Below are 51,909 nucleotides of genomic sequence, written 5' to 3' on the forward strand. Positions count from 1 at the left end.
TTACACCTAGGCCTTCAGTGGCGTCCTACATGAATTAATCCATCTCTTCATACCATCATAATGATGCCACGGCTATATAAACCATAAATATGACACAGCAATGCAGTATAACAGGGTACTACATAACAGACAGGTATCTTATGTAGTGAGAATGAATGCCATTACTAAAGAAAGAAACCCAATTAACAATTGCGCAACACATCATCTGTAGCTGAAGCATTAACCTAACAAAATGACACAAATACAGTCCATCCAATGTTCTTACAGACATTTATTCACCCAAACGCATGTATACCTTACAGATAGCATTGGTATAAAACAAATAAGGTGATTACATGTGTTTTAAAGTTGATCTAACAATTGAATGTTCTCTTACTGCTTTATTTCGTCTTCACAAGTATCCCCGCCGGTCTGCCAGAGCGCTGCGGGAGGAAAATACTGCTTAGCACAGCTTTACTAGGAAAGTGAGCAAGTAACATTTAAATAATTCATACAAGACGATGAAGAAAAGTGTATAGATGTGTTTTAAGGTACCTCTGTGACCTCACCTCCCCGCTGGTCTGCCTCGGAGGAAAAGACCGGTTAATACAGCTCCATTCGGGAAACTCAGATATTCTTACAGAAACTTAAACCTGGCTTTATATCGCGCAAATAACATCAGCATACAACGCATCAAGCGATAAAAGAGTCAAAAATGAAAATTAAGCTACCATACTCTAGTGGTTTTTCATCTTCAGGAGGCTTTCACAGAGCCGCTGCCGAGGAGGTGCGTGTTTGTTTTCCGCATTCATTAGGACTACTGTTTTTAGATTTACTAAATATAGTAGGCAAATATTTTTTCAAAATGCACTGAAAATCTAAACCTGGGAAACAGAAATAAAAGTTTTACTAAGTTTTAATAAAATGATTTACAGTGATGCTGTTTGCTAGCTAGTATGCTGACCATCCAATCAAAGGAGGAGAAAATGCTGACGTTATCGTTAGCCAGCTCGATAGCCCTGGTGCTGCCAACTCGAAATCTGATTGGTTAAAGCAACGGTTTCATTGCCATTGATTTAAGCTAACAGACGCCTGCACTGTGGATTCTGAAGGCCTTAAGGCAGATTTATTTGACCCTGGCAACACGATTGCTGAAATATGATTGGATAAAAGCTCTAATATAAACATACAGTGCTGGAAGCAGTGCAACCAAGAGAAACACTATGAACTGAAGAGAATAGACTATTGGAAATAATTTAATACACATTCATGGAAAAATATATTAAACTAAATCAGTGATTCTGATAGTGTTTAGGCCAGCAGAGAAGGCTTTGCTGGCCCTGACGGCCCACCACTGACGGATAGTATTGCACACTGCCAACTAAACAACTGAATGAGCCTAAGCAACGCGGATAGCCTTAGCAACACGCATGTTGCCAATAACTGAGATGTTCGAGATAACTTAGCTTGTGAAGATGTTCGAGGGAGTGAAACATAGCAGCTGTGACGAGGATCTCTTGATATCCTTCTTGAGGATAAAGTTCCCCTCTGGACTTGTTCTTGAGTCGGTCACATAACTCGTGGAGTCCATGTCAATAATGTAGCGAAGCGAAGTAATGCTAACTCCGTCACTTCCGAATCAGGCAGCTTATGATCAATGTGGTAAATTCACGTGTTTAAGTTAATGACTTGAATGAAACAGAGGTCCATTGGAGAAACCAACTAAATTCCCAATTCCTAGTGATGATGGTGTTTTGCCTGCTGAATTCGCCATTTAATTAGCTATTGAGCAACGTGAAGCTGGTGATAATACTGAAGGACCTTAAATATGAGTGCTGTGATAGGTGTTGCATCCCTATAGGTAGACGTGGATCATCTGAGAGTCAGCTGATGCGAGCTTGACTAACGTGACCTGCCAGAACTGACGCTGATGCTAGATTTATTTACTATAAAATCATGACATACAGTAGACACAGTTCAATAGGTAGCATTTACACTTCTGTTTATTTATATGCTCATTCTCATTAAATCTTGGTTTCCAATCTTTAAAACTTGAACATTTTAAAAGGTTTCCATCAACAAATTGCTTTTTTAAGCACCAGTAGCAAGGTCTGAGGTGTCTGTGAACATCTACAAACAGTTTGACTTCTTTTTTATTTATAATTTCCAAAACAGGGCTTAAAATTTAATTACCACAACAGCCTGAAAAAATACCATTATGAAAGCTAATACATTTTCACATTTTTAAAAGTTGAGTATTAACAGTCATGTACAATTACTTGAAATTATGAAATAATACATATTTAAAAATTAACATTTTTATTTGATTTGGACTTTTTTCTGTCATTACCACAATGGCAATTGTAATTTATCTAATCATTTTTATATTTTATATTTTTTATATTTTATGGAAATCTGACATACAGTATTTTCAAAATGATGTGGTTAAACCCGAAAGAACATAATATATATTTTTCACATGCATTTAAAATCAAAATACAAATTTTTCTATTTATTAAATCAAAATAAAATGAATACCTGGTGCGGTAATGATACCTAAGTTGCGGAAATGAGAATTTCAGCAGAAAATGCAATAAACTACAAAAATAATTCATTAATATGTTAAAATTGCTATTTGAGCATATTTGTTTATATTAGTAAATTACATGTTTTATATTTAAAATCTATTTTATGCATAAAAAAACTATTGCACATTGCATATTTAGATATTTGGATTTAGGGATGAATTGTAACCTGTAATCCTAATAACAATTATTTTTATATAAAAAAATAAAAAAGATTTAAAATCACAAAACTCCAATTTAGATTTTGTGTAGTGTAAACATTATCGTAAACTGTGTCCATTCTGCTCTGGAACAGTAATGTTGTCTGCCATAAACATCCCCTAATTATTGCAGTTAAGAGACTGTAAGTGCAGGTCTAGAAAGGAAAGGAAAAGAAAAGAAAAGAAAAGAAAAGAAAAGAAAAGAAAAGCTGAGGTGACGCATTGCGTCATGGGGATGATGTCATCGTTTTCTCTTTTTTTTGTGCTTTGCTCTTTTAGATGTGACCTTCTTGCCTACTCCAGCTCTGACCTACCGCACCGTCGGAGGCATTCTGGACTTCTACATGGTGATGGGACCCACTCCAGAAGCTGTGGTTCAGCAGTACACTGAGGTGACCATTAGATTTGAAGCCTTTTCAATATTTGTTTTAAAATGCATTTGCATGAAATGTTAAATAATTTTCTCTTGGTTTGTGCATTTTGTTTGACAGATGATCGGCCGCCCGGTTCTTCCAGCCTATTGGTCGCTTGGATTCCAGCTTTGTCGTTACGGCTACTCCAACGATGCAGAGATCGCAGATCTTTACAGAGACATGAAAGCTGCTAAAATTCCTTATGTAAGAAATCTCATTATTTAGTGTGTGCATGTGTGTTTTTCAGTCTCAACATTTTTTATATTTTTTTGACAGGCACACCATCAAATAGTAAAAAAATATCCCTTTTTTTTTTGGCCCTGTTAATAACCGCCTAGCGACTGCATAGCAACCACTCACAAGATCCTACATCATGCTCCCAGCATCTGCAGAATTAAATGTTTCAAACCAAAGCATTGCTAAGTTTTCACTAAATTACTCAATCACCTTGGAACTTCACATTTAGGTTCAATGATCATAATATTTGGCCTTTGATCCCTCAAAGGATGTTCAATATGCAGACATTGACTATATGGAGAGGCAGATGGACTTTACGCTGGACAAAGTGAACTTCAAGGGACTGCCTGCTCTGGTGGACAACATGAGGGCTGAGGGGATGCGCTTCATCTTCATCTTGGTGCGAACAGTTCTCTATTACTTTGAAAAACTAAGTTGTTTCTATAAAATGGTAAAAGATGTTGTAATGTAAACAGAGCTTATACATATAGATCGATGTACAGTATGCTGTTCTTGTTCTGTCTAAGAACATGCAGTGAAATGTATTCTGTACCAAAACTACATGCTTTATTTGTTTGTGCGCTTCAGGACCCGGCTATAGCAGCCAATGAGACAAAAGGCTCCTACCCTGCATTTGATACTGGGGTTGAAAAAGACATTTTCATCAAATGGCCTCCCGAGCTCAGCAATGACATTGTGTGGGGAAAGGTATGACAAACACAAGAAGAACATACGGTTGCAAGAAAAAGTAAGTGAATCAGTTACATTTTCTGGTTTTCTGCATAAATTGGTCATGGAATTTGATTTGATTTTCACCAAAGTCACAAAAATGGATTATCCAAAAGTTGATAAAACACTAACAGTCATCATCTTTCATGTCTTTATTGAACATACCCATTAAACATACAAAGTGATGGTGGAAAAAGTAAGTGTAACACTAGGCCTCTGCTAAATTGACTTATATTAATACCCAAACAGTGTCAGTGTGTATTCACAAGCAGCATTAGCTGATGTGAGCCATGCCTCGCAAAAAGAGATCTCAAAAGACCTACGGTCAAGAGTTGTTGATATGCATGTAGCTGGAAAGTGTTACAGAGTAATCTCAAAGACTTTAGATATTCATCAGTCCACAGTTAGACAAATTGTCTATAAATGGAGACGATATTGTGCTGTGGATATACCCAGCCAAGGCTCAATGCAGAATGCTCAATGAGGTGGAAAAAAACCCTAGAGTAACAGGGATTTGGGGCTACATTGCTTGCTCTGGACCTGGACCGCTTGCCATTGTGGAGGGGACAATTAATTCCCAAATTTATCAGGATATCGTACAGGATAATCTCAATGTGGCTGTGAAGCTCAGAAGAAGCTTGGTCCAAAATGACTCCTGGACGTTGTGCAGGGCTAATTCACAGCTACAGGAAGCGCTTGCTTGAGGTTATTGCTGCCAAAGGTGGTTCAACCATGGGTGTGTTCAATAAAGACATGAAAGATCATGACTGTTTGTGTTTTATCAGCTTAGAAATATTTTTTTGTTGATATTTGTGACTTTGGTGAAGATCAGATCACATTTCATGACCAATTTAGGCAGAAAGGAAACAAAAAAAAATGGTTCACTTACTTTTTTTTTGTAACTGTATATTGATTCTGAGTTTTTTGACAGTATATTTTTCTCTGCTCTGCAGCACTTCATGTTCTGCTGTACCTCAAACTCTGTAGCTTTTACAACATTGGTTTGCTTATGTTGTGATTTAAGTATAATATGATTATCAACAGTACACAACAGGAAATGCCTGATAGAATGATAATAAAGAAAGTTTGTGTAACCCCTCTGGTCCTAACCACTCTGATCCAAGCAGGACTCGAACGCAGGTCGCCAGCATGGGTGGCAGGCATGCTAACAAAGACACTAAAGACCACAGAGTCTAGCGTGCCTCTTGAGATCAAGGGAGTGAGGTTTACCTACACAGCTCACACTGGCTGGCCTCCGTTACACTCACCCTGCTCCAAGCAGGATTCTAAACGCGGTCTTTGGAGTCCTTGTTAGCGTGCCCACCTTTCCTGCTGGTTACCAGGGTTTGAGTCCTGCTCAGAGCAGGGTGGTTCAGACCGGAGGGGTTGCATTTGCTATTACTTTTACATAAAGCATACAGCGGCCAAAAGTACATAATCGATCATAACTCCCAAACCGTTAGGCACAGTGCCTCGTTGGAATCCTTTGCCCAAGATGGACAAAATGCATGCCTCGAATTCGCTTGTCGACCTGGTGAAATTTTGGGGTATTTTAGATTTTTTGAAAATTCTTCTTTTGCGAACTAGTCCTTTTTTGTCTGGTTTTGGCCTGATCGCATCCAAACCAGTTCAGTAAGATTCTCTGGAGTCTCTAAGGGGCACTAAACCGTTCATAGTGCGTGGAGCTAGTTTTACTATAATGCCTATAGCTCAACAATGGAATAATATATTCACCAAACTTGGCACACATGAGTAAGAGCTCATTCTGTGGTTGCATGAAAAATGCGTCAACTGTCCACTTGGTGGTGCTATAAAATGGAGAGAAAAAAAAATGGCTTTAACTCGCGCAATTTATTACACACGCCCACAACGTTCATATCGCATGGTAGAACTCCTCATTCTGAGCAACTTGTCAATTGAACCTTCATCAAACATTGGAGATTATTTCAAAATCCAAGTTTAGCGAACTAGTCCTAGGCTTTTGGCTCAACCTCGATAACTGTTAAAAAACATTAAAACAAATATATTTCCTTTGTACATTATTGGTTGTCTTTTCCCTCTATGACATACGTGTTTACATGGTTACTAAAGAGAGCACATTACTTTTTTCACATTGCTTTAAAAGCCTTAAAGTGCTTTAACCCCGATAATTGCTATTTGCAGCTATATTTATTATTTTTATTTTAATATCATGATACCAATTTCCATAATTCTCTCAAACAGGATAGATGTTTTACAGTGAAACAAACCAAATGATACCACAAAACAGCACATCATTTATCAGATCCATTGCTAATACTTTGTTCTGCTCTTTGTGCTGTTGTTTTCCCCCCAAAATTGATGTTACTTCTTAGAAGATGATGTCATTATGTTTTTGTATGCTGCATTCCGCAAGTCCTAAACTGGAATAACCACGAGAAGACAAATAAGTCAACCCATATTTCAGTGAGAAGTTTAATTTGACGTCATCTGTAGGGTGGTGATGAATGAAACAGAGTTCTATTGACTGAATTGTATTCGGAATTCAGAGTTCCGAGTTAAATGAGGTTAAAGTGGGAAACTCCATCCGGAATACAACATTAGTTGAAGAGATTTGGTGATTTGTTTGGAGCATTTTGATGAGAGAACCTGATGTTTTAAGACCTATACGGTATGATGAGGACATGTACTGAAAGCAGGAATGATCCTTTAATTTTAGACGAAAGCACTGATTTTAGCGGTTGTTTCTGTGTGTTGTAGGTGTGGCCTGATTATCCCAATATTACTGTGGACAATTCTTTGGACTGGGATACTCAAGTAGAGGTATCTGCTTCTCTCTTTTGTTCCGTTTCATTGTCTTTCTCTATATGTCGCTTTCTTTCTCTTTCTGTCTCTTTAATCAGAGAACTGGCCATCTTTTCTCTTGTTCTCCTATATATCATCAGTACAGTGGGCTATAATTGCAAAAGCAGTCAAGAGAGATGATCGTCGATACTATCAACCAATTAGCATGCAAAACACACACCGTCAGCCAATGAGCACATACTAGTACTATATCACCCACTGCATGTAGTAAACAAACAGAACACATAAGAAGAGAATCAGCACATTACTATTTAAACGGATAATAAACGAGTAATATCCAATATTCACCTTGTCTAATCTAACATTTCTTTCGTTTAAACTTTCAGCTATTCAGAGCTTTTGTGGCGTTCCCTGATTTCTTCAAGAGCAGTACAGCAGAATGGTGGGCACAGCAGATTAAAGACTTTTACAACAACGTCATGAAGTTTGACGGACTTTGGATCGTGAGTGCTTTGTTTTTGTCATTTTTCATGTTGGAATGAAAGTAAAGCAATTTCCTGAGCTAGATAAAAAAGTTAGTCAAGACAGACTTTGAAGTTGGCTTGAGAAAGCCAGACCAGAAAGTTTGAAACAATTTTGAAGATTGAAGATTGAAGTTTTAAGTAGTTTAAAATTGTAATGTTAGTTTTAAAGTTTTATTAAAAAAAAAAAACATTCAGATGGAGTTTTAAGAATCTTGACTCATTTGAACATTCCATGAATGTAAGTATTTTTGTGATTGTAATCTTCATTTTATGTTGGATCAGTCTGAAAAGACATACCAACAAACTTCAGAACAGTCTGAAGGTCTGACCTGAGTTTAGTGACTCTAGCTTTAAAGCTCTAGGAGAAGTTAGTGTTGAGAATTTTAGTCTCAGAAGAAGTAGTTTAAATAGCATTACAGTAAGTTGGCTTTCTCAAGTGTCTCGTGTTCTTTGAGGACATCTGTGCCATTACACGCCATTGTTGCTTCTAAAACAACACATTTAATTATAACCATTACAATTAAATACCTCTGAAATTGAGAAAAATTACAGATTTATAAGAATGTTGTTGAAATCCCAACAAGGACATTGATTCAGGAATACATCTTACTTGACAAAGTCATGGTGAGCTGTCCAAGAACAAGTGAAGACTTAAAGGGTCATCGAATGCGAAATGCACTTTTACATTTTGTTTGAACATAACTGTGTGTTGGCGGTGTGTGTACACAACCACCCTATAATGTAAAAAATCCACCCAGTTTAATTTTTTTTATGTACTAAAATCTTTACCCCTTTCTCAAATCAAGCCGTTTTTAGCTTCTTGTCTGTGTGATTTCACACAGACCCAGGCCCTCCCACGATAGTTTGATTGACAGTAGCGTTTCAGCACAGACTGGACTGGTGTCTTACCTTAGCTCCGCCCTGAGTGAGCTGTCATCAGTCCGCCACTGTTTCACCGCCGGAGCAGATGTAGACAAGAATAACTCCTAAGAGATTGAGGTGTTCTGTTGTTGGATGTAATAATGAACATAGCAGTCATCGTTTACTCCCGACATCTGAGCCGCTGAAGACGCAGTGGATTACGTTTGTTTTTAAAGGGAATGCACCACCGATCTGCCTAAATGTGTTTGTTCACGCTAATCATTCATGATCCAGCTTCACCTCCAGAAGAATTGAGTATATGTTTTTTTTAATGAATCTTTGCAAATCATCTTTCCTAATAACGTGCAAGTTAGCAAGTTTCATGATAAATGCAGCTAAAGTTTACCGTCTCTCAAAGAGCGGCTCGGAAGGGAGGGGCGGGGTCAGCAGAGCTCATTAACATTTAAAGCGGCATGCAAGAAAACAGCTTGCTCTTAAAAGAGCTGTTTTTGACAGGGTAAAAAGGTTGTTGTTTTACACTACCATTGAGAAACTTTAACCAAAGTATGTTATAGACTTTTCATTAAGACCCTAAAGAATCATATCAGCTTGTGGAAAATGGCCATCCGATGACCCCTTTAACATAACCCCATTTTTACGCTCATTGGCATATCACCACTGTTTTTTCCTTTGGATTCATTGGATGATAACACTGTCCCTGTGTTTTGCTTTCTGAAGGACATGAATGAGCCGGCCAGTTTCGTGCATGGCACCGTCGGAGAGAAATGCCTAGGGGATCCCGCCTTGGAAAACCCTCCATACATGCCCCGTAAGTTCGTATGAGTGTGTCCTGTAATGTGTACTTGGCAACAGATATTTTACAACACAGTGGTCAGCATTTCCTGGGCTTGCCCCCAACTAAAGATTTGTTTAGTCGACCGGTAGCAGGGTTGCCAGGCTTTCACAACAACACCTACCCAATTGCTACTCAAAACTTGCCCATTCACAATTTGGGGAAGGTCCCCCAGTAAAAGTCACATTCTGGGGGGTAAAATCTGCATTTTTGTTTGTGGGGTTCCACTGGTAAAATGCACATTCCAGGAGCCAAATATCACATTATTGTGGTTTATTCAGCCTGGGGACATGAAAAATAACCCATAGCAACAGTGTTAAAGTAGCTTAATTTGGCAATACTGACTGGTAGTCATTCAGTTAAGCCATTAGTTGACTACTATATACTGGGAGAGGGAACTAAACCATAATAAGCATTTAATATATAGCCTTTTCTACACGCAAGTGCACGCATAAAGCTTGATGCAAAGCACTGGCAAACGTAATGACTATGAATGTATCAGAGAAAATAGCAAGGAGATATTCTAATTATTTCATAATCAGAGTATTTGTTTTAGATTTGAATTGTAGACATTTCAAGGTTTCTGTAGATAAATTTCTCATGTCTGAATTTTGGTTCATTTTTGTGATGTGCTCCAGCTCACAAAGACAGAGACAGCAGAAAGCACATCCTGTTTGTTTACGTTATTTTCTAAAAGCACAAGATTTAGTTGATATTAAGAGTATACACAAATAAAAACACCTAAAAATGTGCCAAATAACACACATTTATCTAGGTTAATGTCAGGGCGAGCGGCCATGTAAAGTTGCTACTACTTAGTAGAATTACTTATAACAGGGGTGCCCAACTTCAGTCCTGGAGGGCCGGTGTCCTGCAGAGTTTAGCTCCAACCCCAATTAAACACACCTGAAACAGCTAACCAAGCTCTTACTAGGCATACTAGAAACTTGAAGGCAGGTGTGTTGAGGCAAGTTGGAGCTAAACTCTGCAGGACACCGGCCCTCCTGGACCGAGTTTGGGCACCCCTGACTTACAGCATCTCTCACTCCCACTTTGCTGCCTGTTTGCTCCTTACTGTTCAATAATAATAAAGGATAAAAAACACCAAAAGTTGCTACTACTTGCATGTTTCAATTTTAAATAATAAGCCATGTTTGAGGTCGATGAATGATAGGCGAGCATTTGGATGATTCTATTCTCATCTAAGCCTCTTCTCGTTGACTATTAAGCAGGCAGCCCTAACATTTGCACCTGTATTTAGCACATTCTGTCCAAAATAAACCTGCCCTACGTATGTGTGTGCCTTTTCCCAGCTCTGGAGTCCATGCACAGAGGCCTGAACCATAAAACTTTATGCATGAACAGCGAGCAGATCCTGGCTGATGGCACACGCGTCAAGCATTATGATGTCCACAACTTATATGGCTGGTCTCACACGAAACCTACTTATGAGTGAGTTTTCTAGTCCTCTATATTCACTTCTATATTTATTTTTCAGTTGTTCTGGAATGAGTTTTAATTGCTGTGTGTGTTTATGTGTGTTTCACAGTGCTTTGCTTAGTGCCACTGAAAAGAGAGGTGTCGTAGTTACCCGTTCAACATATCCGTCTAGTGGTCGCTGGGCAGGACATTGGTTGGGAGACAACTACTCCGCCTGGGACCAGCTTCTCAAGTCCATCATAGGTATGATGGAGCTGATTATTTGGTGGTTTTTGAGAAGATAAGCATTGCTATTGCTCATATTTAGCACTCAATATTGTCAGTATTCACTAAATTCACTAAATCAGCATATTAGAATGATTTCTGAAGGATTATGTGACACTGAAAACTGGAGTAATAATAATAATAATAATGGTTATTATTTTAAATTCACTAAATCAGCATATTAGAATGATTTCTGAAGGATTATGTGACACTGAAAACTGGAGTAATGATGCTGAAATTTCAGCTTTGACCACAGGAATAAATCATTCATCCTCCTTCATTAAATCATGGTGTATTTTGTTGGACAGCTACTGTATCTACTGTACAGTTCAGTGTATAAAGCTGAAAACCAAACTCCCTCTATTTCTTTCTGTCTTTCAGGCATGATGGAGTTCAGCATATTTGGCATCCCTTACGTAAGTGTCTCTCTCGTCCTGCCCCAGCACTTGCTGCTGATTTTTACTTGTGCTTTAGTTCAGTTGGGTGCATCCCAGCTAAGTTTTTGGTTCCCAGAATGTTAGTTTTATGGTTTGTTTTTGGTTAGCCAGGAAAGTTTTCTCCCATAATGTTATTGTAACGTTATCAAAACGTTAGTATAATGTTCTCAGAATATTCGGCTTTTTTTGTTTAACAATGTTAAAATAACACTGTCAGAATGTTAGTTTTTGGTTTCCAGACGGTTATTTTGTTAAGGCTTGTTTTTGGGTAGCCAGGAAATTTTCTTAACGGAAATAGAATGCTAGTTTTTGGTTGGTATAACATTATTCTAACATTATTTTAATGTTCCCCTAACCTCTTTACTCCGATATCATTTACTCAGAACGTTCTTTTCTGGTTGCAACATAATAACCTAATAATAACCATTAGGGAACCATTTTTAGGCTATTAAAAATAACCACTCTGCAACGTTATTTTATAGCTGCAAAAAATAATAGCTAAAAAGAATGTTACTAGAATGTTATTTTTTGGTCCTCAAAAAACGGTAGGGGAACATTATGTGTTTGCTGGGACTACACTAGTATGCAGCCATTACACTGACTCTAGAGTTTATTTATTAAAGATTTGGAGTTGGCTCTTGTGGTCCAGTTTTCACAGAGATCCATAGTTATATTTCTCTCGGTCTTCTTTTTCTCTTCTGACTCTCCCTTTCCGCATGTGTTCCAGACCGGTGCTGATATCTGTGGCTTCTTTAACCCTGCCCAATACGAGATGTGCCTGCGTTGGATGCAGCTTGGAGCTTTCTACCCGTTCTCCAGAAACCACAACACCATAAACATGCCAGTAAGAACACACATGGCACCTTTTTATGGACAGATTTAAGATTTTTGGGCCAGTGTTTAAGGGATAGTTCACCCAAAAATGAAAATGCTGTCATCATTTACTCACCCTCAAGCTGTTCCAAACCTGTATACATTTCTGTGTAAAGGAAGATATTTTTTATATTTTCTTCAGAAGTGCTGAATGATTGTAATCCGATGAGTTTTTTGTGACTTTTCGCAGAGGCAGGATCCCGTGGCCTGGGGACCGGAGTTTGCTGCTATCTCTCGTGATGTGCTGAATATTCGCTACACCCTCCTGCCGTATTTGAACACACTGATGTACGAAGCTCACGCTCACGGAAACACTGTGGTCAGACCTCTGCTTCATGAGTGAGTGTCCTCCAGTACTCATGTTTTGTAGTTTTCATAGCTGTGCGATATGGCTGTATATTAGCACGGCTGTAGGTCGAATGCCATAGGTAATCACAACGTGCTGATATACAGTTACGAGTGTGCTTTTGCATTTATACAACACTTAGACGGCACGAGTGTGTAAGTAAATTCAGTGTCAGTAAATACCCTCGTTTGCGACAGAACTACTTCCTTCTGCCACGGATTTAAATCTCAAGTTGACAGACCCTTTCTCAATACCAAATATGGCATATTAATTATGTAAAACACTATTTATTGAACAGCATTTAAATGAATACAAGAACAATAGAAAATAAACACGAGCAAACAATTCAGTACGACGTACAAAAGCAGGATTTATGTTAAATATAGCCTAAATATAAATGTATTAAAGTTAACATAGCCCCTAATCCAAATCTGTTTGCTCTGGAGCAGGTAATAGATTAATAAGAGCAAAGATTGCCTCTTTCCTACATCCAAAATGAATTATAGCTCACGTTTAGGCTCAGCCTCAGACGTCACACCTACAGACCACTGGCTGAACTCTCTGAGGCATATGGCACACTAAACTGGAAACACTTTAGGAGTCTCGAAGTCGTCATCTGATTGGTTGAATTCTACAGGATTTCCGGGAGACGTGCATGTCTCGATCTTAAATAAATCTGTCGTGGCACCAAATCCCTCGTGAAAGAAGAAAGCCATCGTGTTTAAAAATGTGACAGTGAGCATGTGTCAGGATCAACTAAATGCTGGATTTTCAAAAGTATATTTTCATCCAAAGCTATATATAATATATATATATATATAATTATATAATTTTTATATATGAATGAATGAATGAATGAATGATGCATTTATATAGCGCTTTATTGTGTATTGTTGTACACCCAAAGCACTTTACAATCATGTGGGGGGGTCTCTCCTCAAACACCACCAGTGTGCAGCATTTTATTCATAACATGACATAGTTAAATAACACAAGTGAGCTATTTTACTCAATATTCTCACGACGCAAAAAAACATTCAAAACACCTACAAAGTCTAGTGCGCTCTGCCTGATCACTGCATGATTCAGTCTATTAAAATACATTCAGAATGATCACAAATTCAAGACATGGGGACAGAAAATGTGTATATTTCTACTCAAGTTCACACGGAAGAGTGCCTTTTTTTCTCCAGAAATTACCATATACAAATGTGATATTGATTTTTTACAACAGTTCAATAAACTAGAAGTTTTATTAAGAGACTTACTTTTAGAAGCCATATTGCCTGTTTTTGCACTATTTCGCCAACAAAAATAGTTCCAAACGAAGCCACAGCGCTGTTTTGCGTCTCTGAGCAACATGACAGTGTTTCGTTCCTGAATGAATCAACTGTTAATTTATTACAGCATTGATATTTGGTTTTCTTTTTAATTTATACACATTAAATGCATATATGTATGTAATAAAATGTGTATTTCCATTACAGGTTTAGGTCTTAAATTTCATAAAAGTTGGTATTAAAAAGATCTTAAGTCTTAAATTTAACTTGTTCAAGTCTGTAGAAACCCTGGTGTAAAATATGTGGTGGCAGTCGCTGCAGGTGGAGCGAGACAAACAGTGAAGCAGTTCCAGTGCTGATGCTAGGAGAATATCACATGACTGGAAAAGGCTCTCAGCCAATCATATTTGAGAACCAGAATGATCTGTTATGCAGAAACCATGTTCTTAAAAAGTGTTAAAAGTGCTCATTTAAATATCCTCATGTTTTCATGTTATGCTGTAAACCTCTCTCGCGTCAGGATCTGTGTGTACAGTGTTGATTAGATGTTGTTCTCAGTGCTGTGTTCTGTACTGTAGGTTTGTGACAGATGAAAACACATGGAGCATCGACAGGCAGTTCCTCTGGGGTCCCGCGCTTCTCATCACAGCTGCTTTAGACCCGGTATGCACACAAAAACAGCTCCTCTATGTTCACGCTATGAGCCACAGTGTCCAGTATTAATGTTTAAGTTTTGAGGTGGGTGACCCTGAACTAAGCCACGTGCACAGATGAGTTCAATTATCATATTTATTAATTTTATTAACATTAAAATAAGTAATATCAGTTATATTGTATAATATTATTATATACATAATATACACCGTGTAGCCAATATATACATATTATTTCTAATTTTAATATTAATTATTTTTTTCAGTGAAAAATATGGATGGATTTCAATGAATTTATGTAAATATATAATTGTTTATTAATATATTATATAATTCATTCATTTACATATTACTTATTATTTTAATTCTAAAATGATTGTTTAAAATATGTATTTTAATACTATTATTATTAATATTAAATATTTTATATTAAAATGTTTTGTTTTTTTCAGTAATTTGTATGTCTTTTATTAAGTCACACACTCTCATAGGGCTATATTCAGTCAGTAAGGAGAGGTCGGGTGTTTTTATGACTGTTGTTTATTAATTTGTCATTGATTTTGATTTGTGAAGGGCGTGAGTGTGGTCAGGGGCTACGTGCCAAACGCCCGCTGGTACGACTACCACACGGTAAGCATTTTATCAGCATGCAAGTAAGCATTTCTATAAGCAAGCATTCAAATCTAGCGAGATCTTAGTAGCATGTCAATTGAAGAACCAGTCATAATGCAGCTGACTTCCAAACAAATTCAACCTGCCATACTTTGTCCTCTGTATATTGGGTTGTATGTGATTTATCTCCCAGGGTGAAGTTGTTGGAGTGCGAGGACAGTTCATGAATATGGATACACCGTTATCGAAAATTAACCTGCATGTGAGAGGAGGCCACATCCTGCCCTGGCAGAAACCAGAGAACAACACACACTACAGGTGCATCTTTATAAAGACTTGAGGCTGTTTTTCTACAGTTGCATAGTTTTATTTTTCCACTTTTAAAAGGTTTCTTTCTCCACAAACAGTCAATTTTCTTTTATATGTCCACATTGGGGCTGTCTGACCAATCAGAGCAGAGTTGACCAATCACAACAGACTGAGAATCTGACCAATCAGAGCAGTAGACCAACCACAAGAGACTGAGCATCTGACCAATCAGAGCAGAGTTGACAACCACAAGAGACTGAGCATCTGACCAATCAGAGCAGAGTTGACCAATCACAACAGACTGAGCATCTGACCAATCAGAGCAGAGTTGACAACCACAACAGACTGAGCATCTGACCAATCAGAGCAGAGTAGACCAACCACAAGAGACTGAGCATCTGACCAATCAGAGCAGAGTTGACAACCACAACAGACTGAGCATCTGACCAATCAGAGCAGAGTTGACAACCACAACAGACTGAGCATCTGACCAATCAGAGCAGAGTAGGCTCTCAGAAAGGCGGGCTTTAGATCGAACCGTTTCAGACACTGTGAGAAGTGAGGTTATGTTGCAGTGGATATTATATATTTACATTACATTACATTTATCATTTAGCAGATGCTTTTTTCCAAAGCGACTTACAAATGAGGACAATAGAAGCAATCAAAATCAACAAAAGAGCAAAGATATGCAAGTGCTATAACAAGTCTCACTTAGCTTAATGCAGTACACGTAGCAAGGTTTTTTTATTATATAATAAATAAAAAGAAAACAGAATAGAAAAAGAATAGAGCGAGCTAGTGTTAGATGCCTTTTTTGCTTTTGTTGTATAATAAATAAAAAGAAAAGAAATAGACAGAATACAAAAAGAATAGATACGCTAGTGTTAGTTTTTTTCAAGAAAACAAGCAGTTAGTAAATGAATAGAGTGCATATTATGATAAAATGAAAGTGTTTTTTGACCTTGGACACACGTAAACCTATTGTAGGAAGTTCTAAAACAAAATTAGGAACCTTTAAAATATCATAATACAATCATTTAAATGTAGGTGTTCATGTGACGCCACAACACTAATGTAATGTTCCTTTTTTCCTCGTAGTCGTCTGAATCCTCTGGGTCTTCTTGTTGCTCTTGATGATGGAGGTTCAGCACATGGATCCTTGTTCTGGGATGACGGAGAGGGAATTGGTAAGTTATGGATGTTTGTATCCGTGTGTGTGCAGGAATGGGAATCGCAAGGAATGTAATGGTTTTGATGGAACTTGATGATCATAATTCCACTAGCTGTTTATTTCACCCAAACTCATTGGACAAACGTGCCTCTGGCAGCATTTCAGCAGTGCTTTCGTGAGTGGCGCTAAAGGCACATGCAGTTTTATCCCAAACACATGAATGTGAATCTGGCAATGTTTTATTACGCTGGTTGGTGGTTGTTGTAAAAGGTTAATGCTCGATCGTATCTGAAAATACTGTACCAGCAGCACTAAGCTCCACGCTTAACCTAGTTGATAATGTTAACGTTTTTCACTTTACTATGTGCGCTACTGAACAAGCTTTTTACATCAGAGAAGCTGTATATATGGAGCTGGTCATGTGATGCAGGTGTCAAAATGTATTGGTTTACAATATTACGTTTTTGGATTTTTGCAATAAAAAATGTAGGCATGTCGTTTTTTGTTTTTGTTTTCTTACTTTTTGCATAATTTTATGTAAGGTTTTATCAGCATTGCAAACATTAAAACAGTATTCTGAATATGTATCTATATATTATTTTCTGTATTTTGTAGGTAAATCATTCTAAACTCAAAGTCATTGTATCACATTTTTTTCTCCTGTTCTTCTCTTAATCTTCTATTCTTGTTTCTCCTTACAGATACTGTTCAGAACAAGCGTTTCCTCTTGACGTCTTTCTCTGTGTCTTCGGTACGTTAATATGTTTTGAAGAAAGCTGTGTGTGCAGTTCTTTCAGATTTATTTGGATTGAGGTCATTCAATCCAAGAATGTCCATCTCACTTAAAGCCTCTCTCTGTTTAGAAACATTTCTTCTCTATGTATATACATTTGCATTACTTACTGTCAAGCGTTTTCGTTTGCAATAGGATTTTTGCTCATACTGTAAACATGCATGTGTGTATAGTGTTGTGTAGCAGCTGTCCTGTGTGATTGTATTTGTAGGGTGTTCTTACCAGCGCAGTTCTCACAGATGGTCTGGCCGAGGCCGACAGGTTGACCCTGGGTGTCGTGAAGGTGTGGGGTGTGTCAGCGCCCGTCACTCAAGTTATCATGAAAGTGACTGGAAAGCCCGATGCCAAATTGGAATTCACGTATAACGCTGAGGTGAGATACGTCATGCTAACATGTACTTTAGTTTGATACTGTCATCGAAGCACTTTTATGGGAGCTTGTTTCCACCACTAAATACAAAAAGATAATTGTGACTCTTTTTTTCTCAGAATTGTGAGATATAAACACAATTGCGAGTTATAAAGTCAGAATTCCGTGATATAAAATCGTAATTGTGTATTAGAAAGTTCGACTTTGTAAGACACAATTGTGAATTTATATCTTGCAAATACTGAGAGAGAAAAAACCTATTGCAAGTTTTAAAGTTAGAAATGTGTGATTACGTACAATTGCGAGTTATAAAGTCAGAATTGCAAAATATAAACTCAAAAAAAGTACACATTTATTAGATAGTTATGAATTAGATTAATGTATTTGCCAAATGATTAAGTTATTGATGTTGAGTTTTCATTTTGAAACCTACATTTATAATTGAGTGGATCTCATGAAAATGCCCTTGTCATATTTTAAACCCCAAAACAATACAAGAAATATACAAATATATTTAAAAAAGATAGATTTAATATTTAAAATGTGAAATTTTATATTTTAAGCAATATAAATAAGCCTTTATAAATGATTATTATGTATTTAAATTGAACATGATTTAAGGGAACTATTTAATTCATGCTTGTAATAATTCACCCTGAAATCAATACAAAGAAATATGTTGTTGTATTTTTTATTATTATTCTTTGCCATTTTTAAATGTGATTTTAATATTTTAATTTTTATTATTTTCATGACGCAAAAAAAAAAAGTTGAAAATTGGTTAAATGATTTTGATGAGTTAAAATAATGTAAAAGCAAGTTGTTATAACTTATTGATCATATCAGTTTTGGAAATCATGTAAGTATGTGGTTTATGCTGTCTCTTCTCTTCCTCTCCCTCAGGTTCAGGAGCTGCAGTTTGATGCAACATCACAGTCTCACACCATCGAGAAGCCTTTCACCATCACCTGGAGCTCAGCTTAGACTTGGACAAATCTATGGAGACAGGCTTAAACAGAGTAATTATGTACTGATTATTTATGTTTATTTACCAATGATCAGTCAACTAGTAATTCGTTTAGCTGCAATAAAACTGCAATAAAGTGATTTAAACCCCATTAAGGCTGTGACTGATTGGCTATTTTATGGTCATGTTTGATTTAATCTATGAAGAAATGTTTTGTTTCTTTGCTGCATGCAGTCAGGCGCATTAAACATCATTCTGATTCAAATAAATCAAAAACACACAGAGACTGTTGTCTTGCTATAACCAACCCTGCGTGCTGGAATACATTAGAGAAGACATTATGAAAAACAGAAAACATTGAAATAACAGATGGCACATGCTGATCCAGAACTCGTGCTTCGTTTTCATGCAGGTTCATATTTACAGCTGGGCGGTTGATGAAATAAGGACAAAATTTAAAGTACATCTGGAGTAACGAATAAAAGAATAATGTGTGGTTTTATTATCAATGATCAACTTTCTAATTGTCTTCATTTAACCATGCAAATTTAAGAGAAATATGGAAATGTTTTACAGCTTTTATGAAGCTTTGTTAATAGTTGATACAAATACAATTGTTCATTGAAGGGCTGTGAAATAAATTGTAATAGTTTCAATTTCAGTTTTGGCTTCCAAAGATTATGAAAAGAAGATAATCAAGACAAAATGATTATTGTGCTGCTGCCGCCTTCCATCCAACACAAGTCCCTTTCTTCATCATTATTGTCCTTGGTGTGAACGGGCCTTTAATAAAGTAACAAGCAAATAATTGGTGGTCCAGGGTCAGGAATAAACATCAATCATTTACATAAACAGGTCTAACAAAGCAACAACTACTCACAACAGTAAATAATTAGTGTTTGTTATGTAGCCAATCACAATTCAGTATGTACAGGTGCATCTCAATAAATTAGAATGTCGTGGAAAAGTTCATTTATTTCAGTAATTCAACTCAAATTGTGAAACTCGTGTATTAAATAAATTCAATGCACACAGACTGAAGTAGTTTAAGTCTTTGCTCTGGGTTTTTATTGGTCTAATGAAGTATTCTAATTTATCAAGAATTGGTGTGTTTTAGTGAAATGTGAGCCAAAATCATCCCAATTAAAAGAACCAAAGACTTAAACTACTTCAGTCTGTGTGCATTGAATTTATTTAATACACGAGTTTCACAATTTGAGTTGAATTACTGAAATAAATTAACTTTTCCACGACATTCTAATTAATCGAGATGCACCTGTATATATTCCAATAATGTCATCGCTGTGGTCATTTTCTTAGTGTTTTGGTCTTGTTTTCCTTTACAACCATCTAATCAATTGTTAATCCTCATATGCTCCACGTTTCCTGATTACACTACTGGTATTTGGGGTCAATAATTGATGACGTAATTGTAAAAAATATATACATTTTAATCATACAAATAATATATCAATTTTTCATTTACTTCTCATCTATACATTAATGTTGTGTTTAGGGAGATATTAAGTACTTTTGTACCTATTTACCACAAAAATCCTCAACTATACCAATAGCTTGAATGTGAAATATTACATTTTTATGAAAAAATCACTTAAATGATTATCCAAATTGAATTGAAGTTGTTTCTGGATATTGATCTAGGTCTTAGGTGTAGAGTTCTGCCATCTGTTGGTTAGAGATAAACCTTAAAGTACTACAGTAAGAAAGAAATAGTTTTGACCAGCAGAGGGCCATAGAGAGCCATTCATTTTACTGGATGTGGCCAACTGCTTCTATCACAACTTTTGCGACACATGTTGTGAATTTATGTATATATAAACATTAGAAAACATTACAAATAAATATTCTTTCAAATAGTACTTTTTTTTAGTTTTTGATGCATTTTGAAATGTCTGTGTTTACAAAATGCCACAGAAATTTGATGTGAAAATGCCACATAAGACACACCTAAAGGACAAGACCGAGTCAGATTGTAGTTGCATATTATTGATTTTAATGAACCATGTGTAAAAGATAATTAATTTTAGTAAATAGAAGAAATTAATTAAATCATATGTAAATAAAACCAACAGCAATATGCAGAAATGAACCGGACTGAAGAGTGAATATTGAATGAATAACAATAACATTTCTTACAATCACATTCTGAACACTGAACATAAAATCAATAACAACCAACAAAAAAACATGTAAAACACATGGTAAGACAATAATCAGTCCACGCGCATCCGGCACAAGAACACTGTGTGAGCAGCACAAATGGCTCTTTTGCAGTTTGCGCACTGCTTGTCAGTTTTCGAATCGTTGGCCCATGGACAAACCTGACACCTTTTTTTCTTTGATGGTGGAGGTTCAGTGGAGGGCCCTGGAGCGTCGGAAGAATCTGTTGTCTCTTTAGGATTGATGCAGAGGCTGGTGCATGAGGCAGGTGTTGCCGTCGCTCCATGTGAGGGGACACCAGAGCTTTCCCCAGCTGCTCTAGAAAGAGCCTCCTTTTCATATTCTTCCCTCTCTCCCATGATGGATTGACTTCTCTCCACACCACAAAGGCATTTATGGCCGAAACATCAAGGATTGTAGAGAAGACAAGCATTGGCCGACAATTTGTCTTGTGCTTGCAGCTGTAGGTTGCAACCATCTGCAATATTTCAAACACACACACACAAATTAGTATATCTACTGGCAAAATAAATGCCACTCGCTCTATCATCAACTTTGAAAAATTAGCAAAATAATGCATCAAATCATAAAATTTGTAAATACCTTGTCAAGGTTGTCAACTCTGCCTTTGCAGTGATTGTAGTCCAAGATGACCTCTGGCTTCTTGTCCTCCCTGTCACTGATTTTGGCATCCTTGTGACAGCACATTTTTACCCCTTTTGGGGCAGTATGACACAAGACTGTGTGTCTCAGTGAATGCAAAACGAGAGGAAAACACAGCTCTGTCTCTCGTTGTCAGAAGAGCATGTGGGAGTTCAGGTTTGTTTTTGCGAACTCTGCCAACCATGGTCAACTTCCTTTTCAGGAGCTCCTGGACAAGAGCATAAGAAGTGAAGAAATTATCACACGTGACTGTGTGTCCCTGGAGTCCAGCGGTCAAATCAAGGACCACACGCATGCCCTGATTTCTCTCTGGCTGTCCATCTCGTGGCTTGCCTGTGTAAATTTGCATGTTCCATGCATAGCTCGTCCTGGCATCAAACGCTGCCCAGATTTTTATTCCATATTTCGCCGGCTTACTAGGCATGCACTGCTTGAACAAGCATCGACCTCGAAATGGCACCAGGCACTCATCGACCATTATGTCCAGACCAGAGTTGAACATTAGTGGGAGACGCTCAACCCATAAATTCCACAGATCCCGAATTGGTGCCAGCATGTCACTTTCACGCCGAGAAGGTCTTGTGGCCCTGTCATCGAATTGGATGACTCTTGACAAAATTTGAAATATTCTCAGTGGCATGACAGCATGAAAAATTGCACGCCCAGTTTCAGCCTCCCACAAACTGGACAGGGCCTCATTGTTGGAGCGATAAACTCCCGCAAGAAAGAGCAGACCAATAAATGCATCCATATCTGTCCAATCCACATCCCTCCAGTCAGCACCATATACATGCTTTCCTTCAACATTTATCATCTCCACCAAGATGCTTTGGATGCTTGATGGAAAAAAGAATAAAAAGTTGACTTTATGTCCTCTACACAAGAGCACGCATACCTTGTTGGTCCAGGAGTCAGCTTTGTAACTCATGCAGCTGAAGATCTCCCTGGCCCCTGTGGAGGTGGAGTAGTAGACCAGGTTATTTGCCCATTTTTAGAACTGAAGGTTTGGTCTGCATCTGCCTCCTCACAGTCCTCGTCCGATTCATGGTACTCCTCTTCCAACCCTGTGTTGTCTTCAGGGGGATTGCAGTCCTCTGGCTCAGAGTCTTTCAGGCCTTCTTCATTTTCGCTGGAATCCAGCACATAGTCCAGGGTCTCGAGGAGAGTGTACCTCTTTGCCATACTGCCAGCACAGAATGAACCATGTGCAGGACACCAAAGACGTTCTTTTATATTTTTTATGTGGGAACAATTTCTTTGTTTTCAAAACACAGACACAGCTCTTACATCTCAACAAACTTTCTCAAATTGGAAAAGGTCAGTTGTCTTTCATCTCTGTTTCTTCTCTCTCTTGGTCTCTCTGCATGTGTGTGTGCGCATGTGCATGAATTAGGTCTCACTCACACGTGTTCTGCATGTGTGGCTGATTTCATTGGGCAAATTTGATACAAATGCTCTCTGTAACAATCATACATACAGAGTTCTGGCATGAAACTCTAGATGGCGCAGTCCAATAGATCTAACTCAATCTGACCTAATGACATCATTATCACATGTCACCGCTGACTGGTTCTCTCCTGTATCGGTAGCCAATGAGCTCGCTGCTCAGCATTCAAATATTTGACTCGGGCTTACCGTAGCAGTTGCAGCTTGTTTCAGAAACCCTCCACCTTCCCCAGCTCCACCTGTAGAGATCTGCTTCGAGGTGATTCATGTACACTATGGGGGTTATTTCATGTATGTAATATTTCTTACATGCTCACAGCAGCATGTTGTGGATGTATTGGCAGTAGCAAGTCTCGGTATACTTGCTCTGCAGCAGCAGCAGCAGCGTAGCAGATCTATTCTGCCAAGACCAAATACATTAACATTGTCATGTACAATATCATGCCAATCCCTCAGAGAGTTGTCATGACAGAACTGTGTGTGTGTGTGTGTGTGTGTGTATGTGAGAGAGAGGTTCTACTGAGTGTGTGTGTGTATGAGAGTGAGGTTCTATTGAGTGTGTGTGTGTGTGTATACAGGTATATATGGTTTATGAGGACACAAATGTGTATAATGACATGGGTACTACAACGTAAACATGGTTTATGAGGACACTTCCTGTGTCGGTTTCATAAAACACCAAAACGGTGTTTTATGAAATTCAAAAATTGCCAGCAGTTTCCTGTAAGGGGTAGGTTTAGGGGTAGGGCAACAGAAAATAGTTTGTACAGTATAAAAACCATTACGCCTATGGAGAGTCCTCGTAAACCACAAATACAACTGTGAGCATGTCTTTTCTACATTGCATTTGTGCTCTAGTACCAGACCTTCATTTCTGTATGGAAATGTTCAGATTTATGCCATATTTATTGTTTTATTTTTACAAATGAAAAAAATATATTTATATATATATATTTTTTTGCATTTCCCATTCATTTTCAATTTTGGTCATATTGACCCCAAATACCAGATTAGTAAAAAATAAAAATACATACCTTCAGAACAACCGAATGAAGCCCAATTAATTTTATGTTAATATAGATAGAAAATGTAGAAAAGTCACAAAAATCTTATTTCACTGAGATGAAGGGAACCATTTTTTTTAACTAAGGAAAGCTTGATTGGGGTCATATTGACCCCAAGGAGAGATTGAGGGTTAAATGAAAATATGTTTACGTTCAGTCTTGTTCAGATGGTTTGTCTCTCCAGTAAACGGTCGGTGATTTTCTCTCTGTCGCACTCCTGCAGCCCGCAGAATCCGGTCTGGACTTCAACACCTGCCATCAGGTACAGGCATTTCTACTTAAGTACCTGTATAGTCGGGGTGAGCATGATTTCACCAAGTACAACATGTTCCTCGATCAACATCCTTGTTGATCCTGGAACAAAATTCCAATCAACCAATCAGAATTGAGGGATAACTTTTCAGGAAATGTCTGTTTTAGGCTTACAATCAGGGTTAGGTTCTTCTACACCCTTGTTAATCAGCTATCATTTCACACTGATTTTAGGAATAAATTATGGGTAGGGTTAGGTTTAGGGGTAGGGATTGGGTTTAGTCTATATTTTTGGACAGTAATATTGATCCGTATAGTAAGATAGTTAGTTTTTTTGTCATTTCATTCTCAATTTTCCCTTTAACCCCTTAACTGTCAGTCCCATAAACTCCAAAATGACATTTGCAACTTTATATATCTTAAATACTTGGTCTGTTTTTAAAGGGAAACTTGGCAGATTGTAGAAGAGAAAAAGTTATGAAAGTAAAATAAAAAAAGTTCAGTTTAAATTTGTATGTAAAATGTGTAGGCAAAAAATATATTTTATGTATATATGTATATTTGCAAAAAAAATTTACTGTAAAACTGCAGGAAAATTTTGGGGGGAAAAGTTGTTCCAAATTTTAGGTTGATGTCTCAAATTGAGCATTTAGTCAGATTTTGTTTGGGCGCAGTACCAAACGTTTCCACTAGATGACATCCAGGCTCCAATGGTGAGCACGTAAGGACACTTTTTCATTTCCATACATGGTTTGAGTGACCAGGGCCCGTATTCATAAACATTTTCTCTTACCACTAAGAGTTCTCCTAAATAGCAGTAAAAGTTTATAGCTAAGAGTTTTCTCTTAAAACCTATTCACAAAGCTGCTGAGACAAACTTGTACTAAGGAATAGAGAGAAGTCTTAAGCTAAGAGTAAGAGGGCGGGGTTGACCTTGTTGCTATGGATGATGTCATCAAGCTTATTAACTATGCACACAGTGATTGGCTGATAGTCTCTGTCAGAGATTTATTCATAGAAATATCGTAGAGCACAATATTATGTTGCCATATTCAAATAAAGGTTTAAAAATAAAACTGCTAATTGCCACATTCAAATAGAGATTTTAAAATGCAGGCTACGTGTCACTAATTAAACAAGTATATGTTCATCTTATTGTCAGCCTCTTACATGTGTGCTTCTCATAATTAGTGAATATGCATACAAACAGCCTTTTAATTAACGGAGTAGAATAATCATGGCTGATAAAGACATGCAAACGTAAAAGAAAACCAAACAGGATGCAAGCTGTTAATTCTTGCCCAACTGGGATATAATCAAAGGAATATCTGGAGTTGGGTAACCTCCAAAACCAAAGGTGATACCTTTATAAAAACTCATTATCAGCAAATGTTTCTAAAATGTTTAGGTTCTGAGGCAGATTGCGGACAACAGCTATTTTAGGATAGTTTGTGGCTTGGTCTTAGTGACTTAGGAGTCCTCTTCACTACTCCTAACCTGTCACAGATTTAGGAGCTAGTTTTAGTGATAAAACGCTTTGTGAAACAATCTTAGAGCAAAAATTTAGAAGTCCCAAATGTAGGATTGACACGCCCATTATTTTTAGGATTTTCTCCTAAATCGGCGAGTTATGAGCTACTTTTAGCCTGAAGATGTTTTGTGAATACGGGCCCTGAACCATATATTTCCTTAATTTTTTATACATCTTATGAAGTAGTATGGGCAGTTTAGCAGTATTTGGTTTGAATTAAACCTCTAAAAATCATAAAAAGACATGCATGTCATCAGATGTTTTGTCTTTATATTTAAAACATCTTAAGACCTTTTTTTTTCTCCAAAAATAGAACGGATATTATTGTTTGAACTCTAACATGAAAACAAACTTGGTGTAACGATTCAGTCCACTGAAGGCAAGCGTAGTGAAGAACCCATGTGCAGTTTATTCAAACAAGGTGAAATCCAAAATACAAACATATTCCAAGACTAGAAACACAGACTTGATGAGGCATGAACAGACTAGACTCACCGACAGCGGGTTACAACGGCAACATGATGGCTACTTATAGCAAACAAGAGGGTCACATGACAAGAACAAACCAATGGGAAACAAGACACATGACTAAGACAACCAATCAGAACATGACACAATCAACAGAGGAAACAATAGCATGAAGACAAGAGGGCAAGGGAAGCATGACACTAACAGCATAAAACAATTACAAAATAAGAGACATGAAACATGAACAAGAAACAAAACCCAAACACCAAACCCCACATTACATATCCCCCCCCCATCTAAAGGTGGCTCCAGACACCCAAACAAACACAAACAAAACCCAACAAGTCCAGGAGGGTGGTAGAGTGAAGGCGGAACAGGTGGAGGGATGGAGGGCCAGGCCCATGAAGCGAAACAGGCAGAGTGGGGGGGCCATGGCGGAGCAGGCAGAGCGGGGCGGCCGGGTGGTGATGGCAGAGCAGGAAGCTATGGCGGACAATGGATATTTCCTCCCTGTTGGCCTGGTAAATCAACAGTAGCTCTGTGGCCGATGACATTTCAACCACACCTTCTGCTTTGCTCAGGTTGAAGCCAGCCTCAGCCACGTATATGAAGTTGTGAGATGGTTCACTTGACTCCAATTCCACATTGCATTGCAAGGGAAGATATTTGTTGTGATGGACCGACAGACTGGCACGTCAGCAGGTGTAGACAGACTGCACTGCAGTTCCTCAAACAGTGCTGCATGAGCAAAGTTCTGCCTAAGGGGTGTTTCCTGTATTTGCCTTTCTAATTTTTCTTTATTTTCACCTTTGTGCCCATATTTCTTTTCTATATCACATTGACATTTTTTTTTGTCAGACCACTAGTAAAGTGTTACTGTGAATCCTATCCAGTCTCTTTCTATCAATATCCCACATACAGTAATGTGTAAATTTGTACTTTTGAAATGGATATATGGCATACATACGAAGTGCAGCCTTCTGCATTTCAATACAGTAACTGTCATCCAAACTGTTGCCATAGTTTACTTTAGGTAATACTAACAAAGTGCACTGTTATATTGACAACATGACTAAGCATTTTGACTATCTAGTTTGTGAACAATGACACAAGGCCTTTTCATTCTGATGGCACTGATATATTCATTGACATAAATACTTACTGTTGAGAGATGAACTAAAGATTTTGAGTAAGTTACAGGCTTTTGCAGGTTATCCATGTTGTGGTGCTGTTTGTACGAATTGTTTTGAGAAATGCACATACTGCTTTGCAAATATTAAGGATGACACGAGTAATGCACCAAAGCGACTCAGAAAAACTGTAATATAAACATTCGCATAATTTATAAAAAACTTATAAATAACAAGGTATAATAACTATATCCAAAGCCAAACTAAGATTTCTTATATACAACTGCCGCCCAATCATTTTATTCAATAACTAGACAAAAAGGTTTGTCAAGACAAATTTTCAAGCCAGACCTGAAAGTTTGAAAAGGTTTTAAAAGCTTAATGTTTGAAGGTTTTGAGTTTGAGGTAGTTTGAAATTTAAAGTAGTTTTAAAAATTAGTTGTTTTGAAGGCAATGAAGTCTATCAGAAAAGTAGACGGACGGACGGACAGATAGACAGATAGATAGATAGATAGATAGATAGATAGATAGATAGATAGATAGATAGATAGATAGATAGATAGATAGATAGATAGATGAACGGATGGATGGATGGATGGATGGATGGATGATGGACGGACGGACGGACGGACAGAGGTGGACGGATGGATGGATGCACGGATGGATAATGGACGGATGGATGGATGGAAGATAGATAGATAGATAGATAGATGAACGGATGGATGGATGGATGGATGGATGGATGATGGACGGACGGACGGACGGACAGATAGATAGATAGATGATGGACGGATAGATAGATAGATAGATAGATGACCGGACGGACAGATAGATAGATAGATAGATAGATAGATAGATAGATAGATAGATAGATAGATGATGGACGGATGGACGGACTGATAGATAGATACGTTTGTTGACTTAATACATAACACATAAGACACTCTTTTTCGCCACCTGCTGGCGTATTTATTTAATATGAAGAAATGGTCACTGAACGAATCAGTGAACAAATCATTTTAGTGAACAAACTGAAAATGAACAAATCACTTGAAAGAATTGAAATTTCCACAACTAGTAATGGGGAACGTTTATTGCTCATTTTCTGTATGTTTTAATCCCAAATTAAATAACCATTTTGTTTTTCATAGCTTACTACTAAAATAACCAATGTGAAGAATGTCATGAATATGACGTGTCGTTTCCCCCACACAAAAACGTAATCGACATTAATCGTTATTGTCGCATCAACTTGATAACATTTAAGGACATAAAAAGACTTAAATGCCTTAAACGGTACAAGAAAATACTTTATTATAATTTCAAGAGGGCTTAAAACTTGAGGACAGAAAGGCAAGAATCATATATCTTAATGTGATGGTTAAACTTCATAAGGGTATGATTTCATTGAATAAACAAACAAAACAATGTCAAAATGCGGCGCGGGTGTTTTTTTTAATAGCACAATAAAATCTGATTTAAAGTGAAGAACTCAAGTATGTAAACATGTATTTTACCACAGTTGTAACACAGTGTTGGAAAATCTTGAAAATGCACCCTGAAAGTGCTTGAATTTTACTTTGGAAAAGGTGTAAGTACCCTGGTGTTAGTGGTAAATGCTGAAGCAAACATCACTATTACTATTGCTTAGATAGATAGATAGATGATGGACGGATGGACGGACTGATAGATAGATACGTTTGTTGACTTAATACATAACACATAAGACACTCTTTTTCGCCACCTGCTGGCGTATTTATTTAATATGAAGAAATGGTCACTGAACGAATCAGTGAACAAATCATTTTAGTGAACAAACTGAAAATGAACAAATCACTTGAAAGAATTGAAATTTCCACAACTAGTAATGGGGAACGTTTATTGCTCATTTTCTGTATGTTTTAATCCCAAATTAAATAACCATTTTGTTTTTCATAGCTTACTACTAAAATAACCAATGTGAAGAATGTCATGAATATGACGTGTCGTTTCCCCCACACAAAAACGTAATCGACATTAATCGTTATTGTCGCATCAACTTGATAACATTTAAGGACATAAAAAGACTTAAATGCCTTAAACTGTACAAGAAAAGACTTTTATTATAATTTCAAGAGGTCTAAAACTTGAGGACGAAAAGACAAGAATCATGACATGGCTTAATGTGACAATTAACTTCATAAGGGTATGATTTCATTGAGTAAACAAACAAAAAAAAGTCAAAAACCTGCTGGCAATTTGCTATTGTTGTTCAAAATAAATAAAAGGTGCCTTCAAAAATCCAAACGATTAACAAAGCAAGATGTGTGTGTTTTAAATTAAGATAATTTATAATTTTGACTAATCCCTGTTCTTAAAAATAGTTTAAAGGCTGAAATGTGAGGTTTATTACTCTATAAAATGTTTTGTATTTGTGAAAAACCTGCTTTTGAACTGCAAATTATGTTTTTTACAGTCATTTTATGGTACCAGTCATTAATATGTTACCATCATAGACATTGCCCTACTCTGCTCATAAAGTATTCCTTTTATTTGTGCAGGTCTTAAAAAGCCTTACATTTTATTTTTAAAATCCTGCAGATACCCTGTTAATTCTTTCTTTTTTTAAATTTGTAATTTATATTCTGCATGTTGGCTATTTATATTAGGCAGTGCAATCCAGACAGGTGGTTTTTAATAGCACAATAACATCTGATTTAAAGTGAAGTATGTATGGAAACATGTATTTTACCACAGCTGTAAAGTGTTGGAAAAGCTTGAAAATGCACCTTGAAATTGCTCTTGTGTTTGAACTTGCATAAACTGCTTAGACTAGTCTTAAAAGTTCGTCATCTACAAAATGATGACCAGTCTGGAAGAAATAATTTAAAGTAATTTCCATAAAAAGGTAGATCAGTTTGATTGCATTTGGAAAAGATAAACGGGTTAACTGTAAATTCATCAAACTACTTCTTAAGACACAGTCTTAACATAGTGTATAAGTTGATGCAACTGGCCCCACAAGACCTTTCGTCTGTGTACGAGTGAGGTGCATGCACATTTAGTTCTTGGGAGCTGAATGCATGCATTATGAGGATTTCTCAATTAAAACCTTGTTCACACCATCCCTATATTCTCAAGGGACGTGCATCTGGGTGGAATGCCTTCAACTTTTCAAAGAAGCTAGGTAAGATACAATTTTCAGCTCTCTCTTTAGGAATAGTGCTAGCGTTTGGCTGCTAAGGGAGTTGAAGGCACTCACAGCGATGCATTCATGTCTGTTCTCGGCTCTTTTTCAGATGCAGAACAGTGTGTTGAGACTGCCTTTGAAGTGGAGCATTGCTACACTGTAAAAAGTAATGAGTTGAACTTACTTGGAAAACCTGTGGAAACTGATTGCCTCAAATTTCTCAAGCAAATTAGTTTATCATTTTTGAGTTAATAAAACTTACTGTAACTTTGTATAGGTAACTTGTGTATATGTATAGGTTACTATACATATTGTTGTGCTAACAATCTGTTTTCTGTCTTTGTATTAACAACGACAGAAAACAGATTGTTAGCACAACAATAGGGCATTTATTTGTTACATATACACAAGTTACCTATACAAAGTTACAGTAAGTTTTATTAACTCAAAAATGATAAACTAATTTGCTTGAGAAATTTGAGGCAATCAGTTTCCACAGGTTTTCCAAGTAAGTTCAACTCATTACTTTTTACAGTGTAGCAATGCTCCACTTCAAAGGCAGTCTCAACACACTGTTCTGAACAATTGTACCTTCCAAAATGATTGCAGTAGACATGGTATTAAATGCAGTGAGTTAGGTATGGCTCTAGAGTCCTCAGCTCAGGGATCACGCTCAACAGGCCGACTGACATCTCTTCTTCATCATAGTCCTAGAAACAGGAGCACAATATGACAAAAATAAGTAATTACATTTTAAGAGTACATATTCAGGTTAAACATTTGCAAACAAATTAATATCTGTGCATTATGTTTAGATATAAAGGCCTTTTCAAACTGAGCACAGCAGTGGATCCCAGATAAAAATAAAAAAAAGACATTCAATCTGTTGTACAAAAAGACAAGACAAACTGAACAGTATGCCTCCTTTCACTTTGAGAGTTGTCCTACTGAGGCATTTGCTGCTGGGGAGCAATATCTAGTTGTTAGGATATCCGTAAGCCTCCCTGATAGCCTCGTCATACTGAGATTTCAGCCTTTAGAGCTCGTTTAGGTAGTAGTGCCAGGTGGCTAGGTTCTCTGTGGTCTTCCTGGGGTGCTTCTTCTAGAATAGAAAGTCACTAGGTCTCTTCTCACTAGAGGGTCATCCTTTTGAGATGTTCACTCTGGAGATTTCTGCCTGAATAGCAACTCCAGGTCACTAGCCTTTCTGTGAGCCTCCTTGGAAGATGTCCTGACCACAGAACTTAGGCCTCCTCTGGCTTAAGAGAGTCATCCTGCTGAAGCTTCTGTTCTCAGATCTCCAGTCAGTGACATTATTCCCTTAAAGGTATTCTCAGGAATACCAAGCCATGAGCTCTGCCTATGGTTAAGCCTTTCTGAGAAGGATTAAGCAAGGACTTTCTCTGTTACAGTTTTTAGTGTTGGTGTATACCTTAAGGACAGGGATTTATTTAGAGGAGTTGAATTTAATGTCAGACCAGAGGTCTCCAAACGTAGTCCTGGAGGGCTGCTGTCCTGCAAAGTTTAGCTGCAACCCCAATTAAACTCACCTGAACCAGCTAATCAAGGTCTCACTAGGCATACAAAAAACATTAAAGCAGGTGTGTTGGAGCTGGTTTGAGCTAAACTCTACAGGGCAGTGGTCCTCCAGGACCGAGTTTGGACACCCCTGTGTCAGTCAATAAGACAAATAGCGGAGTGGGTATTTTGTTCCCTATAGCATGCTGTAGGGGATGCAGTGCCAGTTCCTATCTGAAAAGGAACATATCAGGTTATGCTTGTAACCATGATTGCCTAAGAAGTGCAATGAGAAACTACGTCTTCTTGCCATGCTTCGTGTGTTACGAACATCTCCTTCAGAAAAGAAGTGAATGCCGTGTGCCCTTTTTATACTCACAGTTTTATACACACCAGTAGTGACATTATAGGCTGTCGCCGGCAAATGTCATGTTCTTTGTTGTGTTTAGACTTGTGCTTCAGACACTGGTCATGCTGGTGGCATTCCTCCATAGTGTTCTCTAGGGTACGCAGTGTCTTGTTCCCCTTTTCTTACCAAAATAAAATTATTAGATTGTAAGGAATTTTAACTCAGTTGTAAGGGAATTAATTATTAATTCAGGTTTTAGAGGAAGAGGATCTGAAGAGCCTAATTCAACCTGATTCGAACTGATTCTAAATTTGATAGTTCACACTTTAAATCAAGGGTCGTCCAGCGAGCCGGTGATTCTCAGTATATTTTAACAAATTAAATATGTGTTTTCCTGGTCACGGTCAACACACTTATGATAATTTGTTATCTCTTAGAAGGGTAATTATTATGAGTAAGCTACGAGCTAGGCAGCAAGCAAGGATCTTTTGGCAAAGGTTTTAACCTTGAAATTATATGACACCAACATTATTCTTTATAAATGAAACTTTATTGGCTATTCTAGATTACATCAAACTAAGCTAAAACACAAATACACAGTTTCAGAGGAAGAAAATTATGTTAACGGAGTTCTGAGTTTCATAGTTCTACCTCGTTTTCACGAGTGATGTAAATTCAGCTTAAGAATTTACAGAGCAGAGAATTTTGTCTTAAATTTGACTGCTTATCTACAAACCCAATTCCAGAAGAGTTGGGACACTGTACAAATTGTGAATAAAAACAGAATGCAATGCTGTGGAAGTTTCAAATTTCAATATTTTATTCAGAATACAACATAGATGACATATCAAATGTTTAAACTGAGAAAATGTATAATTTTAAGGGAAAAATTTGCATTGGGTTTTTGCTCCGCTACATAAGTCCGTCCCCCGACGCGATCTTCCAATCGACTTCTTGCAAGGCGGAGCGTGCATACATTAACAAGAGGCTTCAATTCATCACATGAGGACACCATCTATAAAAGTTGGTGTTAATACTCCTATAACGTCTCTTAAAAGCAAGTATTGTACATACTATTAAAGTTTACTTCATTTCAACATTCTGCATTTGTCGTTTCCATTCGTTCAAGATTAAACTTCACATATTACACACATTTTAATATCCTTATTTCCTAAAAAGGGTAATAAAACACTGATTAAATTTGCACTGATTACATGAAACACGTCAAGTCAAGTCAAGTGTGCTTTATTGTCAATTCTTCCACATGTACAGCACATACACACAGAGAATTTAAATTGCGTTACTCTCAGACCCTTGGTGCATACAGATAACATAAATACAGATTAAATACAAAATACAAAATATCAAGCATATATATAAGACATACAACATATTATTTGTGAATCTAGTTGCCCTGTTATGCGCATAAATTATTATCTGTTGAAATTGTCTGTTGTAAGTTTTGTGTCCCTTTGCCTGACCGAAAAGAGAGAAAAGGGTGTGTCCTTTTTTTGGAATGAAAAAGGGGGAAAAGGGGAGATGTTCTGAGGTCATCCTCGTGTCAGAGCATGAGAGTCTGTCAAGTTTCTCCTGCTGGACAGGGAGCTATAAAATAGTCTCTTTTGTTGAAGGGATTATCAATTTATGTGTTAAGCGGTCATGAGGTCCGTGTGATTCTGGATACCAGGTTCTTTGTTTCGTGGTCCATTAGATGGTTTATTTATGCTTAAGCCAGTCACGAAACCTACTGACGTTCTGTTGCTTAAATGAATTCAGATGGGGTAGGGTCTTTTCTTATTGTTTCTTGTAAATATAAGCAGAGAGAGACAGGAACTGCTGAGACCCTGAGCTGACCCTGTACGTAGTTTTATGACTGCAGATGGCTGGAGAGAAGAACCTTTAGTTTTCCCGGTGGAATGTATAGATTCAATGTTCGTTTGTGTCCGTTTATAGATTCAAGGGTTTCAATATCTTGAAGGCCGGAATCCTACAAGATTAACTGTCAATAGTCAACCAATTACTCAATTACCAAAATAATGTGACAGCACTAATGTGTTACACTGGCCAGATGAAGGAAAGAGGAGCAGAGGATCTACAGCCTTGTATTTATAATCTTAAAAAGACAAAACAAAAACTATAATCAATGAGCATTGAAGAAAAATAAAGACAACTAAGGACTGCCTGAAAATGAGGGATTCAATACTAAATGGTAAAGAGTAGCTAAACATGGTGTGAGCATAGCTAGTAACAAAAGAAACCAAATCACTGTGGCAATAAATTAGAAACCAGGAAAAAAGGAAAACAGGAAAACAGAAATTGAACTTGAACGCTGCATTACACCGATTCCAGTAGGTACTTCCTGGCACGGTAAACTAAAACTACACAGTAGTGGAGGGAGGGGGATATACTCTGTACAGTGGAGGGAAGAAGGGTGAGACTCTTGGTCATAAAAGTCCATGGAGGAGCCAAAAATCGAGGAGATAACCTTGGAGCAGCTGGTGGAAGAATAGCCCATGACAGAGCTGATGGAGGAAGGAGCCAGAGTGGAGGCTCAACAGTTTATCCAGGTGGAACCAAGGAATCGACTGACCGAAGTGGAGACCCAGGCAGAGCCAAAGGGACAAAGACCCAGAGTGATCAAGGTGGGTTCAAGTCAAGTCAAGTCAAGTCTGCTTTATTGTCAATTCTTCCACATATACAGCACATACACACAGAGAATTGAAATTGTGTTACTCTCAGACTCTTGGTGCATACAGATAACACTAACAGTAGAACATAAATACAGATAGATACAGATTAAATATAAACTACAACTATACAAATATACAAATAAGGTAAAATGTAAAAAAATATATAAAGCAGCACAAGGCACATGGCATATAGAGTGCAAACCAGTGAAGTAAATAACAGTGCAGATATAATGATTTGTAGTGCAAAAGAGCTTATTCAGACTGATTAAATTGACAGTGTGTGTGTGTATTTGGGAGAGGGGAGTGGGAGAGTCTGTCAGAGGGTCAGAGTTAAGTGGTGCGTGGGGCAAAAGAGGGGAGGGGGGGCAAGGTCAGGAGGGAGTTCAGCTTCCTGACAGCCTGATGAATGAAGCTGTCCTTCAGTCTGCTGGTCCTGGCCTGGAGCCTCTGCAGTCTCCTCCCTGATGGCAGCAGACTAAAGAAGCTGTGTGTCGTGTGGCTGGGATCACCTGCAATGCAGAGGGCTTTTCGGGTGAGACGTAGAAGGTGCACATGATGGGGGCCGGGGCTCTGGCTCTTCTTAGTTTGCAGAGGAAGTAGAGATGCTGCTGTGCTTTCTTGGCCAGTGCTGCGGTGTTGTCAGCCCAGGAGAGATCCTCTGTGATGTGCACACCCAGGAACTTGGTGCTGCTCACCCTCTCCACAGTCACACCATTGACAGTCAGAAGAGCATGCTGAGTGCGCACTCTCCTGAAGTCAACAATAATCTCCTTCGTCTTCTCCACCTTCAGAGAGATATTGTTGTCACTGCACCACCCGGCCAGGTGGCTCACCTCGCTCCTGTAGTTTGTCTCATCTCTGTTGCTAATGAGACCCACTACAGTCGTGTCATCCACAAACTTAATAAGGAGGTTGGAGTTGTGTGACGTGTGCAGTCGTGGGTCAGCAGAGTGAAGAGGAGGGGGCTCAGCACACATCCTTGGGGGCCCCCAGTGTTCAGAGGTTGAGAGGGAAGAGGGAGCCCAGTTGTGCATGTAGGATGAAGGACCACAGTGAAGCCGATGGGCCAACAGACTGGGGTGGAGCCAAGGAATCAAAGCACCTAGATCAAGCTGAGGACCAGGGTGCCAAGTGAAGCCAGTGAAAGGGAGGAGCCAACAAGCTGGATGGAAACAGCAAGGATGACGGGGTTTCCTACGGATTATTTCCTATGGTCGGGACACAGGAGGGGGGAGAACGAGTGGGTGGTCCATTCTAGGGTGTGTAGGTCCTTGATTGCTAGCTCTGTAACCACCAGATTTGGGAACTCAGCGACCAGAGGACTGAGCCCAAAGGATTTTGGAAGTTCGGTAATAGACTGTGTAGTTTATGGGGAGGCCTGATTGATGGAAGCAGAGTCTTTTTCCACTTCACCAATGCTCTGGAAGGTAATAATCTTTATTTAGAATTAGGGGTACAAGTACAATTTGCTTGATATGAAAACATGGAACATGAGCAGCTGTACCTATCTATTTCTAACTCTGTAAACGGTAGTAAAAGGTAGTTTGTGCCTTTGTTTATGACCACTCTTCAAGCCCCAGTTGGCCCGCTTTGGACCAAGGTATTCGGCAAGCCGAAAATCCCTGGCTGTTGGCCCCAAATGGGCATGATCAAGCCCTGGTAGTGACAGTGGAAACTCAACTGGCAGATGCCCTATTACTGAGCCCTGTGGAACTGTATACTTGTGTTGACTTTTTTATTTTAACACAAAGTATCAGGAGTCAGATAGACATGACCTAAACCCTATTCAAAATATTTTTTTGTTGTCAAGAGAGCTAACAGCACTAAAAGAAAGACTCATGATTAAATGCCAAAAACAGGTCTTGTGTCACTTTTGAAGGTACATATACATATCCTTTTTTGAGTGATTTGACATGAGTGATTATAATAAAGGTATTAATCAAGCAATATTTTTAGGTATTAAATGTTTCTTTTATGTGTTACACAATTTGAATGATTCCTTCTTAGGGTATGTAACCAAAGAAATGATTGAAGTGTTCTTTCATGGTATTCTCCAATGTCTGCATTTGATGTCCGAAATGCAACTGGTCTTGCCTAAGGATGTATGATGCATCGTGAAAACTTAATAGGAGACACGCTATTATGTTTGGATTTTAAGGGTATCATCTATCTCTAACATGTCAAGGAATGTAGTGAAATGCTTTCACAAGTGTTTGCTGATTTTGCACGGCTTCCAGAGATGAAATATAGATTTGTTTTGAACAGACACTCAACATATGTTAGCACATACATCTACTTTCCTAGCTGACCAGGACAGCTAGGGTAACAGAGTTACTACAGCTCATGGGATATGTGACAATTTCTTAGATATTGTCAGGGGCTGGCGTCTGGTGTTCTCCCTCTCACCACCAGAGGTCGCCATCTCCCATCCTCCCGGACTCTTTCTCCGTCACCTTGACACCACACACCTGGGCACCCACTCACACACACACACACAGCTGTCGCCCATCCGGGACTCCATCACCTGCACTCCACACACCTGTGCACACACTCACTCTCTCACAGCTGTGGCCCGTCATGAGGACTATTTAGGCGCCTTCCCCACGCCACTCGGGGCGGATGATTAATGTTTGTTTCGGTGACTGACGCAGCCAGAGGTGGCCGCATTGCGTCAGATTCCTGTATCTGTTCTCAGCCTGTGTCTCAGAGTCTCAGCTCTGTTTGTTTTCTGTTTTTACTTTGTTTTCCCCAGCAGTGTAAATAAAGCCTGCATTTGGACCCAAACCCTCGTTCACACGGTGTGTCTTTCCTGACCGCTCCGTGACAGATATGTGACAATTTCATGGATATGTGACCAATTCAGAAAAGAGCTTTTCTGTATTTTTTCAAAGAATAAAGATGAATAGTGTCTGTTCTTCTCACCAGGGCCAGAACATGTTATTAGTATGTTTTGGGAATCTTTTCTGTTTATAGCAAAAGCTCGGGCCAACTAAAACCTTGAAGGAACTGTGAATCCGGTGTATCTGTATGTGTTCTTATGTTTGTGTTAAAAAAACTTTTTCGTATGTATGCATCAAAACAATGCGCTACCATATTGCAACGCATTGTGTCAATACAGCACAATGAAGAATAACTCAAAGAGGTTGCCTGCGTTTACTAAACTGTGGAGCTTTTCTTGCTGCTGATTTGAATGGCGATGTTTCCCATTTTAAGTGTCAGTTGATGGCCTTTCATTTTTAACCAGAAATGTGCACGCTGCTTTTCTGATGTTCATTTAAGTTTTCTGTGTCTTTTTCCTGTCACTTGAAATGTGTCCGTTTTGAATCATTGTGGTGAGACACGTGAGGAAAAAATAAACGATCAGTTGTGGGAATATTCTGTCATAAATCGCATACTATTCATTTCTGAACTTTCTTCCATCTGTTACTGGAAATTAAATTACTGGTTGATATGTCCCGATCTCAATAAAGTTTACGCACGCTTTTAGTCCGTGAACTGGATCTCGCTCAGGACGCGCGCTGTCTGTGGAAGTTTGGCCAGGACCGCTTCCAGAATAAATCACTGAGGCATTTTTGTCTCATCCATTGCTTATCACTGATATTTCCAGAAAGAATCCAGCATCATTCCCGAAACTTTGCAGCATGTATGTGTCCGTAAAATGAAAGTTTCATTCGAATTCTGAATGGATTATAGCCTAGAAAACACACAAAGCGTGCTCCCTTTATTATCACTAAAAGCATCACTCATCAAAGATCATCGCAGTCTCATGCATTTAGTTAGTCATGACATGATTCACGAGCGTGCAAAACTCTGGCGCTTTATGATTGGTTTATGATTGGTCATTGCATTGACGAAATCAACAGATATGTCTGTGATTGGCTACATTGCTCAATGCCGCAAAAACACATTGGATAGTTTGCCAGATCTTCAATTGCTTGTGCTTTCGTTTGAGTGTATTTAGCACCGTCTAGTAGCCCCGTACAACCGGGCCTGGGCTGACATCGGGGATTCCATGACTGATGATATGGGGGGCAACTGCCCCCCCCCTAATGTCACCCATGGATGGAGATATGCTTTGGTCTATCAGTCCATGTGTGGAAAATTACTAAATTTGTCTATTCTTTCCTTAGCCAGTCGTAATCATTTAACCTTAAGTAATGACATAGTAGACTCTATTAGAATATAATTGTTGTGGAAATGTGAATGAACTCCTCGCAAGTGACTTCTGCTGTTGAAACTGCAAACTATTTTACTATATTTCCTCATAAAAAAAAATTTCAGTTAATTGCATCTCTGACTCCTGGTCTTAGTTCAACATATCTGGTCCTTGGGTTTTAACTGTACATCCCCTACACTTCAATAATGATGGTGTTTAAATCCTGACCGAAACTGTTCACAAGTATCATTGCAAAGTGAAGGGGACCCTAATTTTTTAGACCTGAATGGTAGATTCAGGATTGGTCTATAATAACCCAGTTTTGTTGCATGTTAGTTTTGATGTTTTAATACTTTTATCTTGGTTTTGCTCTCTGTTGCTTTGAGCCATTAAACTCCCGTTAACTTCTATTTGTCTTGTTTCACTTTAGAACTGATGGCAATAAAAGAAGAGAAGCAAGAACTGAAAGAAACAGAAGAGAAAGATCAAAATGAGAGACATGATTTCTTGCCTGTAGAAAAATCCATACTGACTGAAACAAACACGGTTCAGAAGAACACATCTCCCAGTTACTTAACTTGCCATGAATGTGGAAAGTGTTTCACATTAAAAGTAAACCTTAATGAGCACATGAAAATTCACACTAGAGAATAGCCATTCACATGCCAGCACTGTGGAAAGAGTTTCACACTAAAAGGAAGCCTTAATGAACATGTAATCATTCACACTGGAGAGAAGCCGTTCACTTGTGATCAGTGAGGAAAGAGTTTCAGATATAAAGAAACAGTTAAATCTCACATGAGAGTTCACACTGGAGAGAAGCCATTCACATGCCAACACTGTGGAATGAGTTTTGTTAAAAAAGGAACCCTTGATCAACAATTAACCATTCATTTATAGAAGCCATTCCCATGTGATCAGTGTGGAAGGAGCTACAAATATGAAGAAAGCCTCAAGTCCCATAAGAGAGTTCACACTGGAGAGAAGAGAGAACATTCAAGAGAGAAGGGTTTTGTGTGTCATCAGTGTGGAGAGAGTTTCAGCTGTAAAGTAAGCCTCTACACTCATGTGAGACTTCATACTACAGAGAAGGCTTTCACCTGCAAACTGTGTGGGGATAGCTTCTCACAAAATGGAAATCTTAAGTCACACATGAGAATTCACACTAGAGAGAAGCATTTAGTGTGTAAAGAGTTTCAGATGTCACTCTTGAGTCACACATGAAAAGTCCTAACAAGATCAGTGTGGAAGGAGCTACAAATATGAAGAAAGCCTTCATACTACAGAGAAGGTTTTCACCTGCAAACTGTGTGGGGATAGCTTCTCACAAAATGGAAATCTTAAGTCACACATGAGAATTCACACTAGAGAGAAGCATTTAGTGTGTAAAGAGTTTCAGATGTCACTCTTGAGTCACACATGAAAAGTCCTAACAACTGTAAACTCTGTAGAATCATAGAAACGTGTTATTCACTACTGTAAAGTGACATGATCTCTGTGAAATGAAGGTGACATTCACACTGAAGTTGAATGTGGCCCGAATCTGATTGTTCACCTTCATAACCATTTGCATTCTTTGCCTCTTTACAACCTTTTTTTTTATCTTGTGCACATGAACTCCTGTGGCTGCACCTGACCATCTGCTTTGCTATAGCTCAGTTCTCAAATGTTTTTGGGGGGTAACACTTTTTATTTGTGTAATTACACATTTAAGTACTGAGTTATAATAATTAACTACATGTACTTAATATATTGTTAGGGTTAGGATTAGGGTTTGGCTTGGGGTTGCTTGCATGTAATTATACATAATTTATTGTTATTATAATAGTAAGAACGTGTAACAAGGACACCTTAAAATAAAGTGTTACCTTTTTTGTCCCAAGGTCCACCTTCGTGATTATGAAATTCATCTTTGAAACTTTACAGGTTTTTACATTCACACACAGCTTTATTGCACCCTGAAATCTTATATCTGAAAAAGCATACATTTTACTGACTTCTGTCTTTCTGAGACATGCTGCAATGTAAATCAAAGATTATAAATAACAGGATGTGAGTAAAATAAATGTTAAACTGCATTATTTGATTAATCTTTAGTGAATGCACATAAGTGGAGTCACAATTTAGGTTCAGCCCAACAGAGCTGAGCTCCTCTCTGAATATACAAATGGGTATCTTCCTGGAACCCAGCTACTTGTCCTTTAGTATCATAGTGTCAGCAGAAGCATCAATGTCACCTAGAGTGGTGAAAAAAAAAGAAAATGCAGTTTGTTCTAATTGAGAGCCATATTGGGCAGATATGAGACTGTCCCACTTGTTTTACACTGAACATAGTCCTGGACAATGCTTTATCAATCAGCGTCAGCAAAGTGCATTTGAGTCTGTGTCAGTTAAACAAATGCATACAGACAGTCAATATGGCGAGTGGTACAAATCAGTACACATGTAAAAGTGTTTCTGTTACAGAACTCATTTGAGATTGTTAGTTAACGAGAAAATAGTCAAGTCAAGTCAAGTCACCTTTATTTATATAGCACTTTTAACAATACAGATTGTGTCAAAGCAACTGAACAGCATTAATTAGGAAAATAGTGTCAATAATGCAAAATGATTCATTCATTGAATTCAGTGATGTCAACATCCAGCTCAGTTTAGATAATATCTTTGCAATCATGTCAACGATATCGCTGGAAATGAAGTGTCCCCAACTAAGCAAGCCAGAGGTGACAGCGGCAAGGAACCAAAACTCCATCGGTGACAGAATGGAGAAAAAACCTTGGGAGAAACCAGGCTCAGTCGGGGGGTCAGTTCTCCTCTGACCAGACGAACCAGCAGTACGGAAAAATCAATTTAAGACGTAATAAAACAGACGATGAACAATATTAACAGCAATTATTATATGATGCAATCAAACTTATAGCAAAATGTGGTAGTTCTGTATGTTGTTTCAGGGTTGGCATCATCTGAGGTCCTCTGAGGGGTTGCATCATCTCTTCTCAGGTGTTCTGGATCCAGACTGAAGCTTGTGTAAATCCTAGTTACCACGGGGATGTCAATCCCGTGGCAAAAAACTGAGAAACAAATACAAACATAATTAGCGTAGCTGCTGTTCCAACCAAGCAAAAATGATATTTAAATGAACAAGGTGGTAGCGATCGAACAGGTAGGATCTAAACCATTTTAAAGCCTGCCTTTGAATACCTGTATAGTTTTGTAATTGATCTATGAGTATGTCATGATTTATAGTATCGAATGCAGCACTAAGATCAAGTAAAACTAGCAATGAGACATAGCCTTGGTCTGACGCAAGAAGCAAGTCATTTGTAATTTTAACAAGTGCAGTTTCTGTGCTATGGTGGGGCCTGAAACCTGACTGAAATTCTTCATAGAGATCATTTTTTGCAGGAAGGAGCACAATTGAGCAGACACAACTTTTTCTAAAATTTTAGACATAAAAGGAAGATTTGAGATGGGTCTGTAATTTGCCAGTTCACTAGGATCTAGTTGTGGTTTCTTAATAAGAGGCTTAAAAACCGCCAGCTTGAATGGTTTTGGGACGTGACCTAAAGACAACGACGAGTTAATAATATTGAGAAGCGGTTCTTCTGCTACAGGTAACAACTCTTTCAGTAATTTAGTGGGTACAGGATCTAACAGGCATGTTGTTGGTTTAGATGCAGTGATAAGTTTATTTAGCTCTTCCTGTCCTATAGCTGTAAAGCACTGCAGTTTATCTTTTGGTGCGATGAATGAAGCTAAAGTATTATACGCTGCATAATCTACATTTGTTATTGTATTTCTGATGTTATCTATTTTATCAGTGAAGAAATTCATAAAGTCATTACTAATAAACTGTGAGGGAATATTTAGATCGCTGCACATTCTCATCACAGGGATTTCTAGATCCCACCTGCAATACTCCAGGAAAAAGGGAAAAGTAATCCACAAACAATCCCCGACAGAGAAAACATACTTGGTCACTGAAACTTCGGCCTCAACCCCCCAATTCAGGTAAACCTCTGGTCAATGGCCAGATAGATCTTAAATCCATGGCACTGGCCCTAGTGAGAGCAAGGCATTTCCCAACACCTTTGTTTGCCAGTCTCTCAGAAACATGCCGCCTATCACTCCATGTGCCAACACCTTAAAACCAAAATGGCCACCAGTTCCCACTTCCTTAAATAGGGGCCTTTTACAATAAGAGTCCCTCGTATTCCAAATTAATATATCCCCTCCCCCCACCCACAAAAGAGTATACAGATTTAAATAACCATAACAAAAACATAAACAATTATCATCACATTATTAGAAATGTTTGAAATTATTTGAATATCTGAAATTATTCAGTCAATGATTAGTCACCTGACAGGAAGCAGGAACCCCATAAAAGGAGCAGCATGGCAAACATACAGGGAGGCCATTCACAGCTTCCACTCACACCCGGACTGTGGAGTTTCTATTTCATTGGACTTACCTTTCCGGATCACTTGCAGCAACTTGGATTGTATATACACAGGTGGACACTCACATTGGGACTCAACGACACACTGGGATTCTTGGACTGTTTTTAGGGTATGGACAAAATAACTATTCTTTTAACAGAATGAGTTTACCTGGTTTTATAGTGTTGTTTTAAAGTATTTTAATGTGAACCTGTTAATACACCATTCTTATTAACCGTATTTGTAGTTTGTCATTCTTTAACACGTTTTAACTCTCACATAGAAAAGTCAGACCCCATTTCAATTTTAGTAAAGCCAGCCCGCTGGGCTGAGCGTTACACCCTGTGCTGCAGAGTACCACCGAATTTTGAAATTTAACGCTGATTTTAATGAATTTATTGATACCGATCTAACTGAGAAAGTGGAAGCAAGTTTCAAGTTTTGTTTAAGTCGATTAAGAGAAGTGGATCCCATGCATTGGTATGTAATATCCCTTTTCAGTAATATAACTAATAATAAATGACCTGTGTGTCATGCATACAGATTCCAGTATTATTGTACTTTCCTTAAGCATTAAATATTAATATTGCTTTTAAATTGAGCATGGTAAGAAACCGTTCAAGTTGCATTTCCATTCAAACATGGTGTGGGATGATGATTACAAATGATAATGTAAAGTAGTACATTATTTATCTACACTTTCTTTTTTCATTAGCATGGTAGCTAATGAAAACTCATATTAACATGTCAATAGTAAACACACTTTACTAGTTTGGGATTGTTTAAAGGGGTCATATAATGCTACATGCACTTTTACAAGTTGTTTGAACTGAAATGTGTGTTGGCAGTGTGTACACAACCACCCTAAAATGATAAAAATCCACCCAGTGTTTTTATTTTAATCTACTAAAATCTTTCCCCCTTTCTCAAATCGAGCCGATCTCAGATGCCTGTCTGTGGGCCCCTCCCACGATAGTTTGATTGACAGTAGTGTTTCAGCACAGACTGGACTGGTGTCTTACCTTAGCTCCGCCCTGAGTGAGCTGTCATCAGTCCGCCATTGTTTCACCGCCGGAGCAGATGTAGACAAGAATGACTCCTAAGCGATTGAGGTGTTCTGTTGTTGGATGTAATAATGAACATAGCAGTCGTCATTTACTCCCGACATCTGAGCCGCTGAAGACGCAGTGGATTACATTGTTTCTGAAGGCATGTTCCATAGGAAGAGGCACAATGCACAGTAGAAATGGACTTTTCTCTAATTGATCCATAGGAAAACTTTTCTTTGAATGAACACGCATATCCTTCAAGTCATCGTGTATGTTGTCTTTGAGATTTTATACTGTTTTATGTAGGCTTATGATCGAAACACTCATTCCTGTCATCTTACCTATATGTAACCCTACCATGTTTAGTATCTATGAATTTGCCTTCTGATGATCTAAACGAGAGTGTATATTATATGTTGGTACATAGGCAATATATTAGTGTCCTGAGAATCTTTAGTAATTTCGATTCAAGTTCCATATGCAAATTACCATGCTTTCACACAAAGGGTCATAAAAATCCCCAGTATGTCCAACCTCCCGCTTGGGGTGTCAGCCTTTCTCATTGGACAAGCCCATTTTGAGAGGAGAGAATCTTCCGAGACCTTAAAGGCCCCACATCAGTGACCCGCCCAGAGTCGGTGGTTCTGTTAGGTTTTGATTTGTATATATTATATGATCATCCACCATAGAATGCTTCAGTATTTACTCTGTTTGACTTTGTTTGCCCATTCCACAGAAACTAATAGTCTGTACACTTGTACATCTGTACATTTTGCCAGTAGATGTTGAGTGTCTTTATGAGTGAGTGAACCATTCAACCAGTTCATTCAAAAATGCTGATTCATTCTGGAACAATATAAGTGAGTGACTTTGAGTAACTGAATCATTAACTCATCTAATTAGAACTACTTGGAACTACGTGCTTTTTATATTTCCAGCAATAGAATTGATGTAGACACACTGCGAGCACTAATTGAAAGCAAAGGTCCAAGTATATTTAAGGATTATGAAGCTTCAGGAATGCTTTCAGAGACATCAAAAAAACTCCTTGTGAAGATAGGAGTCAGTGCGTTGGTGGAACAAAGTGGATTGTAAGTTTACAGTTGAGAAATTAACCAAAACAACTGTGAATGTGATAATGTATAAAGATGTTGAATACTTTAAATACACATAATTGGGGGAAAAAACCTTGTAAAACAAACAGCTGATCAGCAGTAGAGAAAAACTTACTGAATTTGGTTCCTGTATTTTATTTTAATGTATTATGTACAAGTTTAATTGAGTAATTCTTCCATGTTTTGTCTTTGTTTTGCTTATAGTTACCCTTGTAAAGAAGAGAAACGGATGTTGGCAGAAAGTGTGGTGACACTGTTTCCTTCTCTGAAGATCAAGATGGGAGAAGAGAATGAAGGATTTGTAAGTTGTACTTATTCAAACACACAAAGCTCACTTGAAATAAATGCAAATTGGAATAGTAAGTGTGGTATTTTAACAGGTTACAAATCAATTGAAAATTTAGTGACTGATTAATTTTTTTAAATTACCAATATTACAGTTACAATAACACCAAAAGTACATCCACTCTGCTGGTTTGCTCGTCACACATCATGGGTTCTTGTAAAAGTTACAATTGTTATCCTTCCCCTCTCATCCAGGAACATTTCTATGACCCAGTCTCCCACAGTGGATTTATTGAGATGAGACTTAGGGTGCTCTCACACCTGGCCTGTTATTTTGGAACCTGGCGCGTTTCCCCCCTAAGCTCGGTTGGTTTGGGCATATGTGAACACGGCAATCGCGCTCGGATCCACGCCAAAACAATCGGTCCGAGATCGCCTGAATGAGGTGGTCTCGGCTCGGTTGGAAACGAACTCTGGAGCAGTTCGGTTGTAGTGAGAAAGCAATCCAATCCAATGGACCAACGAAATAGGCTATATCCAATGTATGATGGGTAATTACGTAAGTTCCATGAAAAGCAGTGGACGGTCCCGGCGTCCCAATGTGCATATTATCCACCCTATCTGTCCTAAATTACTAATATCACAAATAATTTAGGATGGATAGTATGCACATTGGGACGCAGGCGATATCTGTGGGTGAGCATGTCTTCGCCATTCAAAATCAAAGTGCACCTTTTCATTTTATAATGCCGTCTTATTGCTCTTCTTCGTAGTAACTGTTAGGTGCATTTTAAAAATGTTTTCCCAACGAATCCTGGATTCCTGTTCAAAATTGTGAATTAAAATAATGACAGATCTTGACGGATGACAGTTATGAGTGGAATTCTGGAAAGTAAACCGTGGAACTTTGACCAATGAGAGGACAGTTTACTCGCATGTGACTTGTATTAACAATTTTGGTCCGTTTAGAAACTTTGCCGTCTGAAAGGGAACCGCACCAAGAATAAAAGCAACATTGTAATAATTTTAATTCCTGTTTCGGAACAAAGCAGTCGATCTACAGGTGTGAAAGCACCCTTAGAAATCTACAGAGGAAACTTCATGATGATCAGCATCGCTACCAGCGCAAACGTAGTCGAATCAGTGATTCCTCTGGAGCAGTAATCCTCAAATCTGGCTCGCAAGATAGTTCGGTTCACGGTCAGGGAGACCTGAGGGTCACGGTGAGAGTTTCCCCGTCGAGTACGTTTCCGCGGGCCTCTCATTCCTCGAGCATGTCGCACCACCTGGTGTTCCCGGACGAGTGTGCTGGGTCCTCGGACAGGGAGGGGTCCAGCATCTTGTGCGGAGCACAGGCGGATGACAGGATGTCGACCGCTGCATCGGAGGGCGAGCTAGGCTCTGGAGATGAGGATTCGGCTGCGCTACCTCTGTCAGGAAGAGTGGCATTGCCCGAGTCAGATCCAGAGCTGGCCGCTATGCTTTCCCGGCCACCGAGAGTGTCGGGCTGCACTGGAGGCCTCCTCCTTCTCCCGAATGCTCGAGGCTGGATGATTGGTTCCGGGGGGCACAGGCCAGGCGTCGGCAGCCGCCTCCGGTTCCATTCTTCCCAGAAGTGCATGAGGAGGTTACTAAGTCTTGGAAGGCACCTTTTTCTGCCCGAAACAGACTTGGTGCCTCCTCCGTCCTCACCACCCTCAATGGGGGAGCGCCCAAGGGAATGTGGACATCCCCCCCCCAGGCGAGCGCGCTATCGCTATGCAGCTCTGCCCACAAAGCGCCGCCGCCTGGAGTGGTAGTCCACGCCTTCCGTCCGGGACCTGTGAATTCTCGTCCGCGCTCACGGCTAAGGCTTACAGGCCGCTTCCGCCCTGCACTCCATGGCCCTCCTGCAAGTCCACCAGGCCAAAGCGGTGAAGCAGTTGCACGAGGGTGGTGCTGATCCAGGTGTGCTGCAGGAACTGCGCACGGCGACGGACCTCGCGCTTAGGGCGACGAAAGTCACGGTGCGGGCCCTGGGTCAGACGATGTCCACATTGGTGGTCCAGGAGCACCACCTATGGCTGACCTTGGTGGATGTGAGGGAGACCGACAAGCATCGCTTCCTGGACTCCCCGATCTTCCAGGCCGGCCTATTCTGCGAAGCGGAGGAGGGCTCTGCCCAACAGTTCTCCGCCTCACAGAAGCAGACGGAGGCGTCTCGACACATCCTGCCCCGGCGGTCGGCTGCTCTAGCCACTCCACCGCCGGCTGCAGCCCCCCTGTCTGCTCGTCGCCGAGAGCGCCCTCCTGCGGCCTCCACCTCCGCTCCAGCTCGGCCGCAGCAGCAGCCTTCAAAATGGCCGCAGCGTGGAGCTGGCCGTAGGAACGTGGCGCAGCCCGTCTCCACCCCTGCCAAGCCCGTGAAGCGCCAGGACGGGCGGCGTCCCTGGGATGGGCGACCCGGGGTTCTTGGATCTGGCTCTTCAGGAGATGGTGACCGCACCACTCCTTCCCCCGGCAGAGGGCCGGGTGGAGAAACCTTTGTTCCTGTTTTTATGTTTTCCGCCGCTGGCTACCCAGCCAGTGGTGCCCAAAACCTCAACAGAAGAGCGGGTTCCTTTTTCTCCGAGTTCCAAGAGGGCGAGGATGGCAGTGTGCGAGACCCAGTCTCCACATGGCCGTCCCCCTCTCCCTTCGCCAATGGGCAGCAGGGTTCAGTTCAAGGACGCTATGCCTCCGGTTCCTCCAGCCGAGATGAGGTCAGGTTTTTACAGCCCATACTTCCATCGTACCCAAAAAAGGCGGTGGGTTACGACCAATCCTGGACCTGCGCGTGCTGAACTGGGCCCTTTACAAGCTCCCATGGATGTTGACACAGAAACGCATCTTTCAATGCGTTCATCCTTTCGATTGGTTCACAGCGATCGTCCTCAGGGTCAACTGGGAAAAGAGCAAACTCTCCCCGGTGCAGAGGATCTCTTTTCTCGGCATGGAGCCGGACTCGGTCAACCTCTCGGCACGTCTCTCAGTAGAACATGCACAGTCGATGCTGAACTGCCTGGGGTCCTTCCAGTGCAAGACGGCGGTTCCACTGAAACAGTTTCAGAGGCTCCTGGGGCATATGGCATCCGTAGCTGCTGTCACGCTGCTCGGGTTGCTTCATATGAGAACGCTTCAACGTTGGCTTCCCGACCGGGTCCCGAGATGGGCATGGCACGGCACTTACCGGGTTTCTGTCACCCCATTCTGCCGTCAGACCTTCAGCCCGTTGGCCGATCTTGCCTTTCTTCGGACAGGGGTGTCCCTTGGGCAAGTATCCAGGCATGTTGTTGTGTCAACAGATGCCTCTGCCAGGGGCTGGGGTGCCATGTGCAATGGGAATGCAGCTGCGGGGCTCCGGCCGGGGCCCCGACTGCAGTGGCATATCAATTGCCTCGAGTTGCAAGCAGTATGGCTGGCTCTGTGCTGCGTCAAATCGCTGTTACACGACAAGCATATGCTGGTCCGTATGGACAACACTGCGACCGTTGCGTACATCAACCACCAGGGCGGTCTACGCTCCCGTCGCATGTCGCAACTCGCCCGCCATCTCCTCCTCTGGAGTCAGAAGCATCTGAGGTCGCTTCGCGCCATTCACATCCCAGGCGAGCTCAATCGTGCAGCCGACAAGCTCTCACGTCAGTCCGCCCTTCCGGGAGGATGGTGACTCCACCCCGAGACAGTCCAGCTGATTTGGAGGCGCTTTGGGGACGCTCAGGTAGACCTGTTTGCCTCCCCAGACACGTCCCATTGCCAGTTGTTTTACTCCCTGGTCGAGGGGACCCTCGGCACAGACGCACTGGCGTGCAGCTGGCCTCGGGGCCTACGCAAATATGCGTTTCCCCCAGTAAGCCTTCTCGCACAGACACTGTGCAAGATCAGGGAGGACGAGGAGCAGGTTCTCCTGGTAGCGCCATACTGGCCCAGTCGGACTTGGTTCCCTGAACTGATGCTCCTCGCGACAGCCCCACCTTGGCAAATTCCTCTGAGGAGGAATCTCCTTTCTCAGAGAGGGGGCACCCTCTGGCACCCGCGTCCAGACTTGTGGAATCTCCACTTGTGGTCCCTGGACAGGACGCGGAGGTTCTAGGTGGGCTACCTCCAGCGGTAGTAAACACCATCACTTCATCTAGAGCACCATCTACCAGACACGCTTACAGGCTGAAGTGGAACCTGTTCATCGATTGGTGCTCTTCCCACCGGGAAGACCCCCATAGATGCCCGATCGGAGTTGTGCTTTCTTTCCTGCAGGATGGGTTGGAGTGAAGGCTGTCTCCCTCCACCCTTAAGGTGTATGTTGCTGCCATTGCCGCACATCACGAGGCAGTAGATGGTAGTCTTTGGGGAAGCACGACTTGGTCATCAGGTTTCTCAGAGGGGCAAGGAGGTTAAATCCTCCGCGCCCTCACCTGTTACCCTCTTAGGATCTCCCCTCGGTCTTAACGGCCTTGAAGGAGGAGCCCTTCGAGCCTCTGCAGTCAGTAGAGTTTAAGTTTCTGTCGTTGAAGACCGTGCTCCTCACCGCTTTGGCCTCGGTCAAGAGGTTAGGGGACCTCCAGGCATTTTCGGTTGACAATTCGTGCCTAGAATTCGGTACGGGTAACTCTCACGTTGTCCTGAGACCCCGGCCTGGATATGTGCCCAAAGTTCCCACCACGCCTTTTAGGGATCAGGTGGTGAACTTGCAAACGCTGCCCCGGTAGGAGGCAGACCCAGCCATCGCTCTGCTCTGTCCCGTTCGTGCTCTGCGCATTTATGTGGAACGTATGTGGAGCTTCAGGACCTCAGACCAGCTCTTCGGAGGACAGCAGAAGGGAAAGGCTGTCTCCAAACAAAGACTTGCCCACTGGTTAGTGGAGGCTATAGTCTTAGCTTACCAGGCCCAACGGTTACCTTGCCTCCTCGGAGTGAGAGCTCACTCTACGAGAGGAGTGGCATCTTCTTGGGCATTGGCGCGGGGCACCTCGATAGCAGACATCTGTAGAGCTGCCGGCTGGGCGACGCCTAACACGTTTGCGAGATTCTATAATCTCCGTGTAGAGCCTCAGGTAGGCAGTGTAAGGGAAACGGGTCAATTTAGCTCAAAGGGAATCATTTAAGATTTTAAAGGGAATTTGGACAGACTCACTGTTTTACGGCTGATCACTGAGACGGCCAGCGATTCATTGAACGAGCCGTATGACATAAATTCTGAAATTGATGTCAATATCCAAAATATTGTGAAAACACTATTAATTAGTACGGTAACAAGATCGGCAGTTTAAGAGATACTTCTCTTTTCAATATAAATGAGGCTTTATTGGATAAATCTAAGACATATAAACTAATCTAACACATGAACACACGCATTCACACAAGTTGCAGAAAGAGAGAAAGTTAGAAAATAATTAGTTTAAGAGAATGAAAATGTGAAATCCCAAGTTTACAGCAATATGTGCAATTGCATAGATCTGAACAACCATCAATCACTTAATTAACCCTCGCATTGAGTTTGCTCAATGAGGTTAAAATTTATATTAAATGCACCAGTTCAGCTAGGATCTGGAGGTACTTGCGTTGCATTCCCTTTTGTTGTCGTCCTTGCAGAAGGGGGTTTCCCGCTTTTCTGATTGGCTGGAATTTCAGTCTTGGGGAAGCCAGTGGTTGGGCGTTGGCTGACGACGCGGAGCTGTGGTCTGAAGTTGAGGTTTAGACGGC

General features: G+C 39.8%; 1 protein-coding gene, 1 long non-coding RNA gene and 1 pseudogene across 2 annotated transcripts; 1 reads left to right on the forward strand and 2 right to left on the reverse strand.

Annotated features, from left to right (window-relative positions):
* Positions 1 to 3,043: 3,043 nt before the first annotated feature.
* LOC107570700 (maltase-glucoamylase, intestinal-like) lies at positions 3,044 to 18,854 on the forward strand (the record flags this gene model as incomplete). Its single annotated transcript, XM_016256961.1, has 19 exons — positions 3,044 to 3,156; positions 3,256 to 3,381; positions 3,683 to 3,814; positions 4,003 to 4,122; positions 6,883 to 6,945; positions 7,314 to 7,430; positions 9,051 to 9,141; positions 10,479 to 10,617; positions 10,715 to 10,848; positions 11,251 to 11,285; positions 12,034 to 12,150; positions 12,370 to 12,518; positions 14,384 to 14,468; positions 15,032 to 15,088; positions 15,264 to 15,388; positions 16,481 to 16,569; positions 17,255 to 17,304; positions 17,558 to 17,719; positions 18,620 to 18,854. Coding segments are annotated over 19 exons (1,985 nt in total), but the record flags the coding sequence as incomplete, so codon positions are not given.
* A 1,487-nt stretch (positions 18,855 to 20,341) lies between these two features.
* On the reverse strand, positions 20,342 to 22,709 carry LOC107570701 (piggyBac transposable element-derived protein 3-like; annotated as a pseudogene).
* A 1,016-nt stretch (positions 22,710 to 23,725) lies between these two features.
* LOC107570704 (uncharacterized) lies at positions 23,726 to 35,433 on the reverse strand. Its single transcript, XR_001607071.1, has 3 exons — positions 35,420 to 35,433; positions 25,460 to 25,466; positions 23,726 to 23,804 (listed from the first exon to the last, which is right to left on the reverse strand). It is a non-coding gene; the product is annotated as an uncharacterized lncRNA (long non-coding RNA).
* Positions 35,434 to 51,909: the final 16,476 nt, after the last annotated feature.

This window comes from Sinocyclocheilus grahami, unplaced genomic scaffold (assembly GCF_001515645.1).
Source record: "Sinocyclocheilus grahami isolate Dianchi unplaced genomic scaffold, SAMN03320097.WGS_v1.1 scaffold1494.1, whole genome shotgun sequence".
Lineage (NCBI taxonomy): Eukaryota > Metazoa > Chordata > Actinopteri > Cypriniformes > Cyprinidae > Sinocyclocheilus > Sinocyclocheilus grahami.